Source organism: Glycine max, chromosome 11, assembly GCF_000004515.6.
Source record: "Glycine max cultivar Williams 82 chromosome 11, Glycine_max_v4.0, whole genome shotgun sequence".
Lineage (NCBI taxonomy): Eukaryota > Viridiplantae > Streptophyta > Magnoliopsida > Fabales > Fabaceae > Glycine > Glycine max.
The window spans coordinates 24,199,328-24,271,416 of NC_038247.2; the positions used below are offsets into that span (position 1 = coordinate 24,199,328).

The 72,089-nt window shown below is 33.2% G+C and overlaps 4 protein-coding genes across 8 annotated transcripts; all 4 read left to right on the plus strand.

The window, feature by feature from the left end:
- Positions 1-21,945: 21,945 nt before the first annotated feature.
- LOC100305969 (uncharacterized) lies at positions 21,946-27,200 on the plus strand. 5 transcript variants are annotated; one of them, XM_006590194.4, is made up of 2 exons: positions 21,946-22,129; positions 26,684-27,200. In XM_006590194.4, the coding sequence occupies exon 2, from the start codon at positions 26,706-26,708 to the stop codon at positions 27,036-27,038; it is 333 nt and encodes a 110-aa protein (XP_006590257.1). In that variant the 5' UTR covers positions 21,946-22,129; positions 26,684-26,705; the 3' UTR covers positions 27,039-27,200. The 5 variants fall into 5 exon arrangements, with proteins under 5 accessions (XP_006590257.1, XP_025980055.1, XP_006590256.1 ...); XM_026124270.2 differs by lacking the exon at positions 21,946-22,129 and adding an exon at positions 22,678-22,700; XM_006590193.4 differs by lacking the exon at positions 21,946-22,129 and adding an exon at positions 24,757-24,916.
- Positions 27,201-32,083: 4,883 nt separating this feature from the next.
- LOC100306605 (uncharacterized) lies at positions 32,084-34,213 on the plus strand. Its single transcript, NM_001250488.2, is given in 3 exon segments — positions 32,084-32,196; positions 32,827-32,919; positions 34,003-34,213. Coding segments are annotated over 3 exon segments (273 nt in total). The 5' UTR covers positions 32,084-32,117; the 3' UTR covers positions 34,104-34,213.
- Positions 34,214-42,619: 8,406 nt separating this feature from the next.
- Positions 42,620-45,212, plus strand: LOC100796181 (uncharacterized). Its single transcript, XM_003538251.5, has 3 exons — positions 42,620-43,115; positions 43,769-43,861; positions 44,943-45,212. Exons 1-3 carry the CDS (start codon positions 43,037-43,039, stop codon positions 45,041-45,043), a joined length of 273 nt encoding a protein of 90 aa, XP_003538299.1. The 5' UTR covers positions 42,620-43,036; the 3' UTR covers positions 45,044-45,212.
- A 15,885-nt stretch (positions 45,213-61,097) lies between these two features.
- LOC100797236 (uncharacterized) lies at positions 61,098-63,705 on the plus strand. Its single transcript, XM_003538253.5, has 3 exons — positions 61,098-61,607; positions 62,260-62,352; positions 63,436-63,705. The coding sequence occupies exons 1-3, from the start codon at positions 61,529-61,531 to the stop codon at positions 63,534-63,536; spliced, it is 273 nt and encodes a 90-aa protein (XP_003538301.1). The 5' UTR covers positions 61,098-61,528; the 3' UTR covers positions 63,537-63,705.
- The last annotated feature ends 8,384 nt before the right edge of the window (positions 63,706-72,089 follow it).

A 72,089-nucleotide genomic window follows, 5' to 3' on the forward strand; every position in this document is an offset into this window, starting at 1 on the left:
GAACTTATTATTGAATATTTAATTAATTTTCTTTATATATTTATTGTTGATGGATTAAATTCCATCTTATATTGATATATTATTTGCACTTTTTGTATAATTAAATGATTAATTATTTAATCATTATTATTGAACTATTAATATATTAAATGATTAATCATTTTATTATAAAAAAGTGTAAATAATATATTAATAGTTCAATAATTTTAACATACCTCAAAATTTGACTTTTTAAGGTCCAAGAGCTATCTATATAATGAGCACTAACAGTTATATACCCCCTTTTTTTTATTGCTCGCTCACAATCCACATGTTTGATGTGATGGCAACTCTTCCTTGAAGACTAGCTAATAACTTCAAAGCTATTGATCTCTCTTCTTGATGAATCATGAAGATTTCTTTTTTGATTGTGTTTCTGCGAGAAACTTGAAACACAGGTTGTAATGCTATTGAATATCTCCTAAAACCAACATGATCCACAATTGAAAGTGGATACTCATGCATAATAATTGCACTTGCAAGCTCTTTCCTTGCATTATCTGCATCATAAGTTTTTGTACCCAACTCTTGCTTTCCTTGGACCACCTTAGGCATGAGATATACTTGCCCTTTATTCCCTCTTATGGCAATTTTCTACTGAATACAAATATTTTTATGCCCCCATAGGTGCTTTGTTCCATTCTTTGATTTTCCTCCCAACAGTTTGAAACAATAATTGCATTGGGCCTTGTCTTCTACATTAACTTTGATCTTTTTAAAATGCTTCCAAATCTCACTTTTAATCCTACCTGTTCCTATTTTTGTTGTCCCCTCCAAATTATCATCTATTTCTTTTGCTTCAGGTGCTGGTGTGGATTCATTCGGTGTTGCTGAAGGAGCATGAGCGGTAGAAGGTGAATGAGTGATACTAGGAGGAGAATATGGAGGAGTATAGCCAGGACCAGGAGTTGTTTCTTCATGTGCACTTTCTTGATCTATCATTTCTTTAGAAACAGTTAAATAAAAAATAGAGTTAGAAATTGTTTGAAATAAAAAAGAAGGTAGAGGAGAACAATTAATGACAACACATTCATAAGAGAAAAAATTGCTCCAAAATGGCACAAAATAGTTACACATCTATATCATATATCCACTATTCCATTGCAAATCCAAATTTGAAACACAAAACATTTCCAATCATTGATCACCATATTCAAGTATAACACAAAATATTATAGTATAATAGCATAATTTACAATTTGATTTCTTCTTAGTGCAGACTTTGTTAGTTTTGGCTACTCAAAAGGCAATCTTCAATCACAAGGTAAATAAATAAAAAGAATGAAAAAACGTTCAATTTTACAAAGTTTGAGAGAGAGTTAATTAATTTTCAAAGTTAAACCATAGGAGTAGTAAATATACTAAAACTCAAGCAATTGATTAGTGAGTAGTGATAAAAGGTAAGTGAAATCATACAAGTTATGCAAGTTAATTAAGTCATTAATTTTTTTTACTACAATAAACTCACTAATTGTGTCTCATCAATTTAACACTTTTCTTCAAGTCAAACGTCTCAGATAGACTTAAAGAATTGATCTCTCACTACAACATTCATACGCAGTCCATACCACAGGTATAACACATGCCTCAACCTTCACATTCAATACTCAATCAATCATTATAGCAACAACTCTAACAGCAAAGAACACAAAATATGATTGATCTCTCATTACAACATTCATATGCAATCCACACCATGAGATTTTCCCATCAATTTTTTAGAAACAATGTATTATACTAATAATAGTCTATTATAGAATTGTGCAAAGTTCATAATTCATCCTAAATAGTACCAAGAAAAGATTTAAAAACATAAACACAAAAACCCCAACCAAACATGATTGACAAATTGAAGAAATCAATCTAAATCTAACTGCATAACAAGAATCATAACAAATTAAATTAACAAAATCTGAAAGAAAATATTAACAATCCTACACCCCCAAATTCAAAATCAATCCCAACCCTAAAGAAAAATTAATAGAGAAAGAGAGAGGTAGAAACTAACCTATTAATGTGAAATGGGAAAAAATGTGAGATCGAGACTGACAATGTAGGAGGTTGACGATGTTTGTTGGAGAAGTGCAGAGTATGAAAGGGTTGTTGTTGTTGGCCGTGGAGGTGCGACAATGTTGGCCTGAGAGGTGCAAAAGGGGTGAGGACTGAGGTACGAGAGGGTTTAGGCTAGACATGGCAGTGCAAGATCATTGTTGTTCACCATGAAGGTGTGACACACTTGGTTGCGAAGGTGCGACACAGTTGGCCAGTTGGCCAGTTGACCATGGAGTTACGATGTGTGAGAGGGTTGAGGTCTTGAGGAGTGACCGAGAGAGAATAGAGAAGTGGCAGAGTGGTATTGGTGTGAGACAGTAAGCGAGATTGAGAATTGAGAAAGCCATTTTGAAATTAGGTTTAGGGCTTTAGGTTTTAGTATGTTATATATATGTAGGGATACTTTTGTAAATTAATTATTAGTGGGGCTGCTTCAGGGGTGGGTTCAGGTCAGGTATTAATTATCTCATCCCCAACCTCAAACCTGACTTTGTTTGTTAGGGAAAACCCGAATCCAAACCCGACCCTGGTTAACTTAGGTTTTGCTTATCAAAATCGGGGTAGATCCGGGTTGGGCCCCGCAGGTTCGGGTCCCATTGTCATGCCTAGCTGGGGAAGGGGGATGAGGAGTTGAGGGTGGGGTAAGTAAAAGCCGACCTTGACCTGTCCCGTTGTCATACCTAGTAAGAACGTTATATAGGAATCATAATGAAGTTCACACTGCTCATCGGGACAAGATAAAGTTATTGGTTTACCAGACCATGATCTCTTTCCATCAAGCTAACATTTTCTCTCTTTGTGATTCATGTTCCACTGTTTGAATGACTCTTGCTTCTAGGAAACCAGTATTTTCACAATTGTCATGCAGCATTTCAAGTGTTGAATCCTTCAGAAAAAGCCTAAATAGTGACTTCACAAATATCATGCAATTTTTATTCAATGACTAAATTTAAAATACTGGAATTAAATTGCTGAAATTAAAATGCACAAAATCAAAATAAAGAAAAGAAATAACACAACTATCCTAATAAAACAAAATGCGATTAACTAAAAACTAGATAAGGTAAGAAATCTTGGGTTGCCTCCTAGTAAGCGCTTCTTTAACGTCATTAGCTTGACGAGTCAAATGCCTTCAAGGTGGCATGAAGGTCACGTTGAACACATCTTCCTTACATTTTCGCCTCTTAGCTAGAGTCGCCATGAAACTCGTGTATTCTGGAAGCACCTTCCACATTATTGCAAGAGAAGTGGTGGCTATCAAGGAAAGAATGACACTTAAGGCTTTCTCATGTTCTCCATGTCTTTCTTCCTTGACAATAAGTTGATGAGGAGGGGTATTGACTTGGAGAATGTTTTCTTGTTGAATTTCTACTTGTGAGTACTTCTCCCATTGTTGTGCTTTCTCCTCATTTCTTTCTCTTTCTTCCTTCTTTTCTCCTTCCTCATCACGCACATCTTCCTCAGTTTTCTTTTCCTTCTCTTCTCTCTCAGTGAAAATTACCTTGCAATCCTCTTTGGGCTTCATCTCAGCATTTACCGCAAAGGTTTCAGTGGGCTTTTCAGCAACTAGCTCAGCTAGTTGGCCTATTTGTACCTCCAAATTTTTTATTGTTGCATCAGTCCTCTTCATATGTGACCTTGTTTCCTGCATGAACTGTATTAGCAATTCTTCTATATTAGTGGGCTTCTCTTCTTGACTCGGCCCCTGGCTAGGATGCTGATAGGGTAAACCCCCTTGGTTGCAGTTATTACTTGGATAATATCTCCAATTGTGGTCCTGCAAAAAATTACCGCTCTGATAGAATCCTAGTGGTCCTCTTTAATGGAATCCTTGATGATTATGACTGCCTATGTAGTTAAATTCATTGGATGCGTCGTCTTGGACAATGCATAATCCTGACTCATGTGTTCCTCCACATATGTGACATCCCCCTACATGCATAACATAAGAGTGAGAAGGACTTACCGTTTGTAGTTGCCATGGAAGCTTGTTGAGGGTCTCTGTTAGGGCTTCTATTTGTCGGGACAACAGCTTGTTCTGAGCTAAGGTTGCATCTTGAGTGGTGAGTTCTAGAAGGCTTCTCTTTGTTGGTGCATATGTGCGATCAGGAAGAATGGCGTGATCACTAGCCGCCATGTTTTCTATGAGTTCCATTGCCTCCTCCGGTGTCTTTAGCTTAATCTTCCCTCTTGCGGATGCATCCAATATTTGCTTTGATTGTGGTCGCAGGCCATCTATGAAGATGTTTAGTTGCACCGATTCACTGTACCCATGTGTAGGCATCTTCCTAAGTAGTCCATGGAAACGGTCGAGTGCCTCGCTGAGGGATTCATTAGGAAATTGATGGAATAAAGAGATTTCCATCTTCCCTTCAGCGGTCTTTGATTCTGGGAAGTATTTCTTCAAGAATTTCTCCACCACCTCATCCCATGTCCACAAGCTATTCCCCTTAAACAAGCGAAGCCATATTTTTGCTTCATCGGCCAAGGAAAAACAAAATAAGTTGAGGCGAATGGCATCTTCAGGCACTCCTGCTATTTTCACCGTGTTGCAAATGTCGATGTATGTGGCCAGATGTGCGTATGGATCTTCACTTGGTAGGCCATGAAATAGATTCCCTTGAATCAACTGGATCAAGGAATATGGATATGAGAAGTTGGCCGCCTGCACCTCTGGTCTGGCTATGCTGGTGAAGTATTGAGGTATAATAGGACTAGAGTAATCCTCTAACGTCATCCTCTATGGATGATCTTCTGCCATGATGTGTTCTTTAAAGAAGAAATGTGCATTGTTCACAAAAGAAACAACTATCGTGCGCGTTATCACAAAATAAAAATTAAACTTAATTTTATTTTTTTTTAAAAAAAGAAAAGAATAAAGAGAAAAAATTGAAAAATAAAATGAAGCAACTAAAAAAAATAATAGATAAAAAATAAAGTAAAATAAAAAATAAAAAGTGAAAACTAATTGCTTTAAAATTGGAATATGCAAATAATCAAGTACAAAAAAGCAAATAATCAAGTACAAAAAAACAGAGTCCCCGGCAATGGCGCCAAAAACTTGTTAACTCGTTGGCAAGTGTACCAAATTTGTCACAAGTAGTAAAGTATTCCGAAGTTCAAGTGTCGAATCCACAGGGACTTTGTTTGTACTTAGATTAATGCAAGTCCAATTTAAAAGCAATAGATAAATAATTTAAAATAAAGATTAGAAAATATAGTACATAAGATAAAGATTTAAAGATGAAAATAAAGGATTAAATTAAAAGATAATAAAGATAGAAGATAAAGATAAAAGAAAATAAAAGTAAAAGATAAGAAAAATAAAGGATTAAGATAAAGATAAGAAAAGATAAGATAAGAAAAATAAAAGATAAAAATAAAAGATAAAAGAAATAAAATCAGAATATGATAAGGTTGGGACCTGGTCTGCCTGGTTTGCCTAGGATGTATGAGTTTATGATTTTTTCTTTATCAATTTACTTGCCCCTGATTCCTCACGATGAGAAGCCTATTTTATTTATCTATCTTCCAAATTCCTTTGCAAAGACTCAACAAATAAAATGCATGAAGTATGAATTCTAGATGTTTGCAAGAATGCATGGGCATAAAATTATCATTATATTACTAGCAATGATTTTCTTATGAAATCCTTTCTTTTTGTTCTATTAGAAGTTACTCTCTTCTGAGCGTCTAACCCCTAGAAACAATGCATGCATACCTTCTTTAAATCTTATTTAGAAGTTACCCTCTCCTGAGCGTCTAACCCCTAACAAAATATAAAGAAGAATAATGCAAGATAAAAGCAGAATATATATTAGAATAGAAAATACCTTTGCATTGATAAATAGTGAGTACATCATACATCGCTTGGCTTTTAGGCTTGTCAGGCCCTAACTAGAGGTTTAGCCACTCATGGCCATTGAGGGCTTTATAATGGATGGGGTATAAGAATTGATGGGATAAGAGGGGTGAAAGAAAGAAAGGGAGTAAATGAAACCCCTACTAGAGGGGGTCTGTCGTGTTGTCTACTTGGCTTGACTCCATTTTTATAGTTGTTGTAGTGGACTTGGGCCTGATGCTAGAAATCTTTCTTTTTGATATTTTTAATATCTTTTGGATTTGTTTTGCTTGTAATCATATCTTCTTGAGACTTCATGATATTTTGGATATTTTTTCGATCTTTTTCTCTTTTAATCTCTCCTTTTGATATCTGCAAGTCATAAATAAAAAAAAATATCAAATCTTAATATTTAAGCCAAAGATAACTGCTAAATAAATATTTTTAAAGATATTTTCAATATATTTTTATCACCAAAATAACTCATATTTAGCAGTTATCAGTTGTCTCCTTTAAAAATAGTCGTTTAAGGAAACTAAAAGAAGATTCATATACTTGTTCATTTATGGTGTCATAATAACATTATTATGTTGCATATTCAGATAATGTCATCACAATAACATTATCAGGAATTAAAATAAAAAAAAAGGATACATTTTCAGATAAAGAAAAAAAGATACATATTTGAAAGGACTACAAAAATATAACTAGAGAAAAAAATAACATATTTGCAAAAAAGATATTTAATCATTAAGCTAAATTTGGTCAATAAATAATAAATAACTTGGAAAAAATATAAATTTGACTGGTTTGATTGGAGACCTTGGTTACATTATGTTTTTCCTATTTATACAATTAGAGCATGTATCCTTGATGCACGGGATAAAGAAGAGTACACTACTAAAAATTATACATTTAACATCACTAGGTTAACATCGGTTTTCAACAAAACCGATGCTAACACAAACGCGGTGGCATACTTGTAATTAAGACCAGTTTATTAACATTGGTTTTTAAAAAACCGATGTTAACATAGGCTCGTTAACATCGGTTTTGTCAAAATTGATGTTATTACGTAGGTAACATCGGTTTTGTCAAAATCGATGTTAACGATTCTATGTTAACATCGGTTTTTTTAAAAACCGATGTTAACGATTCTATGTCAACATCGGTTTTTTTATGTTGTGTTTTTACTTAGACTTAAAACTGAAAAGCCTTCTCTTCTCGCGCTCATCAGTCTCTTGCAAACTCTTGCTTCTCCCTGACCCCCCATGCTCACTCTCGCAAAGGCACCCTCAGGCCATCGTCGTCACTGCCATTGTCCCTAACCCCCGACGCTGAGTCTCGCATAGCCACCCTCAGGTCACCGTTGTAACTATGACGCTCACCCCATCCTCATGTTTTGGTAAGTTTTGTTGGTTTCCTTGAACGACCTTCGTTGCTCACCCCACCCTCAGGTCACTGCCTTTGTCTTTGAACAAGCTTCATTGGTTTCCTTGCAGGCATTCCATTGGCACGAAAACAGTCTTTGCTCATCTTTGTACTCGCAATCACCAGGTAAGTTTTGGTTGTGCTAATTTTGTTAACTTTTCTTAGTTATAACTTCCCTTAAACTGAGCTTTTAACTTCCCTTAGTTGGTCGCAACCTACATTTGCTCTATATAGGAAAGCTATAGTTTGACTGTTTGAAGCTTCAGATACCCTGAGACTAGGTTCAGGCCTTTTGATTTGCACTATATCAGAGGTGAGTTAACCTATTGGCAGTTACCCCTTTGTTCTTAGTGATTATTATTTGTGTTGTTGTTGATGAAGCTTCGTTGATGTAGCTTTAGGAGTTGTACTTGCTATTTCTTTCATCCATAAAAGGAACATTGCAGGTAAAATTATTTTTTTCTTCTGTAACATTTCACTAAACATATGGTAGTATAGCATGGGTTTGTTCTATACTTGCGATATGTAGCTGGCTAAACTTTGTCTTATGTGAGGCATTTACTTCAACATTCCATATTTCCTTTACCTTGTAGAATCTGGATAACTGCATGTCCTATAGTGGCAAAACTATGCTATTTTGTCAGCATATAAACATGTTTGCACCCCTATACAATCAAGTATTCTACATGGATACCATAGAAAGTAGAAAGAATAGTAGTGTTTTTCACTTGATTCTGTAGAAAAATGATTACAAAGATATAGAGTAGAGAGAAAATGGAGATAAAATTTGTCTGAAAAAGTATATATGCACATATAAGTTTGATTTGGATTGGATTGAGTTGATTTTTAAAATTGAATCTGAAACCCAATCCACAGTTCATTCTTTCTTATTAAAAGGACAAAACACATAGTTCAGTCTTTCTAATTAAAGGTAGTCCGTGTTAAAGGTTTGGTTGGAAGGAAATGACTTCACCTTACTTCTTTCATTCTCATCATTATCTATGTTGTCTTTTTGTGAAATACCAATCTCTGTTTTCAGGTTGGTTTCCAAGCCATTGCTGAAGCTCTAGGTCTGGCTGTTGTTAACGCGTGGTTGCCATTTCAGCCATAATTGCAGGTGGACGATTGGTAAGTGATTTTCAGAACTGAGGCGTACATGTGCAATTTGTTATTAGTAAAATATACTCCAGATCTGGATAACTGATGTTTAAATTTTTTGTGATTGAAGGAAATATTTAATTTTTTCTTGTGATTTTATCTATTTTTGTTAAATTCATCTTATAAGTTTACATGGAGCATAACAATAAGCCATTGATTGTATTGCTCATGGTAGATATGCTGACATGTAGAGTTTGATATGGGGTAGAGTTTTGGTGCAAATAACTGACCATGTTCCACAGATTGTATATTTTCTAATGATCTTTGATCTGTAATATGGTGCAAATAATTAACAGATTTTTGCTATATTGTTTAGTATTTACATTTAGTACATAATATTTACGGCTTAACACCCCCCTCAAGCCGAGGAATAGATGTCTTCCATTCCTAACTTGTTAAGTAGATCATGAAATTTGGAGCTATTTTAGGCAAACTTAGCAGTCTGAAATACTAGACAAAAAGGAAGTTTCAGGAATAATTGGAAAACAGTAATTATTTATTTCAAACAAATTTGATTTTGTTACCATTGGTATTATATTATTAACTTATGTTTTATTTTATCATGTAGTATTTTAATGATGTTAGACCATTGGAATCAGACACATTAAAGGCGCTTCGCATCCAATGGGCAAACTATTATCTCAAAGTTAGAAATGAAACTTAGTTTACTAGCTTGTAATTTTAGTTAGGATGTTAGGCAACTTTGTCATTTTAGTTTACTTAATTAGTTACTAGTTTGCTTTACATTTTTTACAATTGATGCAACCTTTTAACATTGAATATTATTTATTCATAGTTATTAATAAATTCTTTATTGATAGTTATCAATTGATTTTTTACAATTGATAGTTTACTAGCTAGCTAGCTTTCTGCTAAAAACTGTTTCAAAACAGAATGCAAATGATATATGTTGTGTTGTGTGGTCTGATTTCAAATTTGCAAGTTAATCTTTGGGTTTATTGAAAAAACAGACAACGTACTAAAAAAAATTCCTAATAACATCTATTTTTAAAAAAAATTAATGCTAACCTACGCAAACAACATCGATTTTTCCAAAAACCGATATTAACTATTAACGTTAACATCGATTTTCAACAAAAATCGATGTTAACTTCCAAAACGTTAACATCGGTTTTTCCAAAAACCGATGTTAACCTCGGTTTTTGGAAGTTAACATCAGTTTTGTACAAAAACTGATGTTAATGTATTAGTTAACATCGATTTTTGTAGAAAACTGATATTAACGTTGGAAGTTAACATCGATTTTATACAAAAACTGATGTTAACTGTTAACTCTGGTATGAACATTGATATCTTTTTTTGTGTAATTCTTATTATATAACATTGGTTATTTAAATAACCAATATTATCATTTTTACGTTAATATCAATTTTCAAAAATTGATGTTAACGTTAATACTTTCAACATCGGTTAATAACCGATATTGAAAGTCCTAAATAACCGATGTAAAAAGCATATTTTCTAGTAGTGACAATATTTTTTATTTATTTTAAAAAAAATAAAAGTAAGATAAAATAATAAGAGATAAATATATTTTTATAAAAATTATTTTAGCTTTTCATTGACAAGACAACAACTAACTCATTAAAAATACTTATCTCTTTTTTATTTTATTGGCATAAAAACATCATAATATTGTAGTGATAATATATTCAAATTAAGAAGACTCTTAAATTTCGAAGAACAACATTCACTAAACCAACAAGTGGGTTAATGTATAATTACAAAAAAAATTAAGTAGGATAATTGTTTCATTATTAATTTGTGATATTTATTTTAAAAAAAGGGAGAAAAATAGTGTTTCTCATGTGCTTATATATCTAAGAAATTAATTAAAATTAAAAGTTTACATATATTTTCAAAATATTTTTTCAATGAATAAAAACATGAAAGAACCTAATTTATAAGATAAAAACCAATTTGGGAACAAAACAGAGAGACAACACATGTGCAAAAATAAAGAATTGAATTTCAACTCCTTTAGTTCAAAACATTAGTAGAAAAAGCATTTTCCACATCAGTTCTCTAGTACATTTCATGATGGTTCAAAAATTGTCTTTGAAGCCGCAATAAAAAAAATCAACACTTTTCGAACGGTTTTTAAAATCGTCTTAAAATCTCAATTTTTACGTTGGTTATCTTTGAAATCGTCTTAGAATAAATTTTTTTGTTTTAAAAATATTTTAAAAATTGACATTTCTAAGATGATTTTTTGAAAGAATCATCTTAGAAAGTCTTTAAACAAATCAAAAATTTATTGGAGTTTATCATTTATAAATTAATTATTTAAAATACAATATTTCTATTTAGAAACAAAAATACTATTTATAATATATTAAAAGTAAAATATAAACCTAAAATTATTTTATCTTTATTTGAATATAATTAAAAATTTATAAATATATATATTAAATTAAAAATTTATTTAAATATAATTAAAAAGTGTGTCACGACATCAAATTTGTTCTTCAAAAATATTTTATTAACCTGATAACGAGTTGAATAAACAATCTTTTATGGACCTTTCCCACATATGCCAATAAAATAAAAATAAATAAAAAAGTGACGCCAAAGTATTTCTTGTAATTGAGAGTGTAAGCATACAAATTGTGGATATCCTAAGTCAGCATAAATAAATTAAAGTCTTTTAGGTTTTGGAAATAAGTCTTGAAGAACCTTGATGACCCCCAAATTTTCTTGTGACAGATTGTCCTGCCAGAAAAAAAAATGTTATGAGAAATGTAGCAACCACACTGATCAGTGCATTTAGCTTTAACAAAAAATCATCTTTTTATGAATAGACATACTACTATGGTGACACGATAATTCTTCTTCAGAAGTCATAGAGTAGCATGTGAATCGATATATCCTACACCCTTTGTTACTAAAACATGAGTGACCTCAATTGACTTAAATGCATAAGAAGATTGAGCAAGAGAAAGAAGAGAATTATAACGGAAAACTACTATGCAATAGGTCACTCAAATCTCAATATGGCCTAATAAATGTCTAAAGTCTCATTTTATCTTTTATGAACATACAAATCAACAATGAAATAAAATATGAAAGATTATAGTTGTCAAGAGAAAATTTGTATTCATAAGTGTAAATGCCTACTTCTCCCAAGTCTAATTGTTAGGTACAAATGTACTATAACATCAACTACAATACACAATATAATCTAATCTATAGATCCAAGTCATTCAACAAACATAACCCATGCACTAGCATATGTAGGTTGACCATGGTAATGGTAATGGCATTTTAATGGTATCAATGGTATAGGGATTACCGGAGTAGGGGAATTCAAAGATGGAGATCGCTTGATCATTATTATGCATAGTGTTGTTAATGCGGTAGCAAGAAATACTTTCCCAACAAAATTGCCCTTCTTTTCTGAATATGCATAATCCATGCCTAAAGGACAGAAAAACAGAAACTACATTTTCAAACACCAATTATACGATAAATGGGAAAAAAATAAAAACAAACATGAAAAAAATTATAGGACACTGACAATTAATAAATTCAGAAACACCTTATGTGTCAATTCATATACATGCACCCAGTCTATCCTATAGTCAAGTGTTACAAAAGGTAAAGCTTTCCAACCCCATTTTCAAATTGATTAATACTTTAAGCAACCAAGATTCATTCAAGGAAAAAAAAAAAGAAAGTTGATCATACTGCCACTCATGATCAAATTCAGTGAACAGAATCACACCTCTTATTGTTGTAGCTTTGGTTGCCCTTGACTGACTTTTGGACCTGCCAAAATTTAGCATTTGCAAAATCCCTATTGTTTAATGTGTTGAATGAGATCTTATTCCTTAATATCAATAATCAAATTATGCTTCACTATCCAGACAAATCTTGAGAAGCATCCTACAATTATAATAACACCATATATACGAGACATTTTCTCCTTTAGAATGCAAAACATGGATAACTTTCTATTTAAAAAAAATAAATAGCAAAACAAGAATATCAGAAACTCAAATAGAAGTTTTATCCACCAAAATTCACCAAGATCCAAACCAAAAGAAAATTGGCAAAAACGATAATGCAAAAAAACTACGAATAAGGTCTGTGTCATCTTTCTTCTATTTATTCTAATTTGTGTTGTCTTTATTGTTGGTTCCACCATGGGTGGTATTGAAGAAGGGATATCCAAGGACAATCAAACCAGTGTGAACTTGCGGAGATCCACATTTTCCTTTCTTTCTTCTTTATTGTCTAATAATGGTTGTTAGAACAAAGGATGAAAGTTTGAAAAAAAAAAGGAAAAAAAAGAAGAAAAAAAAGGCTTCAAGTCCCACATCGCTCAGGATAAACACTTGAATAGTGTTTCACTCCCTATATATAGAGAGCTCATTTCTTCATTTTTCCTTGTCCCATTTGAGAAGCATTTCCTCAACTTTTCTTTCTCCCTCCCATTTTTCAGCTGATGCATTTCCGGCAAACTTCTCCCTCTTTCTTTCTGTCGCTCTATAATTTCGGTTGGCTATAAGAGTGACTTTTTAAGTCATAATTTCGGTTGGCTATAAGAGTGACTTTTTAAGTCATATTTTTGGTTGGCTATAAGAGTGACTTTTTAAGTCATATTTTCGATCGGCTATAAGAGTGATTTTTTAAGTCATATTTTCGGTTGGCTATAATAGTGACTTTTCAAGTCATATTTTCGGGTGGCTTTAGAGTGACTTTTCAAGTCATACAAGAGGGTGTAATTCTAAAAAGGTTCTCTCAGTGCAATGGGAATCTTATACAGTGATCTGGGCTATTTTATCCTGGGGACTTCGTGGTTGATAGTCTGCTTGCACAATTTTTGGCAGTGCCACGAAACGTCTTAAAGAAAGCGGCATTGTCCGCGACTCAGCCAATAATTTTTTCGATTTGCCATAAACTATTGTTACAACAATTTTAAGACGTTTTTGGTTCTGCTATGGCTATCGTAGATATTACTGGCTCGAACAGCAATGACCTCAACAAACCTTTTAGGTTTGAAGGGTATCATTTCAAACGTTGGCAACAAAAGATGATGTTTTCTTTAACTATGAGAAAAGTTGTCTATGTTTTGAACACTGATATTCCGGTGGTACCTGAGGATGCTGAGAAGGAAGTGAAGGATAAAATGACTATGGAATTAGCTCTTTGGAATGAAAATGATTACCTATGCAAGAATTTCATTCTGAATGGGTTAGCTGATGATCTCTATGATTATTATAGCCCATATAAGTCTGCCAAATTAGTTTGGCTGGCTTTGGAAAAGAAGTATGATACTGAGGAAGCTGGGACTAAAAAGTATGTTGTTAGCCGCTACCTCAAGTATTAAATGACAGATGATAAATCAGTAGAGTCTCAATCCCATGAGATACAAAAAATTGCTCATGATATCATATCAGAGGGTATGGCATTGGATGAGCAATTTCAGGTTGTTGTCATCATAGAAAAACTGCCTCCTGGCTGGAAGGATTTCAAAAACCTTCTCAGACACAAGACCAAAGAATTCTCTTTGGAGTCTCTGATCACACGTCTGCGCATTGAGGAAGAGGCACGCAAACAAGATCAGAAAGATGAAGTGTTGGTTGTGTCTCACAACAACACTAAAAGGAAGAACACAGGTGCAGTTCTGAAGCGTATTGACAAAAACTTTAAGAATCAGAACCGCAATGTGAGCAATACCTCCAACCGCAACAAAAACCCCCTAAGGGTCCAACATGCTTGACGACATCCACTTGCCAAGAATAATCCCGGTGAGTCATTCCTCTGCTACAATTGTGGCAAACCGGGACATATGGCACGTAAATGTAGAAATCCTTTAATGACAGGTGCTCCCCAGGCTAACATGACTCAAGAGCCATACATAGTTGTGATAACTGAGATCAATATGATTGGAGGATCAGATGGATGGTGGGTAAACATTGGCGCCTCCCGCCATGTTTGCTATGATCGTGCTATGTTTAAAACATACACGAATGTTGAAAATAAGAAGTGTTGCTGGGTGATTCCCACACCACTACTGTTGCTGGAACTGGAGATGTTGAACTGAAGTTTACCTCTGGAAAGACTTTGATTCTCAAAGATGTGATGCATACTCCAGAGATAAGAAAGAATCTGGTTTCTGGTTTTCTTTTAAACAAGGTTGGGTTTACTCAGACCATAGGTGCAGATTTATTTACTTTGACCAAGAATGGGGTATTTGTAGGGAAAGGGTACGCCACTGATGGCATGTTCAAATTGAATCTTGATATTAATAAAGTTTCTCCTTCTGCTTACATGTTGTGTGATTTTAATATCTGGCATTCTAGACTTTGTCATATAAATAGTCATTGTATATCTAACATGAGTAACTTAGGTTTTATTCCAAAACTATCTTCAAATCACTTTGAAAAATGTGTTTTTTGCAGTCAATCTAAAATAACTAAGAAATCACATAAATCAGTAGTTAAAGAAACTGAGCCATTGGATTTAATACATTCTGATATATGTGAATTTGATGGAACGTTGACCAGAAATGGAAAACGATATTTTATCACTTTTATTGATGACTGCTCTGATTATACATATGTATATCTTATGAAAAATAAAAGTGAAGCGCTTAACATGTTTAAGTTATTTGTAACAGAAATTGAAAATCAATTCAATAAGAAAATTAAGAAACTTCAAAGTGATAGAGGCATGGAGTATGATTCCAGTTTGTTTAATGGGTTTTATAATTTGCATGGAATCATACATGAGACGACTGCTCCATATTCACCTGAAATGAACGGTAAAGCTGAAAGAAAGAACAGAACTTTTACATAATTAGTTGTAGCTACTATGTTGAGTTCTAGTGCAACATCTTTTTGGTGGAGCGAAATTTTGTTAACTGTTTGTTATGTGTTAAATAAAATCCCCAAATCAAAAAGCAAGACATCTCCCTATGAGATATTAAAGAAAAGACAACCAAATTTGTCTTATTTGAGAACTTGGGGATGTCTGGCCTATGTAAGGATCCCAGACCCTAAGAGGGTTAAACTTGCAAGTAGAGCCTATGAATGTGTGTTCATTGGTTATGCTATTAATAGCAAAGTGTATAGGTTTTATGACCTAAACACAAAAGTGATCATAGAGTCAAATGATGCTGATTTTTATGAAAATAAATTTCCTTTTAAATTAAGGGATAGTGGGGGTACTTCATCCAGTTATCTTCCTGCTATTAGTAGTGAAAATCTTGCATAACCAGAACCAGAACCAGATATAGAGCCTCGAAAAGGTAAGAGAGCAAGAATTGCTAAAGATTATGGGCCGGATTATATGGCCTATACATTAGAGGAGGATCCATCAAACCTCTAAGAAGCTTTGTCTTCTTTGGATGCTGACTTGTGGCAAGAAGCCATTAATGATGAGATGGATTCTTTAGAATCTAACAAGACATGGCATTTAGTAGACTTGCCTTCTGGTTGCAAACCAATTGGTTGTAAATGGATCTTGAAAAAGAAACTAAAACCTGATGGTACTGTGGATAAATACAAGGCTCGCCTTGTAGCCAAGGGTTTTAGGCAAAGAGAGAATGTGGATTTCTTCGACACCTTTTCACCAGTCACTAGAATAACATCTATTCAGGTGCTAATATCTCTTGCTGCTATTCACAGTCTAGTGGTACACCAAATGGATGTTAAAACTGCTTTTTTAAATGGTGAATTGGAAGAGGAAATCTATATGGAACAACCTGAAGGGTTTGTGATTCATGGACAAGAAGATAAAGTCTACAAGTTAGATAAATCTTTGTATGGTCTAAAACAAGCACCTAAGCAGTGGCATGAAAAGTTTGATAACTTAATAGTCTCAAATGGGTTTAAGGTGAATGAAAGTGACAAATGCATTTACTACAAATCTGTAAATAATATTTGCACTATCATATGTGTATATGTCGATGACCTTCTCATATTTGGTTCAAATATTCATGTAGTGAACGATGTGAAATCATTGTTGTGTAACAACTTTGATATGAAAGACCTCGGAGAAGTAAGTGTAATCCTTGGTATTAAGATTACTAGGTCAAAAGAGAGAATTTCTCTGGATCAATCTCATTACATTGAGAAGATCTTAAAGAAATATGACTACTTTGACTGTAAACCTGCTAGTACACCATATGATCCAAGTGTAAAACTGTTTAAGAACACTGGTGAAGGTATACGACAAATTGAGTACGCAAGTATCATTGGCAGCCTTAGGTATGCCACTGATTGTACTAGACCCGACATAGCCTATGTTGTGGGATTATTATGCAGGTTTACCAGTAGACCTAGTATGGAGCACTAGCACGCTATTGAAAGGGTAATGAGGTACCTTAAAAGAACCATAAACCTTGGATTACATTATAAAAGGTTTCCCGCTGTACTTGAAGGATACAACGATGTAGATTGGAACACTCTTTTAGATTATTCCAAAGCAACCAACGGCTATATATTTAGCATAGCTGGTGGGGCTGTTTCTTGGAAGTCAAAGAAACAGACTATCTCAGCTCAGTCCACTATGGAATCTGAGATGATAGCACTAGCAACTGCTAGTGAGAAAGCAAGTTGGCTAAGAAGCTTACTTGCAGAGATTCCTTTATGGGAAAAACCGATACCAGCTGTGTTGATCCATTGCGATAGTACCACGACTATTGCAAAAATTGAGAATCGTTATTACAATGGTAAGAAACGACAGATACGTCGTAAGCATAGCACTGTTAGAGAATTACTCTCAACAAGAGCTGTTAGAGTGGATGACGTACGCACTGATGATAATTTAGCAGATCCTTTGACGAAAGGATTAGCTAGAGAGAAAGTCCATAACACTTCTAAAAGAATGGGACTATTGCCCTTACTGCGATGATCATTCATGATGGTAACCCGACCTAAATGACTGGAGATCCCAAGAACTAGGTTCAATGGGTAATAACAAGTTATGAAGTGATATGAGATGAACATGCTGTTATAAGTGAAAGCAGCATGATTCCTGAAGTAACAAGAGGATGAGTTATGGAAAAAATTCATAATTCTTAATGAGATCTATACTCTATGTTGAGTGGAGTACCTAGGCTACAAGAGTACTCTTGATAGACTCACCTATGTGAATGTTGAAGTGGGGGCCGCTTCATATGAAATTTTGGGCAAAATTTCTAGAGCGTTCACTATACCGGGATAGACGTGCATGGCCTTTAACGCACGGGCTTTATAGAATACACCTATGAAAAGGTTGTGTGTGGTTTGATGTCAAAGATAGAGTTCAAGACTTCGAGTCACTCTAGTAAAATCTAAATCTTACTCACTATGCAAAGGTTCAAGTTGTATGACACCTTTGTTTATGCACAATTTTATGAAATCCTCGAAAATCTTCTTTTCAAATTTCAAGTGGGGGATTGCTAGAACAAAGGATGAAAGTTTGAAAAAAAAGGAAAAAAAAGAAAAAAAAAGGCTTCAAGTCCCACATCGCTCAGGATAAACACTTGAATAGTGTTTCACTCCCTATATATAGAGAGCTCATTTCTTCATTTTTCCTTGTTCCAGTTGAGAAGCATTTCCTCAACTTTTCTTTCTCCCTCCCATTTTTCAGCTTATGCATTTCCGGTAAACTTCTCCCTCTTTCTTTCTGTCGCTCTATAATTTCGGTTGGCTATAAGAGTGACTTTTTAAGTCATAATTTCGGTTGGCTATAAGAGTGACTTTTTAAGTCATATTTTTGGTTGGCTATAAGAGTGACTTTTTAAGTCATATTTTCAGTCAGCTATAAGAGTGACTTTTTAAGTCATATTTTCGGTTGTCTATAATAGTGACTTTTCAAGTCATATTTTCGGGTGGTTTTAGAGTGACTTTTCAAGTCATACAAGAGGGTGTAATTCTAGAAAGGTTCACTCAGTGCAGTGGGAATCTTATACAGTGATCTGGGCTGTTTTATCCTGGGGACTTAGTGGTTGATAGTCTGCTTGCACAATTTTTGACAGTGCCACGAAACGTCTTAAAGAAAACAACATTGTCCGCGACTCAGCCAATAATTTTTTGGGTTTGCCATAAACTATTGTTACAACAATGACATCAAAAAGCCATGAAGACAGTACGTTTTTTTTTTAAAAAAAATGCTACTTTTCACATGAAAAATCTCATTTTGATGTCCTTTGTTCTATTGTTAGATAGATTGTTATTAATTATTGCAAGACAAGTATACTTTCAGCATAAAAGGTTCATTTCATGCTTCTGGGTTGGAAAAAATTTCCTTTTTTATTTATTTATTAAAACCCATTTGTCTTATAACTGTTCTACTTATAATTTTTGTTTCCCTTAGAAAGATATCTTTCAAACTTATTACACCTAATTCTGAATTTTCTTGCAGCATGTTTGGTAAGTTATCTAGAAGCTATAAATGTGAGAAAAAGTTTAAACAAACCGTCATTAAAATTTCAACATTGTTGTTGTTTTTTTTTTTTTTTTTTGAACAAGAACTAAGGTGATGTTACATACGGGGTAAGGGGTGAGATCTTTGTCCAATTTGAAGTTATTGGTTACATAATCTTTGGTCAAACAATTGGTGAACATAGGGGAAAAATTTCAAAGAATTAGAATATGTTCCTTTTTTTGCATGAGATGAGCAACAATCACATGAGTTTGTATAATTCAGAGGTAGACCATGACAATTTACCAAAAGACTAAACTTATTTAAGTATTCATAGACTCATACATTGTGATTCAAGTTATTTTATTGTCCATCCTATCTTTGATGTAGTTGCGATTGAATTTCTTTTCTCTTCAATTCTGGCTTTTTATTTAATACCAAGATTAATGTGAATAAGTGAATAAACAATATATTGTACAATTACTATTTTTAGAGTGTTGAGGTAACGATGATTTTTGTTTTCTATAAAATTGTAATAATAAAACTTACAATAGAATTTAGCGGTGCTCAAGAAATTTAAACCTGAAGATGTCAGTAAAAATTAAGTGGTTTATTTAAGTGTTCTAGAATTGTTTAGTTATTTTTCAAATATCATTGTGACCATCCTTTTGCTATAATGTATGGTTCTTTTTTTTTTTTTTAATGTTGTTGGTTTTAGAAATTTATAGGATCTTTCCTTTAACATGCATGGGAAAGAAGTATGAGAAAGACACTTTGTGTAAATCATCCTTAAAGATATGGTGGTATCATAATATGTTTGACAAATTGGAGCCTTTTTGCACTACAAATTCTAAAGGACATTGAATGACCTTATGACTTAGCTATGACACCTCTAAAAATCCACGGAGATAAGAAGATTTTCAGTACTTTCTACTAAGTGGAGATAATAACTATCTTGACTTTGAGGGAATTTAAGCTTTATAAAATTTGAGCATAGTTTCAATATTTGGAAGCTCAAAAGAGAAACAAGAGTTATTACAAAAAAAAAATGGATATATCAATGTAAATTAGCATAAGTTGAAATATACCTGCGCATTTCACTTTCACTTGTCACATAATAAAACAAAAATAGATTAATTTTAGAAAATCCCATAACAACTCTCTAGTTTAAGTTGGGTCTTATAAAAGTATTTTACTATTTTTATGTCTCATGAAAATATTTGTGTGTTTACTCATCATAAATGAATATAGCCCAGATTTAATGTTACCCTTTTATATCATAGGGTTTTGGCAAAAAAAAAAGGTATCAATAAGCTTTGATTTATAAGATTTGCATTTTTTTTCATTTGTACTTACATTTCATTTGGAAATCAATTTATAAAATAAACTTCAGTATGTTTTTTTTTTTGTATTTTTAAAAAATATGATTTTTTTTTCTTGATATATATATCATAAGCATGAAAATTAATTTTACTTAAATGTATTAATTATGTGTATTAATATATAAGTAAATGTTTATAAGAAACATAGTATGTAAGTTACGAGAATAAATCTTTTTGAGTTAAATTTCCACTGGATGGAATCCTAATCCCTCAATAAATTTTATTAATATAATATATTTTTCAAATAAATTGGATTTTAGCAGAATTGACAATTAGATATAACACTGAGAATATTAAGTTTTGAATTTCTCCTTTGATCTCTTGATCAATTATTTTGATAGGATTATGAGGACTAGAACAAATGGTTATTCATTATATAATTTTAATGTAACAATTTATGTTTTATTTATATATAGTTATCTAATATTTATTTTGTAATTTAAATTTAGGAGCAATTTGTGTTTTCATTTTTTTTTTGTCAAACTTTAAAATGCACTTGATGGTTTAGAAAAATATGTTGTATTCAAGAACAGTTTCATATTCATTAATTTAACAATCAGTCTGAGCATCCCACATCAAAGCTCATGTAAATGTTATTATTATTTTTAATTAAATAAATGATATATATTTCAATATAATTGACATGAATAAAAAATATTCACCTACATATTTTATTGCAATTTTAAATTTTGAGAAAAAAAATAGGACATCCTTTTACCAGAATGTGACACCTGTGCTAACTGTGTTTTATAATATATATATATATATATATATATATATATATATATATATATAGTAATTTATAATTATAATATATGATATATATCTAATAATATATTAAATAATTAAATGTAATTAAAAATTTAATGTTTAATTTCTTTATACAAAATTATCATAAATGTACATTTAGATGTTGTTATTATTTTTAATTAAATAAATTGTATATATTAATATAATTGACATGAATAAAAAAAACATTCTCCTTTCTTTGTTATTGTAATTTTAAATTTTGAAAAAAATGAGACATCTTTTTATGAGAACTACGTGTTTTATATAATATATAGATATATGAGAATAATGATTATACATTATAAAAAGTTATATACAATTATCTAATCAAACCAATCATAAATGAAAAATTTATTGACTTTTAAGATAAGTAATTTAAATATGATTTATGATTGAATCACAATATAAAATTATTTTAGACCGTCAGTGTATAAGCATGTTAATCAATCAATAAAATATATTTTTAGGCTAATCAATTGGTTAGTATAAAAATTTAGTATAACAAAATCTAATTTTGATTGTGAAATGAAAAAAATATAATAATTATAAAATATGAATATTCTAATTTATATTAGAGAGTCATCACAAGTTCAAATTTCCACTAGTTCTTTTGGGGCTAAGATAAATATAAATAGCTCTCTGTACGTATAAAATTCTCTGAGTGTGTTTGGATGGTGCAATTAAAGTGGGTAAAGTATTTTATCTGGAATATTAAAATGCTTTGTTATAAAATAATCTGTTTGGATAAGATATGTTAGAAGTAATTAAAATGTCATCATTTTCTTAAAGCATTCTAATAGACTAAATTGACAGAATTTCAAATTCTCACAAAAATCAGAGGAATTAAAATTCCCTAGGCTCTGATGCAACGCTCTCCCTCTCTCTCAGTCACTCTCACGCCTCACAAGCTCTCTCTCCCTCTCAGCCAATCTGTTCTCTCTCTCAACCACTCTCACGCACACGACGCTAGCGCTCTCTCTCCCTCCCAGTACACTAGCTCTCTCCGTAGCTCTTTCCCTCTCAGCCACTCTCACGCACCACACGTAGCGCTTTGTCACAAGTAAGTTCCCTTTGCGATTTCGATCCACACTCTCGTTGTGCCACGGTGTGTTCATTTTTTTTCGTTAATTTGTGATTTATCTTTTACTTAGTTGTTTAATTTCATTGGTTTTGTATTGTGGGTACTCATTGTTTGATTTCATTGCTCATTGTTTGATTTCGTTAATTTGTACCTTGGGTATTTTTGTAAATTTGTTAGGAACAGATCCTGCACTATAGGTGTTTGTGTTTATTCTTCTATAAGAACTTTGGTTTCTTCACTGTATTTATTCATCAAGCTTTGTAACCCACCTGTGCCTCCGATTTGCTTTAGCATCTGTGGAGGGAGGACTTTGCTCATGTGTTGAGCATTCATATTTCGAGATAAGGCGCCCATTTGTGTAGCCTTGGCTAGCTAGCTAGTGTTACCTAGACCATCCAGGGATTGCAGGATCAAAGAATTGAGTATGTGCTTGAGAGAGGGCATTCTTTAAAGAACAGAGAAGGGTGATGCATCCTCGTTTAATTCATCCTCTACATGACAATTTAAGAGAGTATTTCCAGTTTTATCTCTGTATTTTGAGATAGATAAGGTAAAATCTTCTATGGACTTGTTGAATAAGCTAGAATCAAGCTTAATTATGTTTCTTTTGTCCAACTGTTCTTGCATTGGATGTTGACGAGCTTGAGGCAAACCAGAGTGTTGTTGTAGCTTCCTGTGAAGGTCAATTATAAGAAATTCCATGAGACAATTATAAACTATAGTGTAGAATTAGCTTCTGTAGGATTACATTAGAGATGGATTTTGAGTAAAACAAAGAAAATGCAGTTGATAAGACTGTTTAGGAGCCAAACCAGTTGTAGATTTCTGGTGGTAGATCATCTGCTTTGGTTATTGTGGTTTGTATATAAAATTTTCTGTCATCCATATTTTCCTGAAAATGAACAGATTGAGTTAACAACTTAGCATCCACTTTCAGATTCATGTATAGTTGTCTTGCTTATAAGATCAAAATTTGACCAATAGACATATATTTTAAGGGGGTTATGTCAACAAGAAATCTTTTGAATAGTTACCAAGTCCTTTCTGTCTCTAAAATCCTTATAGCATGCATCCACTGATACTGGTGTTTTAGAGTGTGCTTCTATCATCATCTTTTTGAAGCATTTGATGCTTGACATTGGTTGGTCCTCTTTGCCTTGATTGTGACCTTCATATTTAGCAATATCCATGAATTGTTATGACTCATGTTCCATTGTATGAATCACATTTTGATAATCAAGTGGATGAACCTTTTCATACTGCATACTCATATCGCAGAGTTTAGGGGAAATCAAAGGGGAACAAAAAAAGAAAAGTTGTTGATGCATCTATGATCTAACATTGTAAGTTTCCAATTGTATACTATAAAATTTGGAAGTGTTTAAATGAAATAATTTGTTATGTTATTGTTAGTAATAGAAATAAATAAGAACAAAGCTTATCATATTGCAACTTTTCAATCTTGGTTCGTGTTGAACTGAAGTTGAAGAAACACAGCTAGTATTTGGTACATCCCTGTTCACAATAGTAACTTATTTTTAGATGATACAATAACATTCTAAAAATCCTTTGTCTTGACTTCAACAAATCAAATAGTATCTTATGTCAGTTATGGGTTTCTTGCCAATAATATCACTATAGTTATTTATCTTTTCTTTTGTGACTTATATTATTTTGTTTCTTCTTTCCTAAATGGCAGCATTAGATGTTAATTATTCAAGCTCCTCGACCTTTACACTTGATGATGAATGAAAATTAAGGAATGAAGAACATTGTTTTTTAATTTCTTTTAGTTATTAGGATTGTTATGTACTCAGTTAGTTGATCTTAATTTGAAACTTGTAATTCTTGTTTAAGATCTTTGTTTGAAACTTGATTAGTTAGGACCTTGTAATGTTTGTGTTGATTCATGTTTATACGTTGGTGTATTATTAGCCATTTGAATTTTCTTTCTTTACAAACAATGAAATTAATATAATTTAAATTTTGTATGAGATAACTGTCCTTAAATTATATAATTATTTAATTTTAATATATTTTTTAAAATTATTACGAGACTAGGTAATTAATTTTTTTAACAAAAATGAGGAATTACATATCATTCATCTTTTAATTTTGCAGGATTGTTTAATCTAAGTTTTTTTGTGTGTTACTACAAAAATATTGTGTAAGATTTAAAATTGTTTAGCATTAAAATTATTTTGATTATTTAATTATTAAATATTAAGAAAATTTATTATTATATATTGTATAACATTAAATTTATTTTGAATATTTAACTATTTAAAAAATGACTCATGTTTATTTTCATTAAATATAGAAATTTTAATTTTTAAACAAATATTTAAAAATGAAAATTTGAATTTCATTGAAATTAAATTATTTTGTCCAAACAAGGAAATTAAAATACAAGAAATTGAATTACCTCATTCAAATAAAATATTTATAAAATAAAAAAAATTTAAATCAAGACAATCAAAATATTGTGTATTTGAATTTCTTAAAAAAATTTAAATTTTTTATCCAAACACATGGTTAGAGCCTAAAGACTTTTCCCTTCTTCCTAAATTTCCAATATAAAAAAAAAGAAAATAGTTAATTTTTGTGTGTTGGGCTTGGGCATTTTTTTGGTTCTGGATTGTTCTGTGAAGTTCCATTCCTTTCTCTCCCTTTCTTCTCTCTCTTTCGCTTTCACCGCAACACAACCCTCGTTGTTCCGTGTTCAGGTGAAACGACACCGTTTTACCCTTCCTCTTCTCGGCACAGGTTAGCTCACCCCGTTTCTTCATCTTCTTCTTCTTCTTCTTTCTCTCTCTCTCTCTCAATCGTCGTGATTTTCTTCTCCGAACTTATTTTCATTTCTTTTATCTTCTTCTTTTATCGTATACTTAATAGTACAGAGGAAGAAACGAAACGTAACCCTAGAATCTGTCCAGTATTGAAATTCGTAGTGGTCATTTTCCTGTGTAGAAATGTATGAACTGCATATGTAGTATACACACTTTTCTCCATTCAGTTTGTGAATCCTTTTTCAGTGATTATTACCACAATACCAAAATAATGCATAGGTATTCCGTTCTCGCAGTTAAGGGGATCCTTACCTGATCTTAGGTTTTTTAAGTGTAGTTCATACCAACACAAGTAAATTTCTGATATTAATACGTATGAACACTTGAACAGTGATATATTAACCAGATGGATATATAATTATCACAAATTAAATTGGAGTTTGGCATATTGAACTATGAATTCTTTGGAACTTTATTTTGGTTTGGGACCTGCTGATACTTTAATATTTTCTGGCTTCCTTTCTTAAGGTGATTTAAAGCTTCCTCTTCACTTCAGTTCACTGTTCAAAAGTGTTATATTTTGTTTTTCTAAGTCTATTATGTTTCTGTTTTTTATACTTTAAATTTAAATGTTCTTCTTTGATTTATTATGGTGTGTGCCAACCCATTCCCTTGATGGGTTGATGCGTTGAGCGAAGTTGGCTAAATTTTTTCTTGCTAGGACAGCGGCTCTAAGTTGAACTGGTGATTAGTAAGTTCCTACATTTTCAAATTTTCTTTTCCAAATCAGTATTGTTGAATTGATGTGGCACAAGATAAACTTGTTTCGCTGTTTCTTTTCTACATCCTTGTAAGAGTCTTAATTTTTCATCCTCTTAGGTCTATGGAACTTGCTGCTGTTATTTCCTTTTAATCTTATGAGTTGCTTTTTTATAGATTTCTTAGTTTTTCCTGTAGACCTATACCAAAGTGTTTTACCATATGGGAAAGTTTAGTAGGATGAATAAGTTCTATAAGGTGAAGATTTGATTGCAATTAATTTAGCTATAAACCTGTGTTGCATTTGTTTTGGGATCATGCTGTAGAAATTACAGCTGCATGAATGGTAGACTAAGTAGTTAACAGTGCCCTGTTAATGGCTAAATGTGGAGAGGGGTAGTGGTTTTGAGGCATTTGTATCTTTTTAACCCGCTTCTTTATCAATTATCAATTATTGTCTTTTAAAGCATTGTAAGATGCAACTTTATTATGCAGCATGGCATCAACTGAAAAATTGAACGTTCTGTTATTTTTTATGATTTGGGCATTTTGCTTATTTGCATTTAAGTTTAAGCATACAATGAAGCTATCCAATATTTTGTGTAGTTTTGTGCTATATTTTGATTTGCTAGAATCAATGGTTTACTGTACTAGGAACTGGAATTCTCTATAGAAGTTATAGTGAAAATCAGAGAGCAGACCTCTATTTTAGTATGAAAATGAAATGTAGAAAAAGAAAGAAAATGTCAGAAAAGGTGTCCTTCCTCCATCTCCCCTATCTTTCTCTCCCTTAATCCTTGTGTCTAACTGTTTCCCTTTCCCTCCTTGCCACACTAGCAAGGTTTTTACAACCTAAATCTCTCTCCTGTCCGTTACTTATTTCCCACACGGCCTAGCATACGAGTGACTAACTTACTGATTTACTTTATATTTTGTTCAACTTTCAAATGTAGACAGTACTTACTGGTTATATATGTATGTTCAGCATCTAGCAGGTTGTAGAAAATATGGCCAAGCATCATCCTGATTTGATTATGTGCCGGAAGCAGCCAGGGATTGCCATTGGACGACTGTGCGAGAAATGTGACGGCAAGTGTGTGATCTGTGACTCTTATGTGCGTCCTTGTACGCTTGTCCGAGTTTGTGATGAATGCAACTATGGATCATTTCAGGGTCGATGTGTCATATGCGGAGGAGTTGGAATATCTGATGCCTACTACTGCAAGGAATGCACACAGCAGGAGAAAGATAGAGATGGTTGCCCCAAAATTGTTAATTTAGGGAGTGCCAAAACTGATTTATTTTATGAACGCAAAAAGTATGGTTTTAAGAAGAGATGATGAAGGTAGATTACTGAGGCATGCGTATTTCTCTAAAACTTTTTGTATGTGTATTGTTCGGATATAAGAACCGGATGTGAAACCTTGAGCTTGTAAACTTTTTTATGGTACAATTATGAATCATGATATAATAAATGCTTGACTAGTTTGCTACTGGTAAAAGAATTAGCCATTATGGAAGTATCAACTTGAACTACAAGAAGGCCATTGTATTTGTTGCTGGTTTTGGATTATTAAAATCAATGGCCTGATCAAATGTTAACATTGAAATTCGACTAGCTTTTGTGCTTGTTGAGGAGCAATTGTCCATTTGCCTTTGAGGCAACGGGGTATAATTAAAGGGCTCTTCTTAAGTTTTATTTTTTCTTAAAGAAAATGTTTTTGAAAAATTAAAAACGCTTAGTTAATATTCATACCATGTTATGATACCAAAGCTAAGATAATTGGGGTTGTTACCGTTTTGTATAGGTTTTCCAAATAGGAAGAGATTTTGTATAGGAATTGCAAAATGGAATGGAGGTTGAAATAATTTATACGTTTTTGAACTCTCAAAATAAATTTTATCTTTTTATTAATTTATTTTTGTATTTGATTTTTAAGATGCTTGGGAAGGCGGTTTTTGAGAGGAAAACGAAAAGATGATTTTTTAAGAGAGCTACATAATTTATAAAAATAAATAACAAATTAGGACCTTAAATTTATGCTATTTTATTATTTCATGTTTTTAAATGTTTATTAAGCAAAATATATTTACCGTTGAGCACATAAATCAATTGGTGTGATATTATTTTAGCTTAATGTAAGAAAAATATCTGTGTATACTTTAAAATACCTTGTATTTAATTCACTTTTACTATATATATAAGAAAAATAGAACTAAATATAAGTATTAATGTTATTAAATCAAATATAGAAATAAACTGATATTTTTATTATAATATTAATTAATTATCAATAAAAATAATTTATTTTTGTATTAGTATTTAATAACAAATATATTAATAATTATATTTCTTAAATATAATTGTAGTTATTTAAATAATATTTTCAAATAATGTATTTATTGAATTTAATATGTTTAATTATGATATGAGCATATTAAATATATAAATTTTTTAAAATGTATCTATATATATTAAAATCTATTATTAAATAAAATATAATAATTAAAAATTTAATACTTATGTATTTAATTTTAATTATTATTTTCAAAAAAATATTTAAAGTAATAAAAATAATGTGTATATAACTAAAATAGAATTAAATACAAGTATTAAAACAGTATTTGATTAATGTTATTAATGTGGTATTTATATAAGAAAAAAAGATTATGTGTATAAAATAATTTTTAATATCATTTAAATACATATTATAATATTATGTAATGTGTGTGTGTGTTAATATTATCTTTAATTATTAATTTTAAAAATATTATGAATTATGCTAAATTTAATTATAATTAAAAAAAATATTTTACTTAACGTATTATATGTTCACAAAGCATAAAGTAATCAATTTTGTGTGTGTGTGTTGGGGGGGGGGGGGGGGTGTCATGGGCGTGTGCATGTTGCGTGTGTGGGTGTGTTTTTACGGCAAATTGCCCTAAAGGATATTCCCCAAATAGGGCTGTTTTCAAACTAATTCTACGATGAGTCTATTTTTCTACGTAAAATACATGTAAACACATGCAAACCGTCAGTCCCATTGACGAGTTTGTTGTGGCTGTGACACGTGGCGAAGACGCCACTGCCACTGGCGAGTTTCACTGGTGTCACCAGCCCCATTGACAATTTGGCCATGCAAGGGAGAGTAGTTAGTTTGACTGGCGAGTTCCAAGCTAGGGGGGAGGTTTGTAGGGTTGCAGGACTGCAAGTCGTTGTGAGAACCTTAAGAGTTAAATCCGAGGTAGAAGAGATGGGTAGAATTCTTAACAATATTGTTGCAAGTAGAACCGTCAAAATGGGTTCCGACTCGTGGGCCAGCCCGGCCCATTGCGGACTAGAGGTGGGTCGGGCTCAATTTTTTTTTTAAAAAAATCGATACCGATAACTTTTCAGCCTAACTCACTTAGCCCGTGGGTTAGGTGGGCTCAACCCGTGGGTTGGTGGGCCAGCCCGTCAACCCACCAAATTTAAATAATATATTATTTTATTTTATTTTATTATTATTATAAACTTATAATTGTTAAGAAATTAAATTTTTATTTTGTAGCTAGCAACTCAATTGACAATTCACACATTCAGTAATAGAGCAAGCCCAAACAATAGCAAAGCCCAATTGAATTAGCAAGTGTTAATTTGTTAATTGGATAAATGGTTTTGAAGATATTGGTAATTTACATTTCTTTTTCCATAATTTTTAGTTTGTTATTGGTGTGTTGTTTTATTTATTTGACTTATTAATGATATTGTTTATTTTTTTCTTGTCTTTGTAGATGAAATTAATGGTGATGTTGAGAAAGAAGAGGAAGTTGTTTTGGATTTCACAGTCCATGACTCTAATGTTTAATTTCAATAGTTTAGAAGTTTATTTTTGATGATATTTAAATTTCAATTATCTTAATGTTGAATGTTTATTTTGAAGACTTCAATCACTTTAATATTGAATGTTTGGATTTGATTTAGTTTGATTTTTATATTAGATTTTATTTTAAGTTGTTTGGAATAATTTATTTTTTTTTACAAAAAAAGGCAGAAAAGTGGGCCAGCCCGCATAACCCACCAACCTGTGGTGGGCCGGGCCGGGCTGACATTTTGTTAGCCCACACAAAAGTGGGCTGAGCTGGGCTAGCCCACTTTTAGCTCAACCCGTTGCGGGCCAGCCCACGTGGGCCAGACTGGCCCGTTTTGACAGCTCTAGTTGTAAGTTTAATTGATTTGTTAATATGATTTTGTTGAGGTTTTTTAAATTTGTATGTTATTATTTGTGTTATATATATGTTACGTTAATTTTAGTTGGTATGTTATTATTATTTGGTTTAGATTTTTTTATGTTTGTATGGTATTATTTGTGTTATACGGTACGTTAGTTTTAGTTGATTTGTTAATATGATTTTGTTGAGGTTTTTTAAATTTGTAGGTTATTATTTGTGTTATACATATGTTACGTTAATTTTAGTTAGTATGTTGTTATTATTTGGTTTAGATTTTTTAGGTTTGTATGGTATTATTTGTGTTATATATATGGTATGTTAGGTTTAGTTAGAATGTTAATATTATTTAGTTTACTTATTTTAAGTTTTTATTGAAATATATGATACGTTATTTATTATATATATATATATATATATATATATATATATATTGTTTAAATTTTTGTTTCCATAGTAATTTTTTGATTTATTTTATTTTATTTGTATAATATATGTTATTTAATTTAAATTTTGTTAATTGAAAAACAAATTTGGTCATTTATTTAAATTTATCTATGTATTTTAAATTTAAATTTTGTTATTTGTAGAGTATTTTAGTTAGTATTTTAAGTTTTGCATGTATTTTATTTTATTTGGAGAGTATATTTAAATTTTATTATTTGTATCATATATTTTGTTATTCAAATATATGTATTCTGTTATTTATTCAAATTTTAATTATTTGGTATGTATATTTAATTAAATTTTTGTAAGTGTACTCAATTTTTTTTAATGTATAAATTTTATTGTCAATTTATTGTATTATATTTTATTTTGTAGTATCAATGACATCTTTCTCGTCATGTTCATCAAATATACAAATTAAGTCTGGTCCAATTGATGGTTATGTTTCATGAATGCAAGCAAAGCATGTGTCAGAACATGTTTTGAATGAGAAAGAAGATAGAAAATTACACATCACACAAATTGTTCCCACATATTTAAAGCATATCGATCTTGCCAGCACCACTAGCTATATCAGTGATCTCGCCAGTAGCATTGGCTATATCTTTGTCATCTCACGAGTAGCACTGGCTATATCCCCATGGTCTGAAAAAGCTGCCTCTGAACCCTAAAAAGCGCTGCCAAAATCTGGAAAAGCTGATGCCCTAGTTATGGAAATCGCCGGTCAAACTGGCTACTCCCCTGCATGGTCAAATCGCCAATACGAGTGGCGAGACCACTGCACTCCGCGCCACGTGTCGATGCCAGCCCAAACTCACCAATGGGGCTGACGGTTTCCTTCTTCCCTGCATTCATTTTACGTAGACAACAGACTCATGCCAGAATATGTTTAAAAACATCATCGTTTTACGAATAAGTTTGAAAAAGTAGCCCCTTTAGGGCAATTTGCCTATTTTTACATAGGAAGGGACTATAATAATTGCATTTTTTAGGGGGGAGAGAGACTGCAAAATCATACTACAATACTTACACCTTTCAAAGGAGTAGAGAGTAATTTAACAATATTATGTTAAATGAACTAATTTTTTTAATTGAATATAAGAGAAAATATTGAAATCTTCATTCTCATATTAAGCCCACTATATCATTAGGTATTCGCATCCGAGATATTGTAATTGTCCGCTTTATATTGATCGAATCTCGTTACAATTAAAAGGTGCTTCAAAGAATAAGGAATAAAGATAATTATAAATTATCTTTAACATCAACTCTTAAATATGATGTAGAGCTTTTAGGTATACTGAAACAAATCCATTATCTACCGAAAGAAAATCTATTTAATCAATGGAGAAAGGGGTTACAAATCCCAAATTCAGAAAATGTACTACAAAAGCTTCATTAATAAATACTTGAAACTTATGAAAGCATTGATGACAGTATAAAAAAATGAATGCAATAAATACTTGAAATGAAAGCATTGATCAGTATAAAAAAATAAATGCAATAAATACTTGAAACTCATGAAAGCATTGATGACACTATAAAAAAATAAATGCAATAAATACTTAAAATGAAAGCATTGATGACAGTATAAAAAAATAAATAAAAAAAATAAATGCAATAAATACTAAAAACTCATGGAAGCATTGATGACAGTATAAAAAAATAAATGCAATAACTCATTTTTTACTCTATAAATTGTAGAACAATTTTGTTGTCTTCTACAGTCATACAACAAAATTTGACTTTCTAGAGTTTGAGAGATGACGTTCATCGCTCGGATGTGCTTGCTCTTTCTTTTGCTCACCTCTGCAGTCACCTGCAAGGAACAACCTCTGATGAGTTTAGTGCTTTACATAAACAATTGAAAAAATATAGTATACATAACTTTTTAAAACGTGTTTTTAGTTTATTCTTTTCTTTTATTTATGAAAAATGTATTGGCGTTATGTGTTTTCTGATGCTTAATATCCTTCCAAGTTAAATTAAAGATTTACAAGAAATAATTTTCTCATAATTGTAATAATTTATTTCCACATTTCAAATTGAATGTTACTGCTGCAGAGATAAAGGAAAAAGGGAATCAAGATCAAATTTTGCATTTTGCTATGTTCTATTAGTGCTGTTAGGCATTTTTTTTAGTATGCATACAATGGTAAAGAATATTAGTGATGGTTCAACGACACTATTTTTTTTTTCATATATAATAATGAGTTAGGATAGACCCATTACTACTCATACTAACCATTTGTTGATTAGGCATACTATTTCTAATCCTTATTAGTATAAATTAAGAGGTATGTTTACTTCTGTTTTTATTTTTTGTTTTCATTTTTTTAATTTTATAAACCTGCTATCTTATTTTTAAAATGTTTTCTGTTTTAAATATTTACACGGCAAAAGTGAAAATGACTTTTTTTCTTTTCTTTCTAAGAATCTAACATTAGGTGAAATGATTTTAATTTGAAACAGGGGACCTAAATAGCAACCACAACATAGATGATTATCACTATCCAGGGGCCAATCCAAAATACGATCCTTGCATTTCTCGTCCACCACGTCCAGGTGAGTAGTTATTATATTTATTTTTAAAAATATACTATATTTTAATTAAATTCCACATTTAATATATTTAGATTTTTAAGTCAAAATGTCTTATAGTACATGTTAATGTTCCCGGCTTGTTAAATAAATAATAAAAAAGTCTCATTCAATTGATTAAACAAGATATACAAATTGGTATATACGATGCTACTTATCTTTAATTTTTACAGATAACTAAAAAACTTGTTAAATAAATTAACTGAATACTAACTATATAATGTTAGACCCAACCTTTTTTACTTAACTTTTTAATATTCCATAAACTTTAAGTAATACTTATTCGTTCTTAAAAAAAGTAATAGTTATTTTGATAAATTATAAATATATCATCAACACTTTGTTTTTTTCTAATGGTGAAAATACCACCATGAGTGTATTAGGAAATTTTTGCTCCAAATGCTGAATAAATATTCTCGCTCATGAATACTATGATTTCCATATTGCTCTAAACATTAGCAATGTACTTATAATATAATTTTAAATATATTTTTTATTCTTAATAAAAATTCTCATGAGATTCATCACATGATGTCTATGTCACTGTTTGAAATTTTTTACTTTTTACTATTTCTGTTAATAATAAAAAGTACAGTAAATTTTGTGTTGATAACATTTTCTTGAAAGGATTTATTTATTTTAAAAATATACACACTATTTAAGGAAAAGTTATTAATAATTTGCGGACTGTGTTGTTCTTCCCGGCTACCATGTTAGCATTAATAATTTGCAAACTGTCATGTTTGTGGATTAAATAAGTAAAGGTTAACACTTAACATAAAACTTAAGGTTAATAATCTCTACATCTTTGTGTTATTACTCGATGAATTCTAAAGATTAAAACTATATATTAAAATTAAAATATCTATTTAAGAGAGGTGTTCATATTTTGCTTTCAATTATATTTAAGTAGAATTTTTTCTTTTAGGAAAGATGTTTATAGAAAACTAAGAGCATTGTATTCTTTCTCTTCAATTATTTTGGTTATTTTTTTAATACTTATATAAGTCACAAGGTAATAAAAGTGATTTGGGTGTTCTTTTTTAGGGAACCGAAAGATGCAGATCAATGAAGAAGATTATCTCGGACCAGGGCCTAACCCTATACATTATCCTTTCTCCCCTCATCCTCCCCCACTTGATGATTGAAGACTTAGTGTTATAGACATGGCTGATGTAGTGACAGTGGAGTTAAATTATAAGCATGTTTAAAAAGATTAAGTCAAGTATATATGAGAACAAATTTGAAATTAAAATGTATAAATTTCTCTCTCTAAGTATTTTAATAAACATATATGTTTAGGACTTGATCTCAAAATTATTAGTTGTTGTTTCTTTTTATTTATTTTTACCGAAAAGTGTTAGTTTATTAGTTTTATTAAAAATATCAGTTGAGGAGATTCAAACTAGCGACTTCTCTCTCCTCCTTTCACCCTTCTCCAATCATTGAACTAATCTTATATCTCCAAAATTATTGGTTGTAATATAAGGAGCTGCTTTTCTGTTAAATCTAATGGCTTTATGTTGTTGCCTGTGGCTCATTTCTTTTGGTCAAAATTAGTTTTAAGGTCATTTTTAAATTCATTTGGCTAGCAATAATTGGAAAGACTCTTGGTTGAATTGGTTTTTTTATGCACCATCAATTTTGTTGTACACAAAGATTTTACTTAGTATCATTCTTCAATCTCAAAAGAATGACAACTTTTTATGTTTCAGTCAGATTGTTCTCCACAGTGATAATTTCTTAGATTTAGAATATTTCTTCAATCAATGGAACACAAGAAAACATCCATAATGAATGGTACAAACATTACACTCACAAGGAAGCACAAATGAAGTGAAAATTGAGTAACTCTTAAAAATTTGTATCTTAAGAGTTAAGGCTTTTGATATCACTTTCGGTAATTTATGATATCAACTATGTCCTGTGGAGAGGTTTGAATTAAGTACTGCATTGTCCTCTTTACTTCCTCATCAGATACATTCGCGCCCGAAATCATTCTCACTTTCAGTGACTCCAATCCAACAAAGCAAGGTGGTATAGTTATAGAAGGATTTGGGAGAAGAATGAGTTGGAATAGACATAATTTAATGGATATTCTTGAATTCAAGACTGAGTATTGAAAAAAAAAGAGATTAAATACATTTTTCATCTTTATAATTTTATGCTTTTTTCATTGTTTGTTTCAGTATTTTTTTCTTTCATTTTAATTCTTAGAAAATATGTTTGTTTTGTTTTTCATTCTTAAAATATTTTAGATTGCACTATCAACGGTAAAAAATTAGTATCTAAAACGCTTTAAAAAACAAACATATTTTAGTAAGGACTAAAATAATTTTTTTTTGCAAGAACAAAAACTCGAAATTACAAGAAAAAAATATATTTAAAAAAGAAAATACAGACATATCATGAACCTTACTCTTAGCAAAATTCCGAGTGTACTAGGAGATAGTGTCATTGTCTTTACATTATATATCACTTGCAGCCAGCTTACATTAACTAAGTAACTGTTCTCAAACACTTCAAGATGTACTTTTTCGAGAAAAGAAAGATTGCATGTGGAGGAGAGTTGGCGGTTAGTAAAACCTATGATCATGAGCGAAATAAGATTTGGAGTAGAAAGTGCAATATCACAATCTTGTCTTCCAAGGAGATTGAGTATGGTCAAACTGGTAAGGTTGGAATTAGATATGCAGAGTAGTTTTGCATCCTTATGCAAAGAACAACTTCCAATGACCAAAGTACTCAACATGCTACAAGTTGAAAACAGCTCAGCACATTCATTGTGTGAAAGTGAAATGCTCAAGATGCAAGCTTTTTAATGCTGACAACTGCAGAGATTTTGGAAGTTTTTTCATTTAAACATCGCAGTTAATGGAAAGCTTAAGAACTGCCAAAGATGTTGGGGGAAACTCAAATTTGGTTCTGAAACTTAACTTTGTGTTGATTGTCAACTTTTGAACATTGTGCATAGAAGCATATTTCATGACCCTATTTAGGAGTTTGGGCTCAACCAAACCATGGCGCTTGAAATCAAGACTAAGAAGGGAAATCGAGTCATCTCGACTGAACAGAACCCAAGATACAAATTTTCTAAATTTGTTCAGCTTACTAAAGTGTGAAGAATTGAATGCAAAATTAGTGAGACGTTTCCAAAGGTCTTTCTCCTCTTTACTATCTCTTCCTCTTCATCTTCATCACCAACTTCCCCTCTCTTCCTTTTCCTACCTATATATAGCCCAAAATAGTTTCTAAAATATTTCATCTATAGATATTATCGAGAAATTTGCTTAGAGACCAAATTGGGGAGTGAAAATCTAGAAGTACTTAGCATAGCAACACAAAGAATAATTCAAGTTGCTTCTAGTCATTTTCCTAAATCATTGGTAAAAGGGAAGGAAGGTTATGCCAAAAATACCTTGTAAATTGTGATTTGGAGACAGATTAGTGTCACAACTCTGATTTTTTTTCTCGAATGCTGCTTTCAAGTTTGGTACAATACCCATCTAATCTAGATATAAATATTAGTGACATTGGTTATTTGTTATATTTAATAGACTTTTAATTTTTTTTACAACTAAAGATTAATTATAAATAATTAACAACACAACCTGAATATTATCTTCTTGACTATAACTACGGCAATTATATGTTAAAATATAGGAGAGTAATTCCAATTCATGTGTTAGCTATACCTTATTTACAATCATGCTTTTTAACCTATACACAACAAGGTTAAAAATATAACATTGAATCTGTTAATTAAGTCACAAGAACTTGAATAGAAAGAAAGAGTGTGTGACAATGTGAGGTTTATGTCCATTGCGACAATTTTCTCACTCTGTTTTGTAAGAACGCTCCAACCATATGAAATCAACATAAGTTTGAAGAAACATTCAAACCGAGTGTATTTACTCTCAAGACTTATACTTTGAAGAGTCTGTCAAGGTCTCTCCCTCCTGATTCAGGTCCAACCTAGAAAATATTTTAACATGCAGACTCTATCTATGAACTATACAAAAGACACAACTCCTTAAGTGTTCTCAAAATAACTTTAAGTTGTCATGCCTCAAAGACATTAAACTTGTCGGGTTCCCATAGTGGATCTCATCACACTATTCGTTGCGCATTAACACATCGCCCTTAAAGGGTCTTACAATTGTGTGATTATACAATGTATAGCTCACAACTCAGTACGTACAATATCTCAATACACATGTATCTTACAATTCAACACATACTCAATTTATCACATATATCCAATCCCAATCACAATGTTGTAATCCCAAGCAACATGTTATCACACCACATGAATCATATACATATCATAGAATATTCATATATGCATGACACAAACACAGACTTTACATATGAATTATGCAATACACACAACTACTTAATTGTTATCAAAATCATTTTAACTCGTTGTGCTTCAAAGTGATTAGACTCGTCGGATTCCCATAGTGAAGCCCATCATAAAACTCATCGTGCATTAACTTATCGCCTTTAAATGGTCTTATAGTTGTGTGATTGTATAATTCATAGCTCACAAATCAATGCACACAACATCTCAATACACGTGTGATCTCACAATTTAACACATACTCAACTTGTCACTTACACATAGTTCATCACATTTCCATAATCCCAAGACAACACGTTATTACTCCTCATACATCATATACATATCACACAATAATAATATTAATATTTTATGTTCATACAATTAAACCCCTCAAACAATTTCACATAATCATATCAAAATCAAAGGAATCAAAAGCATAGGTTCAAAAACATGAAAACACCAAGAACACTTAATTTTATAAACCAATTTGCATTAGGGGATCAATTGGCCCGTCAAACATAGCAATCTCATTATTATAATCGTAAAGGAAGAATTACAATACAGTAAGCATCCCAAAATAAACCTCAAAGTGATCCTATAAGGATCTATACACATGTTCATTCTAATCCCAAATGAGATAAACTCATCCCTTACCTCTAAACTCATGTGTGTAGTCCTACAACGATAGAGGCATCTCTACTAGTTCCCTAAGATTCTTCAAGCTTTTTTTCTAGTTGTTTTGCAAGAGTTTCCAAGCGTTAGAGATAAGGAGAAATGATTAAAGCCTCAATTTTACTATCTCAGTGTGAGGGGCATATCTCCCATCACAGACATTATTTTGCAAATCCCAATGATGGGAATGTGCGAAAATGAGTTTTTAAGGTGGTGTCAAAATTTCAGGCCGATCCAACAATTAGATACTCTAAGATTGTATTTTTACTGATACATGTTTGGGTATATGAAAAAAAAGAGAATTTTGGGAGAGGAAGTAAGGAGAACGAATTTGAGAGGAAGAGAGAGAGAGCCAACAAACATATCATAAATGTAAAAACTAACCTAATATGTCTCTATTCATAGCTAGGGTACTTTGAGCCTATTATTTACTCTATTTTCTTTATTTAATTATTTTATAAAAATGAATTCTATTTTACTCCCTATCAAATAAATAAATAAAATATCATTTTTATTTTTTAAAAACACATATTACCAGATTGTGTTATTCCTACCATGTAGAAAATTAGTGGCGTTAGTCTAGGTGAAAGATAACTACAAGTCCTTCTTGGGCAGAAGTTGTTTTGAGATGAGAGGAAACCTAAGATTAAGGTAAAATTCCCTTAACTAGTAGTCGAACCAAAAAGTTATTTTAGGATTCCTTGAATTAACCTTAATTCTTGTTGGAGATGACTCAAGTAAGTTTAAGTTTTCGGGTGAGATCCTTGTAAGGAGTAAGCCATAAGTTCATAGAGAAGTCGACCACTGTAAACCGTTGAGTGCTATCCTAGCCGCGTAGGTCCTTATTGGAGTAGTAAAATATTTGAAATAATTTTTAAGTTTAGAGGAGTGCTTGTATGAGGACAAGTAGCGGCCTAAGTTTCCTCGATAACTCAATATTCATGAAAGGATTTATCGTACGTATGACCTAAAGTTTGTAGCCACGGTTTTCGCTTCCACACTTTAGAGGTATTACTATTAGTTTGATACGTTGTGAGAACCTTAAGAGTTAAATCCGAGGTAGAAGAGATGGGTAGAATTCTTAACAATCTTGTTGTAAGTTTAGTTGATTTGTTAATATGATTTTGTTGAGATTTTTTAAATTTGTATGTTATTATTTGTGTTATATATATGTTACGTTAATTTTAGTTGGTATGTTATTATTATTTGGTTTAGATTTTTTAGGTTTGTATGGTATTATTTGTGTTATACGGTACGTTAGTTTTAGTTGATTTGCTAATATGATTTTGTTGAGGTTTTTTAAATTCGTATGTTATTATTTGTGTTATATATATGTTACTTTAATTTTAGTTGGTATGTTATTATTGTTTGGTTTAGATTTTTTAGGTTTGTATGGTATTATTTGTGTTATATATATGGTATGTTAGTGTCATACCCTAATTTCGTCCGGGGACCATTGTTTGGTGGCATGCAACCTTCGCTTGACCGCCTCGAGGTACTTAACACCCATCGTTAGGTAATCCGTAAAGTTCTGCGACATTCCAGAAGTAAAAAAGAAGCATTGTTTCACAACCTGTAAAGTTCCGCAACATTCCAGAAGTCAAAAAGAGCATTGTTACATAATCCGTAAAGTTTCACAACATTCCAAAAAGAAAATGGATGTCATTACGGAATCCGTAAAGTTTCGTGAGATTTCAGAAAGAAAATAGCCAAAAACACAAAAATGGGGGAGGGGTGAACTTATCAAGATAGGGGTGTAAATAGAAATTCAAATCTAGGCCCTTCCGGAACATTTTGGAAGTTGGGCTGCTTAAGGAGGAAGCAGCTGGGCGGCAAGCTCCTCCACGTTTTTGAAAAATGGTTTCCAGGGCTTCCGTGGCTTCCGTAATGCATTCGTAAAATTTCCGAAAACCTTGGGTAAGCATATTTCACTTAACATTGGTGAAAAGGAAGAGAAAAAAAATGAAAATCAAATCTGAAACACTTCTGTAAGGCTTCCGTAAATTTTCTGTAAAGTACGAAAAGGGGGGTGAACTTAGTAATTCGGGTGCGCTTAGAAAGCTTCCTCAAGAAGCCTCTGGGCGGCAAGCACCTCCCTTTTTCCTTATAAATAGGGGAGGGGGTCTGTTTCAAAAATATTCATCACCCCTTGGCTATGCATTTCGGCTGTTTTGGGTGAAAAAATGTATTTTCGTGAAGAAAATCCAAGCCGAGGTGCTTCCATAACGCTTCCGTAAGCGATTCTGTGGAAATTCTTCATTGTTCTTCATCGTTCTTCACCGTTCTTCGTTCATTCTTCAGTCTTGAACCGGTAAGTTCCCGAAATCAAATCTTTCAATTCATTCTTCGTTCTGTGTACTTTCACTTTAATTTCGCTTACTTTCAGTTTTCTTTTCTTCTGCTTTAAAGAGTTTTTTATCGTTTATTTAAGTTGTTTTCTCACCTAATAAATGATAAAATAAATTTCAACTGATCATTTATGTTGTAATCTCGTTTAATCACTGTTAAAACAAAATCTAACCGATCGTTCACGCTGTAACCACGGTTAAACCAAAAAAAGGCAAAATAATAATAAAATAATTAAAATATCTTAAAAAAATAATAATAAAATAATCAAAATATCTTGAAAAAATAATAATAAAATAATCAAAATATCTCTGATAAAATAATAAAAAAAATCAATCGGACGTTTTTTCTTTGAAAGTTTCCTTGAATGAATTGACTAATAATCAAAGTGAAACCAAGGCAAAAATCAACTCACAAATCAAGTTTTGTTCGCAAAAATCACTAAAAACCGTTTTAAGGTCCAAGGCCTTAAACGGTCCTCTTTGCTTTTTTCGATTAACATGGACCGTTCAAAAGCATAAATCAACATGTAACTTTACTACTTTTGCAAGAACTACGTAGGTCTGATTTCCTCATCACAATTGAGGATACATAGAAGCAAAAGCCCCGCTTTTGTCGACCACCCCAAGAGATCGTTAATGGTCCAACGCCTTAACGTTTCTCTCATTTCCAAAAATCAAAAGATCCTTTAATGGTCCAACGCCTTAAACGACTTTTGTTCGTTTAAAATCAATCTTGCGGAAAAAGATCAAAACAACTTAACCAACGTTTAGTTCTCAAAGAACTACGTAGGTCTGATTTCCTCATCGCAATTGAGGATACGTAGGAGCGAGGGAAACACCCTTTACTAAAGCAAGTTCGCATTTTAGTGAAAAAACACCAAGACTATTTTAGTCTCACAAAGTCAAGAACTACGTAGGTCTGAGTTTCTCATCACAAATTGAGGATATGTAGGAGAAAAATCCCTGCTTTTGTCGACCACCCCACCTTTCGTTACCGTGACCCAATAATCCGGTGGCATGTAGAGATACTTTACGGTTATCCGCACCATGTCATTCGGAGACCCCAAGTCCAATTGACAAGCAGAGACCAATGTGGTCATCTGCACCCTTTCTGGAGATGTCAACATCTTCCGGTAGAGACTATTTTAGTCTCACACCGCTTTCACAAGAACTACTTTGGTCTGAATTCCTCATCGCGATTGAGGATACGTAGGAGCAAAAGCTTCATATATTTAATTAATTTTTTGTAAGTGTACTTAATTTTTTTAATGTATAAATTTTATTGTCAATTTTTGTATTATATTTTATTTTGCAGTATCAATGGCATCTTCCTCGTCATGTTCATCAAATATACAAATTAAGTCTGGTCCAATTGATGGTGACGTTTTATGAATGCAAGCTAAGCATGTTTCAGAACAAGTTTTGAATGGGAAAGAAGACTGAAAATTATACATCAAACAAGTTGTCCCCACATATTTAAAGCATATTGATCTTGCCAGCACCACTAGCTATATCAGTGATCTTGCCAGTAGCACTGGCTATATCTTTGTCATCTCGCCAGTAGCATTGGCTATATCCCCATGGTCTGAAAAAGCTGCCTCTGAACCCTAAAAAGCACTGCCAAAATCTGGAAAAGCTGATGCCCTAGCTGTGGAAATCACCGATCAAACTGACTACTCCCTTGCATGGTCAAATCGCCAATACGAGTGGCGAGACCATTGCACTCCGTGCCACATGTCGATGCCAACCCAAACTCGCCAATGGGGCTGGCGGTTTCCTTCTTCCCTGCATGCATTTTACGTAGAAAACAGAACCATGCCGGAATATGTTTAAAAACATCACCATTTTACGAATAAGTTTGAAAAAGTAGCCCCTTTAGGGCAATTTGCTTATTTTTACATAGGAAGAGACTGTAATACTTGCATTTTTTAGAGGGGGAGAGAGACTGCAAAATCATACTACAATACTTACACCTTTCAAAGGAGTAGAGAGTAATTTAACAATATTATGTTAAATGAACTAATTTTTTTAATTGAATATAAGAGAAAATATTGAAATCTTCATTCTCATATTAAGCCCACTATATCATTAGGTATTCGCATTCGAGATATTGTAATTGTTCGCTTTATATTGGTCGAATCTCGTTACAATTAAAAGGTGCTTCAAAGAATAAGGAACAAAGATATTTATAAATTATCTTTAACATCAACTCTTAAATATGATGTAGAGCTTTTAGGTGTACTGAAACAAATACGTTATCTACCGAAAGAAAATCTATTTAATCAATGGAGAAAGGGGTTACAAATCCCGAATTCAGAAAATGGACTACAAAAGCTTCATTATTAAATACTTGAAACTCATGAAAGCATTGATGACAGTATAAAAAAATGAATGCAATAAATACTTGAAATGAAAGCATTAATGACAGTGTAAAAAATAAATAAAAAAATAAATGCAATAAATACTTGAAACTCATGAAAGCATTGATGACAGTATAAAAAAAAATAAATGCAATAAATACTTGAAATGAAAGCATTGATGACACTATAAAAAATAAATAAAAAAATAAAAAAATAAATACTTAAAACTCATGGAAGCATTGATGACAATATAAAAAAATAAATGCAATAACTCATTTTTTACTCTATAAATTGTAGAACAATTTTGTTGTCTTCTACCGTCATACAACAAAATTTGACTTTCTAGAGTTTGAGAGATGGCTTTCATCGCTCGGGTGTGCTTGCTCTTTCTTTTGCTCACCTCTGTAGTCACCTGCAAGGAACAACCTTTGATGAGTTTAGTTCTTTACATAAACAACTGAAAAAATATAGTATACACAACTTTTTAAAATGTGTTTTTAGTTTATTCTTTTCTTTTGTTTATGAAAAATGTATTGGCGTTATAGTATACATAACTTTATAAAACGTGTTTTCTGATGCTTGTTATCCTTCCAAGTTAAATTAAAGATTAACAAGAAATAATTTTCTCATAATTGTAATAATTTATTTCCACATTTCAAATTGAATGTTACTGCTGCAGAGATAAAGGAAAAAGGGAATCAAGATCAAATTTTGCATTTTGCTATGTTCTATTACTGTTGGGGGGCATTTTTTTTAGTATGCATACAATGGTAAAGAATATTACTGATGGTTCAACGAGACTATTTTTTTTTTCATATATAATAATTAGTTAGGATAGACCCATTACTACTCATACTAATCACTTGTTGATTAGGCATACTATTTCTAATCCTTAATAGTATAAATTAAGAGGTATGTTTACTTCTGTTTTTATTTTTTGTTTTCATTTTTTTTAACTTTATAAACCTGCTATCTTATTCTTAAAATGTTTTCTGTTTTAAATATTTACACAACAAAAGTGAAAATCACTTTTTCTCTTTTCTTTCTAAGAATCTAACGTTAGGTGAAATGATTTTAATTTGAAACAGGGGACCTAAATAGCAACCACAACATAGACGAACATCACTATCAAGGGGCCAATCCAAAATACGATCCTCGCATTTCTCGTCCACCACGTCTAGGTGAGTAGTTATTATATTTATTTTTAAAAATATACTATATTTTAATTAAATTCCACATTTAATATATTTAGATTTTTAAGTCAAAATGTCTTATAGTACATGTTAATGTTCCCGGCTTGTTAAATAAATAATAAAAAAGTCTCATTCAATTGATTGAACAAAATATACAAATTGGTATATACGATGCTACGTATCTTTAATTTTTACAGATAATTAAGAAACTTGTTAGATAAATTAACTAAATACTAACTATATAATGTTAGACCCAACCTTTTTACTTAACTTTTTAATATTCCATAAACTTTAAGTAATACTTATTCTTTCTTAAAAAAAGTAATAGTTATTTTGATAAATTATAAATATATCATCAACACTTTGTTTTTTTCTAATGGTGAATATACCACCATGAGTGTATTAGGAAATTTTTGCTCCAAATGCTGAATAAATATTCTCGCTCATGAATACTAAGATTTCCATATCGCTCTAAACGTTAGCAATGTACTTATAATATAATTTAAAATATATTTTTTATTCTTAATAAAAATTCTCATGAGATTCATCACATGATGTCTATGTCACTTTTTGAAATTTTTTACTTTTTACTATTTCTGTTAATAATAAAAAGTACAGTAAATTTTGTGTTGATAACATTTTCCTGAAAGGATTTATTTATTTTAAAAATATACACAATGTTTAAGGAAAAGTTTTAATAATTTGCGGACTGTGTTGTTCTTCCCGGTCACCATGTTAGCATTAATAATTTGCAAACTGTCATGTTTGTGGATTAAATAAGTAAAGGTTAACACTTAACATAAAACTTAAGGTTAATAATCTCTACATCTTTGTGTTATTACTCGTTGAATTCTAAAGATTAAAACTATATATTAAAATTTAAATATCTATTTAAGAGAGGTGTTCATATTTTGCTTTCAAATATATTTAAGTAGAATTTTTTCTTTTAGGAAAGATGTTTATAGAAAACTAAGAGCATTGTATTCTTTCTCTTCAATTATTTTGGTTATTTTTTTAATACTTATATAAGTCACAAGGTAATTAAAGTGATTTGGGTGTTCTTTTTTAGGGAACCGAAAGATGCAGATCAATGAAGAAGATTATCCCGGACCAGGGCCTAACCCTATACATTATCCTTTCTCCCCTCATCCTCCCCCACTTGATGATTGAAGACTTAGTGTTATAGACATGGCTGATGGAGTGACAGTGGAGTTAAATTATAAGCATGTTTAAAAAGATTAAGTTACATATATATGAGAACAAATTTGAAATTAAAATGTATAAATGTCTCTCTCTAAGTATTTTAATAAACATATATGTTTAGGACTTGATCTCAAAATTATTAGTTGTTGTTTCTTTTTATTTATTTTTACCGAAAAGTGTTAGTTTATTAGTTTTATAGTTTTATTAAAAATATCAACTGAGGAGATTCAAACTAGCGACTTCTCTCTCCTCCTTTCACCCTTCTCCAATCATCGAACTAATCTTATATCTCCAAAATTATTGGTTGTAATATAAGGAGCTGCTTTTCTGTTAAATCTAATGGCTTTATGTTGTTGCCTGTGGCTCATTTCTTTTGGTCAAAATTAGTTTTAAGGTCATTTTTAAATTCATTTGGCTAGCAATAATTGGAAAGACTCTTGGTTGAATTGGTTTTTTTATGCACCATCAATTTTGTTGTACACAAAGATTTTACTTAGTATCATTCTTCAATCTCAAAAGAATGACAACTTTTTATGTTTCAGTCAGATTGTTCTCCACAGTGATAATTTCTTAGATTTAGAATATTTCTTCAATCAATGGAACACAAGAAAACATCCATAATGAATGGTACAAACATTACACTCACAAGGAAGCACAAATGAAGTGAAAATTGAGTAACTCTTAAAAATTTGTATCTTAAGAGTTAAGGCTTTTGATATCACTTTCGGTAATTTATGATATCAACTATGTCCTGTGGAGAGGTTTGAATTAAGTACTGCATTGTCCTCTTTACTTCCTCATCAGATACATTCGCGCCCGAAATCATTCTCACTTTCAGTGACTCCAATCCAACAAAGCAAGGTGGTATAGTTATAGAAGGATTTGGGAGAAGAATGAGTTGGAATAGACATAATTTAATGGATATTCTTGAATTCAAGACTGAGTATTGAAAAAAAAAGAGATTAAATACATTTTTCATCTTTATAATTTTATGGTTTTTTCATTGTTTGTTTCAGTATTTTTTTCTTTCATTTTAATTCTTAGAAAATATGTTTGTTTTGTTTTTCATTCTTAAAATATTTTAGATTGCACTATCAACGGTAAAAAAATAGTATCTAAAACGCTTTAAAAAACAAACATATTTTAGTAAGGACTAAAATAATTTTTTTTGCAAGAACAAAAACGCAAAATTACAAGAAAAAATATATTTGGAGTAGAAAGTGCAATATCACAATCTTGTCTTCCAAGGAGATTGAGTATGGTCAAACTGGTAAGGTTGGAATTAGATATGCAGAGTAGTTTTGCATCCTTATGCAAAGAACAACTTCCAATGACCAAAGTACTCAACATGCTACAAGTTGAAAACAGCTCAGCGCATTCATTGTGTGAAGGTGAAATGCTCAAGATGCAAGCTTTTTAATGCTGACAACTGCAGAGATTTTGGAAGTTTTTCATTTAAACATCGCAGTTAATGGAAAGCTTAAGAACTGCCAAAGATGTTGGGGGAAACTCAAATTTGGTTCTGAAACTTAACTTTGTGTTGATTGTCAACTTTTGAACATTGTGCATAGAAGCATATTTCATGACCCTATTTAGGAGTTTGGGCTCAACCAAACCATGGCGCTTGAAATCAAGACTAAGAAGGGAAATCGAGTCATCTCGACTGAACAGAACCCAAGATACAAATTTTCTAAATTTGTTCAGCTTACTTAAGTGTGAAGAATTGAATGCAAAATTAGTGAGACATTTCCAAAGGTCTTTCTCCTCTTTACTATCTCTTCCTCTTCATCTTCATCACCAACTTCCCCTCTCTTCCTTTTCCTACCCATATATAGCCCAAAATAGTTTCTAAAATATTTCATCTATAGATATTATTGAGAAATTTGCTTAGAGACCAAATTGGGGAGTGAAAATCTAGAAGTACTTAGCATAGCAACACAAAGAATAATTCAAGTTGCTTCTAGTCATTTTCCTAAATCATTGGTAAAAGGGAAGGAAGGTTATGCCAAAAATACCTTGTAAATTGTGATTTGGAGACAGATTAGTGTCACAACTCTGATTTTTTTTCTCGAATGCTGCTTTCAAGTTTGGTACAATACCCATCTAATCTAGATACAAATATTAGTGACATTGGTTATTTGTTATATTTATAGACTTTTAATTTTTTTTACAACTAAAGATTAATTATAAATAATTACCAACACAACCTGAATATTATCTTTTTGACTATAACTACGACAATTATATGTTAAAATATAGGAGAGTAATTCCAATTCGTGTGTTAGCTATACCTTATTTACAATCCTGCTTTTTAACCTATACACAACAAGGTTAAAAATATAACATTGAATCTGTTAATTAAGTCACAAGAACTTGAATAGAAAGAAAGAGTGTGTGACAATGTGAGGTTTATGTCCATTGCGACAATTTTCTCACTCTGTTTTGTAAGAACGCTCCAACCATATGAAATCAACATAAGTTTGAAGAAACATTCAAACCGAGTGTATTTACTCTGAAGACTTATACTTTGAAGAGTCTGTCAGGGTCTCTCCCTCCTGATTCAGGTCCAACCTAGAAAACATTTTAACATGCAGACTCTATCTATGAACTATACAAAAGACACAACTCCTTAAGTGTTCTCAAAATAACTTTAAGTTGTCGTGCCTCAAAGACATTAAACTTGTCGGGTTCCCATAGTGGATCTCATCACACTATTCGTTGCGCATTAACACATCGCCCTTAAAGGGTCTTACAATTGTGTGATTATACAATGTATAGCTCACAACTCAGTACGTACAATATCTCAATACACATGTATCTTACAATTCAACACATACTCAATTTATCACATATATCCAATCCCAATCACAATGTTGTAATCCCAAGCAACATGTTATCACACCACATGAATCATATACATATCATAGAATATTCATATATGCATGACACAAACACAGACTTTACATATGAATTATGCAATACACACAACTACTTAATTGTTATCAAAATCATTTTAACTCGTTGTGCTTCAAAGTGATTAGACTCGTCGGATTCCCATAGTGAAGGCCATCATAAAACTCATCGTGCATTAACTTATCGCCTTTAAATGGTCTTATAGTTGTGTGATTGTATAATTCATAGCTCACAAATCAATGCACACAACATCTCAATACACGTGTGATCTCACAATTTAACACATACTCAACTTGTCACTTACACATAGTTCATCACATTTCCATAATCCCAAGACAACACGTTATTACTCCTCATACATCATATACATATCACACAGTAATAATATTAATATTTTATGTTCATACAATTAAACCCCTCAAACAATTTCACATAATCATATCAAAATCAAAGGAATCAAAAGCATAGGTTCAAAAACATGAAAACACCAAGAACACTTAATTTTATCAACCAATTTGCATTAGGGCATCAATTGGCCCGTCAAACATAACAATCTCATGATTATAATCGTAAAGGAAGAATTACAATACAGTAAGCATCCCAAAATAAACCTCAAAGTGATCCTGTAAGGATCTATACACATGTTCATTCTAATCCCAAATGAGATAAACTCATCCCTTACCTCTAAACTCATGTGTGTAGTCCTACAACGATAGAGGCATCTCTACTAGTTCCCTAAGATTCTTCAAGCTTTTTTTCTAGTTGTTTTGCAAGAGTTTCCAAGCGTTAGAGATAAGGAGAAATGATTAAAGCCTCAATTTTACTATCTCAGTGTGAGGGGCATATCTCTCATCACAGACATTATTTTGCAAATCCCAATGATGGGAATGTGCGAAAATGAGTTTTTAAGGTGGTGTCAAAATTTCAGGCCGATCCAACAATTAGATACTCTAAGATTGTATTTTTACTGATACATGTTTGGGTATATGAAAAAAAAGAGAATTTTGGGAGAGGAAGTAAGGAGAACGAATTTGAGAGGAAGATAGAGAGAGCCAACAAACATATCATAAATGTAAAAACTAACCTAATATGTCTCTATTCATAGCTAGGGTACTTTGAGCCTATTATTTACTCTATTTTCTTTATTTAATTATTTTATAAAAATGAATTCTATTTTACTCCCTATCAAATAAATAAATAAAATATCATTTTTATTTTTTAAAAACACATATTACCAGATTGTTTTATTCCTACCATGTAGAAAATTAGTGGCGTTAGTTTAGGTGAAAGATAACTACAAATCCTTCTTGGGCAGAAATTGTTTTGAGATGAGAGGAAACCTAAGATTAAGGTAAAATTCCCTTAACTAGTAGTCGAACCAAAAAGTTATTTTAGGATTCCTTTAATTAACCTTAATTCTTGTTGGAGATGACTCAAGTAAGTTTAAGTTTTCGGGTGAGATCCTTGTAAGGAGTAAGCCATAAGTTCATAGAGAAGTCGACCACTGTAAACCGTTGAGTGCTATCCTAGCCGCGTAGGTCCTTATTGGAGTAGTAAAATATTTGAAATAATTTTTAAGTTTAGAGGAGTGCTTGTATGAGGACAAGTAGCGGCCTAAGTTTCCTCGATAACTCAATATTCATGAAAGGATTTATCGTACGTATGACCTAAAGTTTGTAGCCACGGTTTTCGCTTCCACACTTTAGAGGTATTACTGTTAGTTTGATACGTTGTGAGAACCTTAAGAGTTAAATCCGAGGTAGAAGAGATGGGTAGAATTCTTAACAATCTTGTTGTAAGTTTAGTTGATTTGTTAATATAATTTTGTTGAGATTTTTTAAATTTGTATGTTATTATTTGTGTTATATATATGTTACGTTAATTTTAGTTGGTATGTTATTATTATTGGTTTAGATTTTTTAGGTTTGTATGGTATTATTTGTGTTATACGGTACGTTAGTTTTAGTTGATTTCTTAATATGATTTTGTTGAGGTTTTTTAAATTTGTATGTTATTATTTACGTTAATTTTAGTTGGTATGTTATTATTGTTTGGTTTAGATTTTTTAGGTTTGTATGGTATGATTTGTGTTATATATATGGTATGTTAGTGTCATAACCTAATTTCGTCCGGGAACCATTGTTTGGTTGCATGCAACCTTCGCTTGACCGCCTCGAGGTACTTAACACTCATCGTTAGGTAATCCGTAAAGTTTTGCGACATTCCAGAAGTAAAAAAGAAGCATTGCTTCACAACCCGTAAAGTTCCGCAACATTCCGGAAGTCAAAAAGAGCATTGTTACGTAATCCGTAAAGTTTCACAACATTCCAGAAAGAAAATGGATGTCATTACAGAATCCGTAAAGTTTCGTGAGATTTCAGAAAGAAAACAGCCAAAAACACAAAAATGGGGGGGGGGTGAACTTATCAAGATAGGGGTGTAAATAGAAATTCCAATCTAGGCCCTTCCGGAGCATTTTGAAAGTTGGGTTGCTTAAGGAGTAAGCAGATGGGCAGCAAGCTCCTCCACGCTTTTGAAAAATGGTTTCCGGGGCTTCCGTGGCTTCCATAATGCTTCCGTAAAATTTCCGAAAACCTTGGGTAAGCATATTTCACTTAACATTGGTGAAAGGGAAGAGAAAAAAAATGAAAATCAAATCTGAAACACTTCTGTAAGGCTTCCGTAAATTTTCTGTAAAGTACGAAAAGGGGGGTGAACTTAGTAATTCGGGTGCGCTTAGAAAGCTTCCTCAAGAAGCCTCTGGGCGGCAAGCACCTCCCTTTTTCCCTATAAATAGGGGAGGGGGGCTGTTTCAAAAATATTCATCACCCCTTCGCTATGCATTTCGACTGTTTTGGGTGAAAAAATGTGTTTTCGTGAAGAAAATCCAAGCCGAGGTGCTTCCATAACGCTTCCGTAAGCGATTATGTGGAAATTCTTCATTGTTCTTCATCGTTCTTCACCGTTCTTCGTTCGTTCGTCAGTCTTCAACCGGTAAGTTCCCGAAATTGAATCTTTCAATTCATTCTTCGTTTTGTGTACTTTCACTTTAATTTCGCTTAGTTTCAATTTTCTTTTCTTCTGCTTTAAAGAGCTTTTTATCGTTTATTTAAGTTGTTTTCTCACCTAATAAATGATAAAATAAATTTCAACTGATCATTTGTGTTGTAATCTCGTTTAATCACTGTTAAAACAAAATCTAACCGATCGTTCACGCTGTAACCACGGTTAAACCAAAAAAAAGGCAAAATAATAATAAAATAATTAAAATATCTTGAAAAAATAATAATAAAATAATCAAAATATCTTGAAAAAATAATAATAAAATAATCAAAATATCTTTGAATAAAATAATAAAAAAAATCAATCGGACGTTTTTTCTTTGAAAGTTTCCTTGAATGAATTGACTAATAATCAAAGTGAAACCAAGGCAAAAATCAACTCAGAAATCAAGCTTTGTCCGCAAAAATCACTAAAAACCGTTTTAAGGTCCAACGCCTTAAACGGTCCTCTTTGCTTTTTTCGGTTAACATGGACCGTTCAAAAGCATAAATCAACATGTAACTTTACCACTTTTGCAAGAACTACGTAGGTCTGATTTCCTCATCACAATTGAGGATACGTAGGAGCAAAAGCCCCGCTTTTGTCGACCACCCCAAGAGATCGTTAATGGTCCAACGCCTTAACGTTTCTCTCATTTCCAAAAATCAAAAGATCCTTTAATGGTCCAACGCCTTAAACGACTTTTGTTCTTTTAAAATCGATCTTGCGAAAAAAGATCAAAACAACTTAACCAACGTTTAGTTCTCAAAGAACTACGTAGGTCTGATTTCCTCATCGCAATTGAGGATACGTAGGAGCGAGGGAAACACCCTTGTCGACCACAAAAAGATAAAAAATACAAAAGGCATAAAAAGACATAAAAACGTAAAAAAGGGAAAATAAAACAAATCGAAGACATGATATTGCACACTTGGTTGAAGGCTGTCGTCCCTTGTGACGGACGCGTGGGGTGCTAATACCTTCCCCGTTCGTAAAAACAACTCCCGAACCTTTCATACTTAAAGTTCGTAGACCACACCTTTCCAATTTTTTCGACGTTTTCCTCGAATAAACGTTGGTGGCGACTCCACGCATTTTCCTCCCATGGAAGACACACCCGTGAGCCCCGCGTCGCCCTCGCACCGAAGGATAGGTTGTGACAGTTGGTGACTCCATTGGGGATTGGTTTTAGAGAGTTAGGCCTTCTAATCTCGTGCAATATCATGACTTTCTCTTTTGTCGGTTCCCTTTTATTTCTCTTACGTTCTTGTATATAACTCTTTGATGCTTTTAGTGTGTTTTTGAAATATATGCATGAGATAGATATTTATTCATTTGATGCACACAAACACCAACACTATTTGTACACACGGTGAGTTGAAAAGGGGCCCTATACCCGGGTCCATGGGAACATAAGGAGTGGAGGTGAATCTGTGGTCATGCTAGGTCTCCGACTTGCTTGATAACAGTGAATCCTTATCTAGAGTTTTTCTCTTTGATAACATATTGTTGCTGGTAGTCCCTACTGCCGCAATATGTTTTTTTCGAAGGGGATGATACCTCTAGAAACCATCAAGAGAGATATGACCACCTTGGGAATTATCACTAAAAGCCTTTTAGTTCCTCCCGTTTAGGTCCCTCAAATAGGTGCACGAAGCGAACACGCTGCGTGCCTTTTAAACACTGCCATGCATAGAACTTGAATGTCATGTACGCCTTTGTTATATGATTATCTGTGGATATTGCCATGCTATGTACATCCCCATGTTGTGCTTTTGCGCATCTGCATCATGTCGTCACGAATGCATTGCATGTTGGTCTCGTCTTTTGTCACGGGAAGCTAGAAGGTCCATATCACCTTCTTAACTGCACACATGGGGCACTGCACCCCCAAATGCGCAAGTAAGAAGGGAGGATTTTCCGAGCTCTTGTGTCCGTGAATGCATTCATATCATGCATCGATAAGCATCTCTCCATGGCATCGTAATGGACATATCGTTCCTGCATTTGTCACTTACCATATTCATGCATTGCATTTTGCATAAGTCACTTCATCACCATGTATCTGCATCTAACATGTTTTTTGCATACCATTTGTTTTCATGTTTACTCATGCATGATCCTTGCATTTTCCTCTGCAAAACAAAAACAAAAAAAGGAAGCATGAAAATTCACGTTGCATTCTTAGTTTCATATGTTCAGTACCATGAGCCAACCATGTTGGGATCATAAACCCGTTTCACTTAAAAACAAAATGATTGAACATGGTACCTAATGCATGGTTAACTAAGAAAAGATGTTTCTTCGGGCATCTCAATTTCATAATTACATTTTCCATGCATAGCATACGTATTCCTGAGTCGTTCATCTCTATGAAATGTTGTCGAAGTATTGGCGATCAGAATTGCCATTCCTTGGATTATAGGGTTAAACCAAGCTCTTGCTTTTACAAAAAGGTTCATCAAGTCAAGTTGAAGCATGAAAGTAACCATCTTGCAAAAATTGGGGCAAAAGATGGATCAAGTTACATCGCTGCTTCGTCTACTGCCAAACACATTTAGGATTGTTGATGTCCTTGTTACTTCCAGTTTCACCTTGACAAAGATGTCATGGACCATGTTGAAAATCTAAATTGATTCAACCCCATGCCCTGCGTAAAAATTCGCAATACTTTAACTGTGCATCATTCGCATACATCCATGCTTTCCATTGGTTGCATTGATCATTGCATTCTTTCCTTGAAAAAAAATGAATGAACTTAATCGTTGTTATAAAAAAGAAAAGAATACGTTTTACGGCGCCCTTACCAAACCCGTGCTAGAGCTAGAGTAATGGGTGAAGTAGAGGAGGTGCAAAAGTAGATGAAGGCCGACATAGAGGTCATGAAAGAGCAAATGGCCACAATGATGGAGGCCATGATGAGCATGAAGAAGATAATGGAAGCCAATGCGGTTGCAATTGCTGCTACCAGCGTTGTTGCTAAGGTGAACCCGATGCCCCCATCTGGCCTTAACCAATTGAATCATCCAACCTCAGCTATAGTAGGAAAAGATTTGGGAAGTACGAGTGGCCCCTATTATGTGTAAATTCAAAACAAGCACGCCTTCCCACCATATGGCTTGCCTCCCAACTATACACCACCCAATGTGATGTACACTCCCAGTGAGAATGTCAATAACTCCACTCCCATACTCATTGAGAGCCGACAACCCCAAACTGATCATGCACATGTCTCTCAAACCATGGGGGAGACACATGAAATTCCCCACCACAATTTAGCCGACTTTGAGCCCTACCCCGGATATGCCACTAGAGGGCAAGTAGTTGGTGGTATACTCCTACAAAACACTTTGGAGGGCCCTCAATTTTTCCCCCAACCACAACCCTTGCATTCCACAGCAGGTAAAATCCCTCATATTATGAAAGAAATGGGAGAAGTTGGATCATCTAGAGGAAAGGCTCAGGGCCATTGAAGGAGGTGAAGATTATGCCTTTGCTAACCTAGAAGAGTTGTTCCTAGTACCCAATATCATCACCCCTCCCAAGTTCAAGGTGCCGGACTTTGACAAGTACAAGGGGACTACTTGCCCCAAGAACCATCTAAAGATGTATTGTCAGAAGAGGGGGCATACACAAAAGATGGGAAATTGTTGATACATTTCTTCCAAGAAAGTCTTGCTGGGGTAGCTGTTACCTGGTACACTAACTTGGAACCTTCCCGAGTCCATTCTTGGAAGGACCTAATGGTTACTTTCGTTAGGCAGTGTCAGTATAATTCTGATATTGCTCCAGATAGGATGCAACTACAGAACATGTGCAAAAAGGGGCACGAATCTTTCAAAGAATATGTCCAAAGGTGGAGAGACTTGGCAGCTCAAGTGGCACCTCCAATGACGGAGAAAGAGATGATCACAATAATAATAGACACATTACCAGTGTTTTACTATGAAAAAATGGTGGGGTATGCACCTTCAAGCTTTGCAGATTTGGTCTTCGCTAGCGAAATGATCAATGTGGGTCTGAAAAGAGGCAAATCTGATCATCATGCTTTGGTAAATGCAAAAATAAAAATAAAAATGGGGCAAATGAAGAGGGTGAGAATGAGGGAGAAACCCATGTTGTGACTGTCATTCCTATACGACCAAGTTTCCCACCAACCCAACAATGTCATTATTCAGCCAATAACAACCCTTCTCCTTACCCACCACCCAATTATCCATAAAGGTCATCCCTAAATCAACCACAAAACCCACCTACCACACAACCAATGCTAAACACCACCTTTAGCACGAACCAAAACACCAACCAAGGAAGGAATTTTGCAGTAAAAAGCCTGTAGAATTCACCCCAATTCTGGTGTCCTATGCTAACTTACTCCCTTAACTACTTGATAATGCAATGGTAGCCATAACCCTTGCTAGGTTTCTTCAACCTCCATTTTTCCAAGGATACGACTTGAACGCAACATGTGCATATCATGGAGGAGTTCTGGGACATTCCATTGAGTACTGTATGACCTCGAAGCATAAGGTGCAAAGTCTAATTGATGCGGGCTGGCAGAAATTTGAGGAGAATCGCTTGTGAATCCTAACATTAACAAGCGACACCACACATGGGGCAATTTTGAAAGCTGTTGTTAGATGTCTCTAATGACTCATCAGGATTTTCAAGTTTATGCCATTATTGTAAACCACAGTTACAATGCTAAATAAAATGGATAAATTTGACATCTTTGTCCCTCATCCTCTCGTAATTACATCTTTGCTTCCACTGGAATGTGGGTGCAAGCCATTGGTTTGTTTGCTCAAGCGACATGCGCTCCTGAGTTTGGACTTCCAAGACCGTTCAATCAGAAATTACTCGTACTACATATTTGGTGAGGATGTCGTAAACAACGAGTAAAGCAGAAAAGTTCATAAAAAAAGGTTCAAGAAAAAAAAAGCATTTGATTGACTGAGTTTTCAAGTAAAATATAGATGTTCATGTGACCTCATTTTATCATTCCGGAAAGTTTGTCTTTTTTAGAGAGAAGTGAGTTATCAAGAATAGGAGTCATTTGACTTAATCAGTCAACTAAAAAAACTTTCAACTATTTCTCATCCTTGGAAAATTCTTTTTGCAAGAATCAACCGCTTCTTTCATTCTTCCTTGCTACAAGGTTGTGGAAACAAAACAACGATGGTTACCTCAAAGCCCTATACTGGGGCAATGAAAGGCACCATGCATAAACCTCAAGTGAACCTAGGGGAAGATCAAAAGTTCTCACCCGTCGATGTTTTTAAATGAAAAGAGGGGGACAAACCCTAGGATTTCAATGGATTGATTATGCGTCAAACGGCTCCATTGCTGTCACCCCAAAATGGTCAAGTGTTTAAATCAAACTGATCATACACTCTGAGGGAGTTCCCGGAGAGATTTGCAAAAGATAGGATAAGGTTGCATGAATTATCACCTCTTTCAAAAGGACAGTCAATCTGTGTTTTCCAAAAAATCAAATCAAATCAAAATCACAAAATAGGGAAAGAACGTCATGAACATTGTACAACTTTCCATTATATTGCATTGTTGCATACGAAGTCCACATATATTGCATTTCAAGACAAAGGTTGCATGCATCTAGATCCCTAAAAATCATGTTAACTACATAGATTTCCTACATCTAATGTCCAATCTTTTTGAATTTGGGATGACCGGCCCTCTCAATGAGTCAATCTCTTGCTTTCACATAAGGGTGGACCCTTGGGTACTAGTACCCTCACCTTCAGAGGGCTACACGCCCTCGCCTTAAGAGGACTACACGTCCTTGCCTTAAGAGGACTACACGTCCTCACCTTCAGAGGACTACACGTCCTCGCCTTCAGAGGGCTGCACGCCCTCGCCTTCAGAGGGCTACACGTCCTCACCTTCAGAGGGCTTCACACCCTCGCCTTTAGAGAACTACACGTCCTCACCTTTAGAGGGCTGCACGCCTTCACCTTCAGAGGGCTCCACGCCCTCACCTTCAGAGGGCTACACACCCTCACCTTCAGAGGGCTACACGTCCTCGCCTTCAGAGGACTACACATCCTCGCCTTCAGAGGGCTAAATTCCCTCGCCTTTAGAGGACTAGACATCGTTGCCTTTAGAGGATTACACGTCCTCACCTGAACAGGGCTACACGTCCTCGCCATTAGAGGGCTGCACGCCCTCACCTTCAGAGGACTACACGTCCTCACCTTTAGAGGGCTGCACGCCCTCGCCTTTAGAGGACTACACATCCTTACCTTTAGAGGGCTTCACACCCTCTCCTTTAAAGGACTACACGTCCTCACCTTCAGAGGGCTGCACGCCCTCGCCTTCAGGGGGCTCCACATTTGCGCCTTAAGAGAACTCAAGGTCCTCTGCCCTTAATGCTTAATCGAGGCCTACGCTCCCGGGTGAGGGGCTAGTAGTTTGCTTTTTTCAGTTCCTGGGCCACCCCCTGATATCGGAGGGCGACCAACTGTGCGAGCATAACCAGAGAGGGAGGCTATCGCGCAGCTACTATGCATATCGGGGCAAGATTTCACCCGTGCCGCTGCAAAGAGACGAGTGCGGATCATGCACAACATCATGACCACTCTTACACAGATATGGATGACGTTGCTACTTAGCAACATTCTGCCCAGCGACCACAATGCCGATCTCCCCCTGCGGAAGTATCAGTTGGTCTGTGCCGTCATGTCATAGGTAAGTATACACATGGCTTAACTAATTTCTGATGCCATCCACTATTTGCAAGGATCGTGCCCACAAGACACCTAGTGGACCTGGAGAAGTCCAGCAGGGCCATGAGGTTTCCAGCTCTGGTTACGGGCCTTCGTCAGTCCTACAGGGTGCCCGTCCACTCCAGCTAGGTCATGTCATCGTGACATAGGTAAGTATGCACATGGCTCAACTGATTTCTGATGTCATCTACTGTTTGTAGGGATCGCGCCTGCAAGACACCCAGTGGATCCGGAGAAGTCCAACAGGGTCTTGGGGTTTCCAGCTCTGATTATGGGCCTCTGTCAGTTCTACGGAGTGCCTGTCGCCCCCAACAAGGTCATCAGGCCCCCTATTAATCGGGCTTTCATCAAGAAGTACTGCGGCCCCCAGGCAGGCATAGGGCGAGACACCACAGCAGCCTGGGGATGGCTGGCAGCGGGCAATAGATGCACTGCCGCCACCTCCAGAGCCCCTCAGCTCATCTACAAAGGCTGGAGCGTGGCCTACGACCCGTGGCCGACCAGCAGGCGACCAAGTCCAAAGCCAAAGGTAAGCAAAAGTACTAGGTCCGTGACCAACAAGTCATCATGCATCCAGCTCAAGACGTTAAAGAAGCGCTACTAGGAGGCAACCTAGTACCCTTTAAATTTCTGCTTGTTATTTGATCACCTTTTGTTTCTCAAGTCATAGTAGGACACATGTGTGTGTGTGTGTGTGTGTGTGTGTTTGTGTATACCGATCAAAAAAGATTCACCGATCAAAACAAAGGTTTTTTTTTCTTTGAAAAAAGATTCACCGATCAAAACAAAGGTTTTTATTTTGAAAAAATGTGTATACACCTGAAGGGTGAATGCTGTGAAAATTTTCCCGAACACCCAAAATGGACTCGGATGAATGCATGAATTGATAAAAAAACATGTTTTGGAAACACTGGGTTGACTTAATAGGGAAAATGAATCCTGAGCCCTAGTGTCACGTGACCATAAAAACTTGATGCTTGAGTGTCCACATGGGTGCGTGCATGACTAGTTTTGCATAAAATTTCCAAATCATCATTGTTGCATGTGTGTCATGAAAATAATGTTGGACATCCCCTTTATCCCTGAACCGTTGGCCAAACCCACACCCTGACATATATCATGTCCAGCCGTTCTACAAGCCTTGAACCAAAATCTCAACTTACCATAAACCTTGACCCAGGGTGAGAATGTCCATGCCCTCGGAAGAAAAAAAAAAAAAAAAGTTCCCGATCAAAGATCGGAAGAAAGCAAAGGAAGAAAATTCCCAATCAAGATTGGAAGAAAGCAAAAAAAAAGAAATAAAATTTTCTGATCAAAGATCGGAAGAAAACAAAATATACAGAAAGGTCTTTGGACCAGACAATATCTTAACAATACAGAATTGTCACAAGTAAACAAGAAAAGAAAGAAAACCACGACTTAAAGTGGTCCCCTCCCTTTGATTGCCAACCAAAATCCTGTGCGCTAGCGACTTTCTCGCCCCACACTAAACAAAAACAGAAAAGGAAAAGGCCAAAACACTCAAAGCCAAATTTCCCACAAAAAAAAAACACACCATCTCCGAAAAAGTCCTATTGATCCATGATCACACATGTAATCTTTGATTTGATAGGAAATGATTTGCAAAATCAAGTCATGACATATCTATGGTTCAGAATTAGGATAAAACACTTACCTGTGTGAGATTGATACACTTTGAGTGATTTTCTTCTATTTTGTTGGACCCAGTGTTTCCTCTAAATGGTCGTTTAGAAACGAAACGCTAACATCCAAAATCTCATTTATGATTATGAGAAAATTTCATCAGCATACTCTCCTTCCCCAATAGACACATTGTTTTTCATCAAAAAATCATATGTTGCTCTGATCAGTTGGAGGTTTTGTTTCTTTACTAAAGCATGTTCGCATTTTAGTGAAAAAACACCAAGACTATTTTAGTCTCACAAAGTCAAGAACTACATAGGTCTGAGTTCCTCATCACAAATTGAGGATATGTAGGAGCAAAATCCCTGCTTTTGTCGACCACCCCACCTTTTGTTACCGTGACCCAAGAGTCCGGTGGCATGTAGAGACACCTTACGGTTATCCGCACCTTGTCATTCGGAGACCCCAAGTCCAATTGACAAGCAGAGACCAATGTGGTCATCTGCACCCTTTCTGGAGATGTCAACATCTTCCGGTAGAGACTATTTTAGTCTCACACCGCTTTCACAAGAACTACATTGGTCTGAATTCCTCATCGCGATTGAGGATACGTAGGAGCAAAAGCCCCGTATATTTAATTAATTTTTTGTAAGTGTACTTAATTTTTTTAATGTAAAAATTTTATTGTCAATTTTTGTATTATATTTTATTTTTCAGTATCAATGGCATCTTCCTCGTCATGTTCATCAAATATACAAATTAAGTCTGGTCCAATTGATGGTGACGTTTTATGAATGCAAGCAAAGCATGTTTCAGAACATGTTTTGAATGAGAAAGAAGACAGAAAATTACACATCAGACGAACTGTCCCCACATATTTAAAGCATATCGATCTTGCCAGCACCACTAGCTATATCAGTGATCTTGCCAGTAGCACTGGCTATATCTTTGTCATCTCGCCAGTAGCATTGGCTATATCCCCATGGTCTGAAAAAGCTGCCTCTGAACCCTAAAAAAGCGCTGCCAAAATCTGGAAAAGCTGATGCCCTAGCTGTGGAAATCGCCGATCAAACTGGCTACTCCCCTGCATGGTCAAATCGCCAATACGAGTGGCGAGACCACTGCACTCCGTGCCACGTGTCGATGCCAACCCAAACTCGCCAATGGGGTTGGCGGTTTCCTTCTTCCCTGCATGCAGTTTACGTAGAAAACAGACCCATGCAGGAATATGTTTAAAAAAATCACCATTTTACGAATAAGTTTGAAAAAGTAACCCCTTTAGGGCAATTTGCCTATTTTTACATAGGAAGAGACTATAATACTTGCATTTTTTAGGGGGGAGAGAGACTGCAAAATCATACTACAATACTTACACCTTTCAAAGGAGTAGAGAGTAATTTAACAATATTATGTTAAATGAACTAATTTTTTTAATTGAATATAAGAGAAAATATGAAATCTTCATTCTCATTTTAAGCCCACTATATCAATAGGTATTCGCATCCGAGATATTGTAATTGTCCGCTTTATATTGGTCGAATCTCGTTACAATTAAAAGGTGCTTCAAAGAATAAGGAACAAAGATATTTATAAATTATCTTTAACATCAACTCTGAAATATGATGTAGAGCTTTAAGGTATACTGAAACAACTACATTATCTACCGAAAGAAAATCTATTTAATCAATGGAGAAAGGGGTTACAAATCCCGAATTCAGAAAATGGACTACAAAAGCTTCATTAATAAATACTTGAAACTCATGAAAGCATTGATGACAGTATAAAAAAATGAATGCAATAAAAACTTGAAATGAAAGCATTAATGACAGTGTAAAAAATAAATAAAAAAAATAAATGCAATAAATACATGAAACTCATGAAAGCATTGAGGATAGTGTAAAAAAAAATAAATGCAATAAATACTTGAAATGAAAGCATTGATGACAGTATAAAAAATAAATGCTATAAATACTTAAAACTCATGGAAGCATTGATGACAATATAAAAAAATAAATGCAATAACTCATTTTTTACTCTATAAATTGTAGAACAATTTTGTTGTCTTCTACCGTCATACAACAAAATTTGACTTTCTAGAGTTTGAGAGATGGCTTTCATCGCTCGGGTGTGCTTGCTCTTTCTTTTGCTCACCTCTGTAGTCACCTGCAAGGAACAACCTTTGATGAGTTTAGTTCTTTACATAAACAACTGAAAAAATATAGTATACACAACTTTTTAAAACGTGTTTTTAGTTTATTCTTTTCTTTTGTTTATGAAAAATGTATTGGCGTTATAGTATACATAACTTTTTAAAACGTGTTTTCTGATGCTTGTTATCCTTCCAAGTTAAATTAAAGATTAACAAGAAATAATTTTCTCATAATTGTAATAATTTATTTCCACATTTCAAATTGAATGTTACTGCTGCAGAGATAAAGGAAAAAGGGAATCAAGATCAAATTTTGCGTTTTGCTATGTTCTATTACTATTGTGGGGCATTTTTTTTAGTATGCATACAATGGTAAAGAATATTAGTGATGGTTCAACGAGACTATTTTTTTTTCATATAGAATAATTAGTTAGGATAGACCCATTACTACTCATACTAATCATTTGTTGATTAGGCATACTATTTCTAATCCTTATTAGTATAAATTAAGAGGTATGTTTACTTCTGTTTTTATTTTTTGTTTTCATTTTTTTTAATTTTATAAACCTGCTATCTTATTTTTAAAATGTTTTCTGTTTTAAATATTTACACAACAAAAGTAAAAATGACTTTTTTTCTTTTCTTTCTAAGAATCTAACATTAGGTGAAATGATTTTAATTTGAAACAGGGGACCTAAATAGCAACCACAACATAGATGAACATTACTATCCAGGGGCCAATCCAAAATACGATCCTCACATTTCTCGTCCACCACGTCTAGGTGAGTAGTTATTATATTTATTTTTAAAAATATACTATATTTTAATTAAATTCCACATTTAATATATTTAGATTTTTAAGTCAAAATGTCTTGTAGTACATGTTAATGTCCCCGGCTTGTTAAATAAATAATAAAAAAGTCTCATTCAATTGATTGAACAAAATATACAAATTGGTATATACGATGCTACGTATCTTTAATTTTTACAGATAATTAAAAAACTTGTTAAATAAATTAACTAAATACTAACTATATAATGTTAGACCCAACCTTTTTACTTAACTTTTTAATATTCCATAAACTTTAAGTAATACTTATTCTTTCTTAAAAAAAAGTAATAGTTATTTTGATAAATTATAAATATATCATCAACACTTTGTTTTTTTCTAATGGTGAATATACCACCATGAGTGTATTAGGAAATTTTTGCTCCAAATGCTGAATAAATATTCTCGCCATTGAATACTAAGATTTCCATATCGCTCTAAACGTTAGCAATGTACTTATAATATAATTTAAAATATATTTTTTATTCTTAATAAAAATTGTCATGAGATTCATCACATGATGTCTATTTCACTGTTTGAAATTTTTTACTTTTTACTATTTCTGTTAATAATAAAAAGTACAGTAAATTTCGTGTTGATAACATTTTCCTGAAAGGATTTATTTATTTTAAAAATATACACAATGTTTAAGGAAAAGTTATTAATAATTTGCGGACTGTGTTGTTCTTGCCGGGCACCATGTTAGCATTAATAATTTGCAAACTGTCATGTTTGTGGATTAAATAAGTAAAGGTTAACACTTAACATAAAACTTAAGGTTAATAATCTCTACATCTTTGTGTTATTACTCGTTGAATTCTAAAGATTAAAACTATATATTAAAATTTAAATATCTATTTAAGACAGGTGTTCATATTTTGCTTTCAATTATATTTAAGTAGAATTTTTTCTTTTAGGAAAGATGTTTATGGAAAACTAAGAGCATTGTATTCTTTCTCTTCAATTATTTTGGTTATTTTTTTAATACTTATATAAGTTACAAGGTAATAAAAGTGATTTGGGTGTTCTTTTTTAGGGAACCGAAAGATGCAGATCAGTGAAGAAGATTACCCCGGACCAGGGCCTAACCCTATACATTATCCTTTCTCCCCTCATCCTCCCCCACTTGATGATTGAAGACTTAGTGTTATAGACATGGCTGATGGAGTGACAGTGGAGTTAAATTATAAGCATGTTTAAAAAGATTAAGTCACGTATATATGAGAACAAATTTGAAATTAAAATGTATAAATTTCTCTCTCTAAGTATTTTAATAAACATATATGTTTAGGACTTGATCTCAAAATTATTAGTTGTTGTTTCTTTTTATTTATTTTTACCGAAAAATGTTAGTTTATTAGTTTTATAGTTTTCTTAAAAATATCAATTGAGGAGATTCAAACTAGACTTCTCTATCCTCCTTTCACCCTTCTCCAATCAGTGAACTAATCTTATATTTCCAAAATTATTGGTTGTAATATAAGGAGCGGCTTTTCTGTCAAATCTGATGACTTTATGTTGCTGCATGCTGCTCATTTCTTTTGGTCAAAATTAGTTTTAAGGTCATTTTTAAATTCATTTGGCTAGCAATAATTGGAAAGACTCTTCATACTGGTTGAACTTGTTTTTTAATGCACCATCAATTTTTTTGTAGACAAAGATTTTACTTAGTATCATTCTTCAATCTCAAAAGGATAACAACTTTTTATGTTTCAGTCAGATTGTTCTCCACTGTGATAATTTCTTAGATTTAGAATATTTCTTCAATCAATGGAACACAAGAAAACATCCATAATGAATGGTACAAACATTACACTCACAAGGAAGCACAAATGAAGTGAAAATTGAGTAACTCTTAAAAAATTTGTACCTTAAGAGTTGAGGCTTTTGAATTAAGTACTGCATTGTCCTCTTTACTTCCTCATCAGATACATTCGCGCCCGGAATCATTCTCACTTTTCAGTGACTCCAATCCAACAAAGCAAGGTGGTATAGTTATAGAAGGAATTGAGAGAAGAGTGAGTTGGAATAGACATAATTTAATGGATATTCTTGAATTCGAGATTGAGTATTGAAAAAAAAAGGCTTAAATACATTTTTCATCTTTATAATTTTATGCTTTTTTCATTGTTTGTTTTAGTATTTTTTTTCTTTCATTTTAATTCTTAGAAAATATGTTTGTTTTGTTTTTCGTTCTTAAAATATTTTAGATTGCACTACCGATGGTAAAAAAATAGTATCTAAAACACTTAAAAAAAATAAAACAAACATATTTTGGTAAGGACTAAAATAATTTTTTTTGCAAAAACAAAAACGCAAAATTACAAGAAAAAAATTTATTTAAAAAAGAAAATACAGACATATCATGAACCTTACAGTTAGCAAAATTTCGAGGGTACTAGGAGAGAGTGTCATTGTCTTTACATTATATATCACTTGCAGCCAGCTTACATTAACTAAGTAATTGTTCTCAAACACTTCAAGATGTACTTTTTCGAGAAAATAAAGATTGCATGTGGAGGAGAGTTGGCGGTTAGTAAAACCTATGATCATGAGCAAAATAAGATTTGGAGTAGAAAGTGCAATATCACAATCTTGTCTTCCAAGGAGATTGAGTATGGTCAAACTGGTAAGGTTGGAATTAGATATGCAGAGTAGTTTTGCATCCTTATGCAAAGAACAACTTCCAATGACCAAAGTACTCAACATGCTTCAAGTTGAAAACAACTCAGCACATTTCATTGTGTGAAAGTGAAATGCTTAAGATGCAAGCTATTTAATGCTGACAACTACAGAGATTTTGGATGTTTTTTCATTTAAATATCGTAGTTAATGGAAAGCTTAAGAACTGCCAAAGATGTTGGGGGAGACTCAAATTTGGTTCTGAAACTTAACTTTGTGTCGATTGTCAACTTTTGAACATTGTGCATAGAAACATATTTCATGACCCTATTTAGGAGTTTGGGCCCAACCGAACCATGGCGCTTGAAATCAAGACTAAGAAGGGAAATCGAGTCATCTCGACTAAACAGAACCCAAGATACAAATTTTCTAAAATTGTTCAACTTACTGAAGTGTGAAGAATTGAATGCGAGATTAGTGAGACGTTTCCAAAGGTCTTTCTCCTCTTTACTATCTCTTCCTCTTCATCTTCATCACCAACTTCCCCTCTCTTCCTTTTCCTACCCATATATAGCACAAAATAGTTGCTCAAATATTTCATCTATAGATATTATTGAGAAATTTGCTTAGAGACCAAATTGGGGAGTGAAAATCTAGAAGTACTTAGCATAGCAACACAAAGAATAATTCAAGTTGCTTCTAGTCATTTTCCTAAATCATTGGTAAAAGGGAAGGAAGGTTATGCCAAAAATACCTTGTAAATTGTGATTTGGAGACAGATTAGCGTCACAACTCTGATTTTTTTTCTCGAATGCTGCTTTCAAGTTTGATACAATACCCGTCTAATTGTAGATACAAATATTAGTGACATTGGTTATTTTTTATATTTAATAGACTTTTAATTTTTTTTACAACTAAAGATTAATTATAAATAATTAAAAACACAACCTAAATATTATCTTCTTGACTATAACTACGACAATTATATGTTAAAATATAGGAGAGTATTTCCAATTCATGTGTTAGCTATACCTTATTTACAATCATGTTTTTTAACCTATACACAACAAGGTTAAAAATATAACATTGAATCTATTAATTAAGTCACAAGAAATTGAACAAAAAGAAAGAGTGTGTGACAGTGTGAGGTTTATGTCCATTGCGACAATTTTCTCACTCTGTTTTGTAAGAACGCTCCAACCATATGAAATCAACAAAAGTTTGAAGAAACATTCAAACCGAGTGTATTTACTCTCAAGACTTATACTTTGAAGAGTCTGTCAGGGTCTCTCCCTCCTGATTCAGGTCCAACCCAGAAAACATTTTAACATGCAGACTCTATCTATGAACTATACAAAAGACACAACTCCTTAAGTGTTGTCAAAATAACTTTAAGTCGTTGTGCCTCAAAGACATTAAACTTGTCGGGTTCCCACAGTGGATCTCATCACACTATTCGTTGCGCATTAACTCATCGCCCTTAAAGGGTCTTACAGTTGTGTGATTATACAATGTATAGCTCACAACTTAGTTCGTACAATATCTCAATACACATGTATCTTAAAATTCAACACATACTCAATTTATCACATATATCCAATCCCAATCACAATGTTGTAATCCCAAGCAACATGTTATCGCACCTCATGAATCATATACATATCACAAAATATTCATATATGCATGACACAAACACAGACTTTACCTATGAATTATGCAATACACACAACTACTTAATTGTTATCAAAATCATTTTAACTCGTTGTGCTTCAAAGTGATTAGACTCGTTGGATTCTCACAATGAAGGCCATCATAAAACTCACCGTGCATTAACTTATCACCTTTAAAGGGTCTTATAGTTGTGTGATTGTATAATTCATAGCTCACAAATCAATGCACACAACATCTCAATACATGTGTGATCTCACAATTTAACACATACTCAACTTGTCACTTACACACAGTTCATCACATTTCCATAATCCCAAGACAACACGTTATTATGCCTCATACATCATATACATATCACATAGTAATAATATTAATTTTTTATGTTTATACAATTAAACCCCTCAAACAATTTCACATGATCATATCAAAATCAAAGGAATCAAAAGCATAGGTTCAAAAACATGAAAACACCAAGAACACTTAATTTTATCAACCAATTCGCATCAGGGCATCAATTGACCCGTCAAACATAACAATCTCATGATTATGATCGTAAAGGAAGAATTCCAATATAGTTGCTTTGCAAGAGTTTCCAAGATTCTTCAAGCTTTTTCTCTAGTTGCTTTGCAAGAGTTTCCAAGCGTTAGAGATAAGGAGAAATGATTAAAGCCTCAATTTTACTATCTCAGTGTGAGGGGCATATCTATCATCACAGACATTATTTTGCAAATCCCAATGATGGGAATGTGCGAAAATGAGTTTTTAAGGTGGTGTCAAAATTTCAGGACGATCCAACGATTAGCTACTCTAGGATTATATTTTTATTGATACATGATTGGGTATACGAAAAAAACAGAGAATTTTGGAAGAGGAAGTAAGGAGAATGAATTTGAGAGGAAGAGAGAGAGAGAGCCAACAAACATATCATAAATGTAAAAACTAACCTAATATGTCTCTATTCATAGCTAGGGTACTTTGAGCCTATTATTTACTCTATTTTCTTTATTTTATTATTTTATAAAAATGAATTCTCTTTTACTCCCTATCAAATAAATAAATAAAATATCATTTTTATTTTTTAAAAACACATATTACCAGATTGTGTTATTCCTACCATGTAGAAAATTAGTGGCGTTAGTCTAGGAGAAAGATAACTACAAATCCTTCTTGGGCAGAAGTTGTTTTGAGATGAGAGGAAACCTAAGATTAAGGTAAAATTCCCTTAACTAGTAGTCGAACCAAAAAGTTATTTTAGGATTCCTTGAATTAACCTTAATTCTTGTTGGAGATGACTAAAGTAAGTTTAAGTTTTCGGGTGAGATCCTTGTAAGGAGTAAGCCATAAGTTCATAGAGAAGTTGACCACTGTAAACCGTTGAGTGCTATCTTAGCCGCGTAGGTCCTTATTGGAGTAGTAAAATATTTGAAATAATTTTTAAGTTTAGAGGAGTGCTTGTATGAGGACAAGTAGCGGCCTAAGTTTCCTCAACAACTCAATATTCATGAAAGGATTTATCGTACGTATGACCTAAAGTTTGTAGCCACGGTTTTCGCTTCCACACTTTAGAGGTATTACTGTCAGTTTGATACGTTGTGAGAACCTTAAGAGTTAAATCCGAGGTAGAAGAGATGGGTAGAAATCTTAACAATCTTGTTGTAAGTTTATTTTCAACCGTTAGAACTAGCTTAGTAGTTGGAGCTTGAGTAGGAAACCCTTGATATGACCAGTGTCCTAGTTATAGAGTTAGACATCGTAAACTACAGTCGAAACCTCAACTTCAAGTGCGAAGTTATAGAGTGGCATGAGTATAAATGTGTCAAGATTACCCTAAGTTGAACAAGTTTACAGAAGTGAAAAGTGGTCTGTTTTGCTTATTCAATTAGCACCCAGTAAGTATCAGGTAGCAAACCTTAGAGTGGAACCGTTGCAATTTCTTGAACCTAAGTGAGAGTTATGAGCTAAGTATACCAAAGTGAGAAAGATCGTGTTGAAGGAAGAGGCTTAGACCCGAGGGTAGGAAAATCATGTATTCTCAATAACCATTTGTGATGCGCTTGCTAATTGTTTATTATGAAATTGATGTGTTATTATGTCTTGATCAGAGTGTCTGATTCTTGTATAATGTGATTGATAATTGAAAAGTATGATTGATGGATGAAAAGTGAACTTTGAATGACAAAGTGGCGGAATTACGTGAGTTATGTGTAAATAAGTTTTATTTAGTTTATATGATATGTATATCTAGTTTTCTTGCTTCTCTATTAGTTAGGAATGTGATATCTCACTCCCTATGTGTTGTTTGTGTCTGGATCCTATGATGATCTTGAACTTTATGTTTGGGGGAGCAGATGACTAGGTGAATTGCTTTAAGGAACCTTGTGCTAAAGGTCGTCGAGACACAACGCTATGATAGGATGTGACATTGGCGTATAGGGTTTTATATTAATTGTATGAAGTCTTAGACGACCTTGTTTGAGTCGAGATGACTTTATTATTTATTTGGATAGGTTTGAATATGATGTAGAAGAAAGTGAATGTGAGTCTTTTATCCCTTTGAAAGGATTGTATTTAAAAATGTAAAAAAAATACTTTTAATTAATATTTGAATTTTTATTCCTTTGTTAGTATATATGTGAGGGGTAGAGGGTGTCACATTTAGTGGTATCAGAGCAGGTCAAACCTTTCGGCTCGTGTGTTATGTGCTTACCATATTCTGGTGTGCACTTTGTGTGATTACTTATGAATGTTTTTTTTTGTTGAACATACTTGAATTATTGATTTTATTTTCCTTTGCATGATTAAATGAGATTGAACAATGCTTGTGATGTGCCTTGCATCCTTAATGTTTGCTATACCATGAATCCACTGTTGAGTCATGAGTTATGAGACTGGTCATCTCTATAATTCGTGAAGTGCGATAGGAGGCCATGGCAAGCCATTAAGTGATACAAGTTGTCTTGAAAACTTGATGTGTGTATTAATATCATCAAGAACCTTGAACTTGCAGGTGTGTTGTGAATGAGTGTGTCTTTCTTAATGTGTAAACGCATGACTACTTAACTCCCTTTGTTTTGTGTGTAGTCGTGAATGTAGTTGTTGAAGTTGTAATTCCTTAATACATCCGTAGTGACTGTTTAATTCTTTATTCTTATATGTATGTTATATACTTGTTATAGGAACCTTATAATTTTATGTATACTTGTAGTATGGTGCTTTGCCTTAATTGCATAAATGGTATGGTTGTTTGTGATTTCTTATTCTTAGCGATGCTGATACTCTATAGTTCGATGACTCATATTGAGATATATTTCATAAAGAATACTCTTTGATTGTACCTTCTGATTCTAGTACAACCTATTCTTTGTGTTATGAGCCTACATCAAACAATTGGATTATCGATGTTTCTGTCACAATCAAGCGATAGTTGATGTCTCCATATGTACGTACACTATGATTATGTTTTCGTTTCTAGAATTCATTTGGAATGTCTGTTGTTGATTCTGAATGAGTGATCTCTCTTGATTTAAAAGTTACTGTCTCCTAATCATTTAAGGGTTCATTTTGTTATGGGTTGCTCATCTTCCAATCATGTCTTGTCAAACTGCTTGATAATCTGTCATGTTGTTACTTCTACTACGAATAGAGAGAGACTTCGCTCTTAGTAATCATGTTAAGGTGTTTCGAGAGGAAAATACTTGAGTAGGTATGATCCTTGTTACTTGTAGATGAAAGTCAAACTTAGTAAGACATGTACCTGTGTTCCTTGAGGATATGCTTAGTTACCACCTAAGTGCGAGATTGAGAATCTTGTAGGTCTAGTACCTCTAGAAACCTGTAGCTGTAGTTCGCAAGAAATGTTAGGTAAAGAGTTGTTTAAGAATATAGAGTAGTTGGAAAAGTTGTGAAGAATAGTTAAGAGGTTTAATGTGTTGGATCAAGTGGCCTCAAAATAATTAAGAACGAGGGGTTGAATTAATTATTCCTAAGCCTTTACTAATTAAAAAATTACTCTTCTAAGGCTTTTACTAAGTTGTTAAGAGAATAAGAAGTAGAAGAAAAACTTAACAAAAAGTAAAAGCAGAAATTAAATACACAACGAAAATTAAAAGAGTAGGGAAGAAGGAGACAAACACACAAGAGTTTTTATACTGGTTCGGCAACGACCCGTGCCTACATCCAGTCCCCAAGCGACCTGCGGTCCTTGAGATTTCTTTCTACCTTGTAAAAATCCTTTTACAAGCAAAGATCCACAAGGGATGTACCCTCCCTTGTTCTCTTTGAAACCCTCGTGGATGTACCCTCCACTAGAACTGATCCACAAGAGATGTACCCTATCTTGTTCTCAGTCAAACCCAAGTAGATATACCCTCTACTTGTACCACAAAGGATGTACCCTCCAATGTGTTAAGACAAAGATCTCAGGCGGTTAAACCTTTGATACTTTGTGGGGATTCAAAAGAATTCTCAGGCGGTTAGTCCTTTGAATACTTTTGTATAAGGGAAAGGGAAGAATCAAAAGAATTCTCAGACTGTGTCGTTTTGAATTCTTTGACAAGGGAGAAGGGAGACACAAAAGAATTCAGGCGGTTAGTCCTTCGTTCTTTTGGAAAAGGGAGAAGAGAGACACAAAAAGAATTCAGGCGGTTAATCCTTGGCGAATTCTTTTTGGCAAAGGGAGAAGAGATGAAAAGAATGAATAGCACAAGTTTTCAAGGTTCAGAAAACCAGAAAACTTTGGAAAGCTTTTGGCACAAAGAAGAAGAAGAAGTTCAAAGAGATTCAAGGCTTGTAAAGGATTGTATAAGATTAATTGGAAAGTATCTTGAAAAGCAAATCAAAGCCTTGCTTTTATAGACTCTTCATGTCTGGCCAAGAGGACCATTTAGAAGAGTTATAACTTTTAGAAAAACTTAAAACCAATTTGAAAAAGTCAAAAACCTTTTGAAGAGTTACATCTTTTGATTTATTCAGAAACAACCACTGGTAATCGATTGCCAAATCAGTGTAATCGATTACACAAGGCTTTTATGTGAAAGGATGTGACTCTTCACATTTGAATTTGAATTTCAATGTTCAAAGGCACTGCTAATCGATTACCAAAACATTGTAATCGATTACATCTTTTTGAAATTAATTGGAACATTGTAAATTCAGTTTGAAAACTTTTTCAAATCCATTTTGCTACTGGTAATCGATTACAATAATCTGGTAATCGATTACCAGAGAGTAAAAACTCTTTGGTAAACTTGTTTTGAGAAAAAATCATGTGCTACTCAGTTTTTGAAAAAACCTTTTCATACTTATCTTGATTAAGTTTTTTCTTGATTCTTGAATAGCCTTTTCTTGATTCTTGAATCTTGAGTCTTGAACCTTGATCTCTTGAATCTTGATTCTTGA

Excerpts from the sequence above, each read along its gene's own strand:
- LOC100305969 (XM_006590194.4), top strand. The coding sequence starts at position 26,706 with ATGGCCAAGCATCATCCTGATTTGATTATGTGCCGGAAGCAGCCAGGG.
- LOC100796181 (XM_003538251.5), top strand. The coding sequence starts at position 43,037 with ATGGCTTTCATCGCTCGGGTGTGCTTGCTCTTTCTTTTGCTCACCTCT. Across the intron at positions 43,116-43,768 it reads CAAGGAACAACCTTTGATGA|GGGACCTAAATAGCAACCAC; the intron begins GTTTAGTTCTTT and ends AATTTGAAACAG. Across the intron at positions 43,862-44,942 it reads TTCTCGTCCACCACGTCTAG|GGAACCGAAAGATGCAGATC; the intron begins GTGAGTAGTTAT and ends GTTCTTTTTTAG.
- LOC100797236 (XM_003538253.5), top strand. The coding sequence starts at position 61,529 with ATGGCTTTCATCGCTCGGGTGTGCTTGCTCTTTCTTTTGCTCACCTCT. Across the intron at positions 61,608-62,259 it reads CAAGGAACAACCTTTGATGA|GGGACCTAAATAGCAACCAC; the intron begins GTTTAGTTCTTT and ends AATTTGAAACAG. Across the intron at positions 62,353-63,435 it reads TTCTCGTCCACCACGTCTAG|GGAACCGAAAGATGCAGATC; the intron begins GTGAGTAGTTAT and ends GTTCTTTTTTAG.